The sequence below is a fragment of the Nicotiana tomentosiformis genome, chromosome 1, assembly GCF_000390325.3.
Source record: "Nicotiana tomentosiformis chromosome 1, ASM39032v3, whole genome shotgun sequence".
Taxonomy (NCBI): Eukaryota; Viridiplantae; Streptophyta; class Magnoliopsida; order Solanales; family Solanaceae; genus Nicotiana; species Nicotiana tomentosiformis.
The window spans coordinates 120,760,477-120,832,565 of record NC_090812.1 but is presented as its reverse complement, the minus strand read 5'-3'; the positions used below and the strand labels follow the sequence as shown (position 1 = coordinate 120,832,565).

Below are 72,089 nucleotides of genomic sequence, written 5' to 3'. Positions count from 1 at the left end.
TTGTTCCCGTATTTAAATGGTCACAAGTATATTTCGGTAGCAGTGATTATGTGTCTAAGTGGGTGGAGGCCATTACTGTGCCTACAAATGATGCTAAGATAGTGGTGAACTTTGTGAAAAAGAACATCTTCACACAATTTGGCACTCCGCGTGCCTTGATTAGTGATGTGGGTACTCACTTTTGTAATAAATTATTGGGTAATATCTTGGCTAAGTATAGGGTCAAATACAAGATTGCTACCACTTATCATCCACAAACTAGTGGCCAAGTAAAAGTTTTGAGTAGATAGGTAAAGCAGATTCTAGAGAAAATGGTGAGTGCAAGTAGGAAGGATTGGGTTGCCAAGCTTGATGATGTGTTATCGGCATATCGCACAACGTACAAGACCCCAATTGGCACGTCACCCTACAGGTTGGTCTACGGAAGGCATGTCACTGCTTGTGGATCTTGCACACAAGACATAATGGGCAATCAAATTTGAGATGGACCTAGCTGGTGAGGAAAGAATCTTGCAACTCAATGAGTCTGATGAATTTTGGTTGCATGCATATGAGAATGCAAAGTTGTATAAGGAAAAAATAAAGAGATGACATGAAAAGCACATTGTGCACTACGGATTTGAGCTGTGTCAAGCTGTTCCCTTGTTTAATTCGAGGTTGAAGATCTTTCCTGAAAAGCTCAAGTCTAGAGGTCGGGTTCGTTCGAAGTAGTGCAGGCTACAACTCATGGAGCAGTGGAATTACTGGATCCCGAGAACGGTGGTACCTTCTTGGTCAATGGTCAAAGAGTAAAGCACTATTGTGATGGTGGCATTCGTCGTCACAAAACTTCAATAGATCCAGTGGATGCTTGAAGGACTATTCTGCATCGTGCCGCGACGTTAACTCAGGCACTTCATGTGAGGCAACCCATGGTAGTATTGTATACTTCATGCCATGACGTTAACTAAGGCGCTTGTTAGGAGGCAACCCAATTTGTAGAGTAGTTTAGCATAGTTTTAATTTTTGCTTTTGGTTTCGTGGTGGAATGGTGACTTGGTTTTATGTGAATATGTTTTGCTAGGTATTGGAGTTATATGAAGGAAATATGTAATCAAGAGTCGATATTGGAGGCAAAAGCACGCAAAAGAGTGAAAAAAGGAATGAAAAACTGCCCCGTGCTCGCGAGGTGCGACCTTCCACGTAGAGATCCACGCGCCTAAGGGCGCCTCATGCCTAACAAGCCCCGCCCCAGATCCGCGACACGTAGGTACATGCGAAGAGGATGGCGCGCTATGATTTTACCCTTGCCCCTCACCCAGCGTCGTGCCCTCTAGCGCCAGGTAAGTCCACTCCACTTTTACCTTAATTTCTCCATTCACCAACCCAATATACCCGATGCCTATACCCCTAAAATGACATAAAACACACGCACACACCCCCCCAACCCCCCCCCCCCCACACACACACATCAAAAACTCCCTCTCTCACAATTTTCACAAGAATCCCCAAATACTTTACCTTAAATCACACAAGCACACGCACACACTACCTTCTCCATTGTCCTCCCTTATATCTCAACTACAAGGTATGTTCTCTTCTCTCTTTACTCTATTAGTTATAGTGATTAAGTGAAGCAAACTTGTAAGCTTTTATGGTCTTTTAATGGTAATTTGTGCTAAAATTATTCCTAGCCACATATGATTGTTATTGTTATTATTATTGTAAGAGTATTTCATACTCGACTCCCAAACCGATTTGGGAGGGTGAGGCATTCCCCCATCCACAAAGAAGACTCACACACATAGTTGTACTCCAAATATTTGATAGATTTTCTCAAAGACAATTTTAGTTCCAATTGGAGTATGAGTCACCAAGATAGATTTATTTGTGTTTGTGAGCATGATGAACCTGAAATTTAAGTATGGGGTGGCTCAACAGAGTCGAGGTAAATTGATAAAGTGTGATGCTGAATTGCTTGGTTGCTATTGTGATACTTGAATTGAGAATGCTAGTGTCCTTAATTAAAATAAGTAAAAATTGAGTAACCTTGAATTATTGAAAGTAAAATGTGATGAAGCTTTAAGTGTGGGGTCGTTCAGACCTATTTTTGATGTACTCCTTGGGTCCATTAATGAACTATTGATATTATTTGTAGGTACATCAATTATGGTGCGTCCAACACCTAGTGCTAAGGGTTCGGCCAAAGTTAAGGCCAAAGTGCCATCCAAAGCTAAAGCTGCCACTTCGCACCTCCACCCAAGAAGAGGAATAGAGCTGAATGCTGCCTTTAGTAGCCAAAGTAAAGGCAAGCAAGCGTTGGAGGCTGTTATCATATAACAACCTCAAGCTAGGTGTGAATGAGAGTATGGGATTAAGAGTGTACCTCTGTTTGACAGAGCATGGTATAGAAAGTGCTATCTAAGGAGTTACCACCCTGATTTGTCAATTAAGGAGAATAGATTGAAGTTGAAACACCCTAAATTTGGCAAATTGTACATGACCTAGGCTTGAGATTTGTGTTTAAGAACCCTGGAGAAGCAAATTTCAGCTTGATTAGGGAGTTTTATGCCGCGTGAAAACTTCAGGATGAAGAACAATTGGTGCATATCAGTAGGAGGTTGATCAAAATTTATGTTAATGCCTTATGTACCCACTTGGTGGAACTCGATGCTCCGCATGCACCCTTGTGATACTTCATTGCCCAACCATCCTACAAAGATATTAGACACACCTTGTGTGGTGTCCACTCTAATGCTACATGGATTCGAGACAAAAGGACTCACCGTCGCAGTACCTTGCCGAAGAAGACGTTCAATAAAATTGCCATGGTGTGGTTGAGGTTGGTGAACACGAGGCTACTACCATGCTATCATGATGCAAATATTGATAGGGATAGAATTTGCCTTGTATATTTTCTGATGATAGGGTAGCTAGTTAATATGGTGCAACTGATTTGCCACCCGATGGCACAGGTTTGAAGGAGTAATAGAGTTGATAGGTTTTTCTTTGGTAATGTGCAGACTCAATACTTGAGGGCCGAGGCAGTGGATGAGGATCCCAACTTTGACATGATCATTCCCGCTGCTCCACGAGCCATATATATCACCAGTATCTGTGGTAAGGATGAGGATGATGCATTCTCTTTGGCTACTACCGAGCGTCAGGATCGTGATGATAGTTTTATGGTTCATTTCTATGAGATGCTAGATTTACAGTTGTAGATTGGAGGGAGGCCTGCTATCCCAGAAGAGCAGACACAGTTGAATGAGAAATTTCTACTCAACTTACATGCCCAAAGGTTGGTTGGTTGGGATTGGTGAGGGTCAGGGTGTACCTTCCGATGAGGATATCAACACCGGGAGCATTTTGTAGACGAGGAAGTGGAGTCGGTTGATGGAGCTGATGATGATGGATATGAGGATCTTGGAGAAGATGCAGATGATTGAGAGGAGGCAGAAAAAACCTTCTCGACGAGGGAGATTACTTAGACGATTGACTAGGGAGTTTCTTTTTTACATTATAATTTTGTTAAATTGTGTATTGGGGACACTGCACTTTTTAAGTGGGAGACTACCTTTGAATTGATAGTAGTAGTGTTATATTAGTATCTTAACCTCTTATTTAAATTTTTAGCTTCTTATTTTTGCCTGGATAGTAATAAAACTATCATAGTAGTATTTTAGTTTTTGATTTTTTTAATATAGAAAATCGAGAAAAAAATAGAAAAGATCAGACTTTTTCCGATGATGGATCTCCTAGGTAATTTTCTTGAGGGATTAAAGTCTAAATAAAAATATAAAAAATATTAATTAAAAATCCAAAAATATGACTTCTAGTTTTCTTTAGGTAGTAATAATCCCCCATGATATTTTTTAATCCTCAATTCTCTTTAATGGGATGTAACATAAATCGGGTGAAATTTTTTTTATATTAGAATAGATTAGAATTTAGGAAATAAAAAGGGGAAAGAATGATGAAATTCCTAAGCGTCTTTTGACTTGTTGATAGTAGCATATTTAGACCTTGGCATGTGTAGTACCTTTCCTATATTTCGAAATTGTTTATGATGCTTTTATGAATGGGATAGCATGCCTTGTGATGCATATGGTTCATTTTCTTGGCTCATGTTCACTTTGTGCTTTATGCTTAATATTTCTTTTTTCTGTGAATATTTGCCTTTATTTGAGAGCCGGAATGAGATCATCCTTAGTAAGTCATGTACTCTATGTACTGAGATTTTTGTATAGTCCCTATTTTTTCTTTTGAGTTTAGAACTTACCCGAAATATGAGTTGAAGTAAAATCCTAAGTGTTGCTCGGTTTGAAAAATAATTGTAGGCCTTCTTTGACCTTTTTTAACTTTGTTGCTTAATACAAATAAAATCATCCCTAGTTAGCCCCTTTGAGCCTGCAGACCTTTTATTTGGCACCCCTATTATAAGCCTATACTCTTTTGTTCTTAATTGAATTGTTTTGACCCTTTTACCTCTTAAAGCACTTGAATTGTAAGTAAGCGTTAAAAAGAAATAAGGAGGAACATTTGATAGCTTTTGAATGAAATCAATGAAAGGAAGAAAGGTGCACGTGTATTTTAAAAAAAACACCACTAGTGGAAGAATTGCAAAGTACAAGAAAAATGTTAGAATTTTTGTTTTGAAAAGAAAAAAGAAGAAGAAAAAGAAAAAATATATAGCAAAAGCAATAAGTACATCTTGTCCTTGCTAGTGAGTGTGAGTTAAAGTAGTGCTTAAAAAAAAAAGTACATCTTTGAGGTGATCTTTTTTGTTGAAATTAAAGTTGAGTTGAAGAAAAAATATGCTTAAAGTAATTATATAATGGGTTAAAGTCTTTAGGACTGTCACTATTCCTAAATATATCTTACCCGTCCCTTAGCTCACATTACAACTTAATTGATTTTAGACTGAGCTGGCCTATATTAGTAGATGTTTACTTAATGGGCAAGCCTATAGTACCAGTTGCATGCATGTGACTTCTTTGTGAAAGTGGGTGATTTCTTTCATATGTGTGGATCCTTAAATTGCATTTGAGCATTTGATTTGAATGTGTGGACTACTTATCTCATTAGTTTTCTATGAGGACACTTGATTTTACGTTGAATAGGTAACATTATTAGGCGTCTCTATGAGGTCGAGTGTTCAAGCCTTGAGTGTATTCTGACATTGAGTCAGTGTTTTAGGCTAAGATTGTTATAATCATATTGTTTATATTTTGAATATTTTTAAATTTTGGCATGAGTTATGAGAAGTGTATGTCGAATGTATATGCTAGAGCTTAATTGTTATTATCAACAATGGTCACTTGTATAGCGTGCTTTGAATGTGCTAAGGCGTAAGGTGCTTGGAGATAGAATAATTTGTTGGTTGACTGGAGGGTGAGTAACGTCTAAGTGTGGGATAATAATATTTGGTTATAATTCTATATTTCATGACATTACTTGCCTTGCATTTTGAGGATTTAATGATAATTTGTCCAATATTTAATCTTAATTGAGTTAATTTTATGTGTAGGAATATTTGAACGTGAAGTGAAAAGAAAGTTGCACAAAATAGCGCCGAAGATGTGGAAGTAGAGCAAAAAAAGGAAGTTGGGCGTAAAGCATGCCCAGTTGGCGCCCCATGCGACATCCCACTCCATCCAGGGCGACACAGACAACGTGCCTAAGGGCGCCTCACTAGAAGAAGGTGGCACCTCATCTTTCATTGGCGCCTCACACCAACGTCCTTGTCCGTATGAAAAATATTTCCTTGTTGATTCTGGACTTGGATACTTTGCCTTTAACCAATAAATACTCCCTAAACATGTCTAAGAAGGGGTTGGACATTTTTTGAGGCAAGAAAGGCTAAAGAACACAATCAGAGCTCGGAACCATCACATCTTCCATCCTTAATATAGTATTTGTAGTTTTATGATTAAAAACACTTTTGTGCTAGTTCATATGACTATGAGTGGCTAAAATCACATGCGTTCTGGGTTATGGGTGGTTGTTATGTTGATGTTTAACGATTGCTGAGATTGCTTGAGTTTATCATATTAATTTTTTTTATTGAATCTTGTTCTTAATTATTTTACTACGTAGCTAATAGTATAATACTATCTACAAATTTATAGTTGAGCTCGAAAGTCAAACCTATAAATTGCATATAAGATTGAATAGAGCAGGATTTTGAATCTGGGCATTGGAAAATAGATTCTCAATTAGGATGTATATATGCTAATTGCGTTACTTGGTTATTATTGCAGGAATATAATAACACATGCGTTCTAGTTAATCCTGATTCTATAGACGTCTAGTATTAGATTGTCTTGAATAGGAAAGAAAGGCATTGAAAGAACCTTATGAGCTTAATAAACCCTGCTGACGAACAAATCAGATACCTCAAGTAGTTAATTCAACTATAAAACTCTACAGGATAAACATTAATTCCATAACCTCAGATGTCACGACCTGAAATCCTAACTTCGGGGCCGTGATGGCGCCTAAAACCGCTTGCTAGGTAAGCCAACACAATAAAAATAATACTGAATGAAAAATAGTAAATTTCAAATAACTGAACAGTAACATGACATAAAATACCTCGAGATCTAGTGTCACAAGTACATGAGCAGCTAGATTCAGCTAAATACAAAGGTTTAAAAGGAATACAACACTGTCCGAAATGAAATAGAAATAGTACAATAAAATAGGAATGTGACTTCTAAGGTCTGCGAATGGAATACAGCTCTACCTCGAGTCACTGACTGGTATTCGCTAAGTGCCTCTCAGGACTCCGTTGGTACAAATGTCAAAATCTGCACAAGAAGTGTAGAAGTGTAGTATGAGTATAATTGAACCAATGTACTTAGTAATTGTCGAGCTTAACCCCGACGAGGTAGTGACGAGGCTAAGACAAGACACCTACTAAAAACATGTGCAATTATATATATAATGCAATAGAAATAGCAAGTAAAGCACTAAAAGAAATAACGGAGTGAGGGCATATAAAAGGTGCAACAACTGGAATAATTAGTACAGAATCACTAAGTATGTATCTTTCCAAAATAAGCAACGAAACCGCTAAGTTAAACTCACAATTCAAGTATCAAGTAAAAGCAATGAAATCATCAAATTGTACGACATCACCCTTCGTGCTTTTACTCTCATCCTCACCATATAATATAAATAAAACATGTGCACGACATCACCCTTCGTACTTTTACTTTCATCCTAACATGGTATAATAATGGAAAGAAAGTGCATGACATCACACTTCGTGCTTTTACTCTCTTCCTCATATGATAATATAAATACAATGACACGACATCACTGTAACGACCCGACCGATCATTTTAAGCTTTAGCGTCCTGTTTGGTGGTTTGAGATCTTGAGTTGCTTCATATGATACATTGTGACTTGTGTGTAGTTGGTTTCGATTTTCGAGCAATTCGGGATGGATTTGGAAGAGTGATTTTTATTTTAGAAGCTTACGTTCTAAGAGTTCGTCGGAGTTTAACTTTTATGTAGACAACTTCGGAATGGAGTTTTGATGGTTCCAATAGCTTTGTATGGTGATTTTGGACCTAGGCATATCCGAATTTGGATTTGAAGGTCTGTAGGTTGGTTAAGTATTTTTTGGCGAAAGTTACAAAGTTGAAGGTTTGGAAGGTTGAGAGGTTTGACTGAGAGTTGACCTTATTGATATTGGGCTCGGATCGTGGTTCCGGAAGTTGATATAGGTCTGATATGTCGTTTGGGACTTGCATGCAAAATTTTAGGTCATTCCGAATAGGTTTGGTATAGTTCTGTATGAGTTTTAGAAGTTGAAAGTTCATTAGCTCATTAGGCGTGAATTGATATGTGATTCATAGTTTTGATGTTGTTTAGTGTGATTTTAGGCCTCGAGTAGGTCTGCATTATGTTTTAGGATTGGTTAGTGTGATTGGAAAGGGTCTCGGGGGCCTCGGGTGTGTTTCGGATGGGCCACTGTCCATTTCCTCTTGTTTTGTATTGCTGTCAGCCGGTATCTGATTTTCTTCATCGCGATCGCGACTAATGAGTCATGTTCGCATAGAGTAATTTGGTGGCAGACGACTTTGTGCATCGCGTTCGTGAAGTGGATCACGTGTTCACGAAGATAGGGAGCGGCGAGATGGATGATGCGATCACGTAGAAGGGAAGCTTTGGGGGGGGGGGCATCGAGTGTTTGTTCTCCGCATTCGCGGATGTACTACCATGTTCGCGTAGTTGCTGGGCAATTGTTCACCGTGTTCGTGGGTGGACTATGGCAGCTGGGCATTTTGTTCTTCGTGATCGTGAGGGTAATTCCCCGATCGCAATGTGTTTCATTGGGCAAAATAAATAAAGTACTCTATTTCGAGGGTTTTGGTTATTTTATCACATTTTGAGTTAGAGTGCGCGATTTTGGAGGAGATTTTCACAATTTGGATTGGGATAAGTATTTTTGACTCGAATTTGGTTATATTTCATGATTCCATCCTCGTTTTTATCATTTAATTGATGATTTGAATTGGAGAAATTGAGGATTTTAGTAAAAACATTTCTAAAACATAAATTGATGATTTGAAGGCCGATTTGAGGTCGGAATTGGATAATTTTGGTATGGTTGGACTCGCATCAGAATTTGTGAGTTTTGTCAAGTTTTGGGGTGCGGGCCTAGGGTTGACATTTTGAGTTGACTTTTTAATTTTTATTGAAGATCCTAACTTTAATTATTGAAATTGGTTTCTCTTGCATTGTTTTATAATATTAAGTCATTTTGTGCTATATTTGAGTCGAGCGGGGGTGAACTTTAGAGGAAAAGCATTTTTAGAGTACTAATTGAGGGCTTTTGAGGTATGTATCTTGCCTAACTTTATGTGGAGGGAAACTACCCGTAAGATTCGATTTAATTGCACTATTTGGATTATGTGAAAGACGTGTACATGAGGTGACGAGTGTGTACACGACTTTATATATGGAAATTGACCGGTTTAGACACTTATAATTCTTATATGCTTTAATTTAATTTGTCATTACATATTCTATCTTCCATTGTCAAGTTTATTCTTATATGCTTTAATTGAATTTGTCATTACATGTCCTATCTTCTATTGAAGTTGTTATTACATGCTCTATCTTCCATTGTCAAGTTTATTCTTATATGCTTTAATTGAAGTTATCATTACATATTCTATCTTTCATTGTCGAGTTTACTCCTATATGTATTTAATTACGGTTGTTATTCCATGTCATGCATTTCATTGTTGAGTTTATTCTTAAGTAATTAATTGAAGTTTAAGTTATTGAGAGCTATTAATCTGTTTTAGTTGAAGTTCTTATTTTATGGAGTATCTTCCATTATTGAGTTATTTTGTTGTTATTGATATTCTCGTACACATTGCGGTTGAGCTATGGGATATGTGTTGTGGTGATATTTGTATTATTATTTTGGAAATTTTGTGGCCTATGAGCACGTGTGGTACGAGTTGATATGTCGTGTTGTTGTGATTTTGGCACATATGGATTTGTTGTGTGGATTTATTGTTGCTATGCTGAACATAAGGGTGACATTTTACTGTTGTTGATTGTGCGGAGTGATACAAATGGCAATTGATATATTATTTTGGCAGAGTGATACAGGTAGCTATTGATATATTGTATGAGCAGAGCGATACATATGGCTATTATGTTTATTGTCTGGGCGGAGCAGTACAAGTGGCTATTGTGTTTATTGTCTGGACGGAGCGATACATGTGGCTATTATGATATTGTCGACATAGAGAGATAAGGGTAGCTTTGTCAGGGATGGTATGCGATGACCCGGGGAGAATATTATTGATGATATTCGTGTGATGATGTGATTTTTCTTGTGTGCATCATGCACATTACGTGACTTGTTGTGTTATTTCCAATGTGCTACTCAACGTCTTTGATATTACTTGTTGATTTGGGCTTTAATAGTACACTTGCACATGTCATTTATATCAATTCAGGAGTATGAAACTTGATATTCATTGATCATGCACATGTAATCTTGCATATCTATTTTTTGTGATATTGAGTCTGTGACCATGCCGGGCGGATTGTGATGGTGAGCTTGTGATTATGCCAGGTGGATTAAATTGGCACGTGAGTTGTCCGTGCAGTACGTGAGATGTCCGTGCGGTCGTGATTGATAATGTGGGCACAAGGTTCCATGTGAATATGATTTGTGATTTGGGACTCGTGACTTATGATTACGAGGTGTGGTACCTCGAGGTGATTTTGTCGTAAACCTTGTGTTAGAACGACTTGATTATTTTGTTGTCATGCGTTTTCCGTAATTTAGGTTCACTGGTACTTTAACTGTGTTCTTATCACTTTACTATTTTATCACATGTTTACTCCTTATTGCCATTTACTGATTCCTGCTTCCATTATTAGCTTTATACTGATATTCTGTACAAGGTATTATGTCTACTAGGTGTCTTGACTTATACCTCGTCACTACTTCACCGAGGTTAGTCTTGATACTTACTGGGTACCGACCGTGGTGTACTCATACTACACTTCTGCACATATTTGTGCATATCCAGGTGTTGGAGGTTGTGAACCCAGGCAATGTTAGCTTCTTTGATCACGAGGATTCAAGGTAGCGCTGCTCGATCGCCGCAGTCCCTTGGAGTCCTTTTTCTTTTAATTGCACTGTTAATTCGCTATCTGAATAGTATTGCATTTTATTTTTGAGATATCTCTATGTATTCAACTAGAGTTCGTGACTCTGTACTACCTAGTCATGGGGATTGTAGTGAATATCACCATGTTGGCCTGTATCACTGTGAAAGTTCTCATTTATATTAAACTAGTGAGTATGCCCGCGCTTCGCGCGATCGTTAAAAATTATACTCCCTCCGTTTCAATTTATGTGAACTCATTTGACCGGGCATGAAGTTTAGGAAAAGAGAGAAGACTTTTGAACTTGTGGTGTAAAATGAGGCACGTATATTTTGTGTGGCTATAAATCATTGCATAAAGGTAAATTATTTCCAAATAAGGAAAGGGGTCATTCTTTTTGGCACGGACTAAAAAGGAAATAGGTTCACATAAATTGAAACAGAGGGAGTATATAATATTATCAAATAATTTCAGTGTTGTTATATTTTTATAATAATAAATTAATCTATATTTTTCAATGATAATGTCACATGTTGTTCTTGATATAATTGCATTCTCAAGGTTAATTGCTATACTCTTATATCCTCCTGCGTAGCTTTTTTTATTTTTATTCGTATGGTTGTATAGAACCTTCAACTCCACAACGTACATTATACTCTTTCCAAAAACCTTATCAATGAAGGTTGAAATTATAGTGCAATATCTTTCTTGACATATGAAAATAGTATTTTTTTAATTAATTAAGACAATATCCAAAGGAGAGAGAACATAATTTTAAAACACTAAATAAAAATTGAGAAAATGTCACTTTTTAAATATTAAAAAAAAATCAACAAATTTTTTATATTTTTATGTAATTAATATTTTTATATTTTTATGATATTATCTTAATTTCAAGAATATAAATAAACAATCAAGGTAAAAACATCAAAGAATAGGCTATTCGTTCATAGCAATGGCACTATTTCAACGCAAATTACAGAGTCCACCATTTTTCAAAGTAAAAGAGAAAGACGTAGAAGCCCTAAATCCCACTTTGCTCCGATTAGGCCATTTTTGAAAAATTTCTCTAATATATATTTCCTCCAACAATATCTAGAAGAGTAAATAATAATCTATTGATACGTAATATATTTTCAGGTTTTGTAAAAAATTAACAAAATGTACAGGATACTTCCAGTTAGAGTGCATCAATATTAAAATTTTATTAACAAATATATTAAGATAAACAAAAGTATTCCCGCGAAAGAATGAGATCACCCGGAGAATCCAATTACATATATCCTCTCCATTCAAATTGTAAGTTGGAAGATTTTTTTTTTAAATAAAGAGCTCAGTGTACAAAGTATCCCGTGTTCACGCAGGGTCCGGGAAAAGATCGCATTCGAGGGGTGTGCTATAGACAACCTACTCGAATGCAAACATTAATGGCTACTTTTACGGCTTGAACTCGTGATCTATATGTCATACAGAGACAACTTTACCGTTGATCCAGTTACGTAATACATCTTTACATTCAAATGGATATTCATACACATATATGTAACTTATTGGTTTAATTGTACTAAAAGTTCCACAAATTTAATAAAAAATAGTTTCATACATATATACGAATATAAACACTTTATGAGAAGAAAGCAAGAAAACAAACTCTATGGATATATAACTATGAACATATTTTATCTTTGTGGGTGTCGCAACTCTTCAACAGTCAGTCACTGTATAATACAACATTCTGCAGTAACTTCCTCTCCTGATTAGATGTATAGTTAAGTTTCGATCATTCAATATGAATAGGGCCGGAGCCACAGAGCAGGCTATGAGTTCAGTCGAACCCATTAGCTTTTGTTTAAATTTTGTATTTTTTTTAAAAAATTTATTAGTTATGCACAAATAATTAACTTTAAACTCAGTAACTTAAAAGGATTAGAATCCCAAATCCATAAACTTAAAATCTTAAAGGGATGAAATTAGTTTCTTTTCCTATGTCCAGTGATGTTCTTTCTTAACCATAAGTTCCATAGAGAGGAGGAGAAAAACAGGAAGTTCAATAGTCATTGAGAAATCAATTCTTCTTATCGAAAAAAAAAATGCCTGAAGCAGAAATAATTTGCCTGAACCAGTCTAGTCAATGATTCAACGTTACACATTAGTAAGCATTTATCTTCTTAAGGGAGAGGACTCAATGCTATATATGACTTGTCCTTATTACTACAATCCTTTATTATCTTCACTATTATTTATTATCCTCATTGGTATATTAATCTCAACGTTGAGTAAACATTAAATTCTATTAAAACATTTATGACAAAAATGAAAAAAAGGATAATATCATTGTTGTATTCCACCTCACTTACTCTTAGACCAAGCAAAATGTTCACCACTTTAATTTAAAAGAAGGAAGAAGAGAACCCAAACAAAGCTAATAATTCAAGCCATTTTCAGTAAATAATTTGATTGTTCTAAACCAACTTATTGAATTTAGTGTTTAACCTCTACATACTCTTTTTCTTCACTTAGCTCTCATACTGAATAAGTGATACTTAATAGCACTCCTCTCTTCCTGAGTAGAGCAAAACTGTAGAAAAAAGAGATTAGTTTGTTGAGTTCTTGTACGATGAGATCAATTTTGATTGTTTCATGACATCAACTTTAACGTGTAACTTCACGTCTCAATTTGTTGATGGAATAATTCATATTCTGAATAAACCATAAGACCGTAAGAAGCTTGTAAAGGACATACTAAAAGCACAACAATTTGGTTTCGTTTGACAAAAACTTTTCAGTTGGGTTTGGGTTTGGCTATGTTTTGACTACCGTCTAGTCTTCTTCAATAAGACTGTTGGTGTTTTTAATAATGACTACTTTTATTTTTAATTTTATAAATAACATAAAGCAAAAAAAGGTAGAAAGATTAAAAAAAGAAAGAAAAGATAAATTGGATCCGTAAAGAGTATTAACACACCAAAAAGGAGGAGTTCCACATTAACAGGATGAAGCCATGTGAATTAAGAAGATAATTCACACCTCTGCCTTTGTAAGGATAGTAAGCATGGTGGTTAGTAATTTACCAGCGCGTTCTTACTACCGCATTAAAATAGGAAAGAGAACAAACTAATCCTAAAAATTAAAGAGGATGAGAAAATCAAGAAGAAATAAAGAATCTACGTAAATAGGCAATCAAAGGAAAATTTCATTCATTCACAAAGAACATGTAATAAAAGTAATTGCAATTCATAAACCCTATCGACAATAAAAAATGAAAATTCAATTCTAGAATAAAATGCAATAAAAGTCAAATGTTTGGATTAAGCCAATTACTTGCTCATGTTCCAAGTCATCTAAGGAGCAAAACGTAGATAAACTTCTGTCCAAATAATCTGCAAATAATATCAACATTTAACCATGTTGCTGCTTTCATAAGGTATATATAAATTAAAATTTACTGGATAAAATATATCAAAAGAAAGGAAGATGAAAGAGAGAATATTGTTGCAAGGCTCATCGCTCCGGATAAACGTAAAGGACTATTATGAGGAAAATTCGATAAAAGTGAGAACAAAATTCGAGATAAATTCTGTACAAATAATCTGCAAATAATATAAAGAGTTAACCATTACTAACTATACAGAGAGATAAAATAGCAGCAAAGATAAAAGAGAACAAACATAAGTTTATGTCAAAACGGTCTGCAAATAATATCATGTCTTAACCATTAGTAAATAGAAAGCTAGATAAAATACCAACAAAACATAAAGGTGAATAAACAAATCTTGAAACCAAGAAGAAGGGATTAACCTTAGGTAGTTGGGAGAAAGAAGAGAAGAGAGAGATATAGATCTAGCAAATGAAAAAAGAAGAAAAGAGAAGGAGACGTTAATGAAAAAGAAGCCCTGGGCCTCTGGCGTAGAAGGAGGAGGGATAAGAAGATGAGACATGTAGTAGTTAAGATGACTTTTAAAAGTGTCTTTTCAATTAAGATGACTTTTAAAAATGACTTTTCAGAATTTTAATAGAGACTTAATAAAGGGAAAAGGCAAAAATTTATGAAAAAAGATAAATATGAATGATAATTTTTAAGAGATGCCACATCACTTTGCCAAGTCCCTCCTTTATATATTTATATATAGATATAGATTCTGCTTCATAATATCATATTTAATTGGTTTAACTATTGTCAGTGATCGACTTACCTAGTTTTAGAAAGGTGTCATCACGATACTTAAGATGGAATTTTGGATCGTGACAATCACCCCGTGCTTTAGCCTCACGTTCACTTAAGCAATGATATCAATATACAAACAATGCATAACAACACCCTTCGTGCTTTTCATTCTTACTCACCAAGCAAATTACAATAATATAATACCAAGTAAGGTGGGAAGCAAATCCTATACAAATGACATTTGAATACAACTCATTAAATGAGGTTCTTTCAACATTAGTGCCAACAACTTTCACGTTCTCATCACCCAATAACACAACAATCTTAATATAAGAAATACATGAAAGTGAGTAATTAAAGATTTAACAATCTATCTAAAGCATGAAAGACTTAATAAACGAAAAAACTTAGTACAAATAAAGCAAATTACATCCGCATGCTTATCCCATTGCCCGCGTATATACACTTGTCACCTTGCATATACGCCACTCCCAACACATAATTCACATAGAAAATAAACTCAATTCCACCTTATTTCCCTCATATCAAGGTTAACCAAGATACTTACTTCACTCTACAACCAAATCAACAATCAATCACAGCCTTGTCTTTAGAACAAGCCTCCAAACCAACTGAATCTTGCCAATTATCAATCAAATGATCCAATATAAACTTTAGAAACTACCCACGAATGAAAAAGGGTCAATTTTGATCATTTTAAAAAAAGTCAACAAAAGTTAACCCCGAGCCCGCTTGGTCGAAATATGAGTTTCAGACCAAAACCCGATTACCCATTCACTCCCGAGCCCGATTATATAATTTTTTTTCAAAATCCGACCTCAATTCAAGGTCTAAATCTCAATTTATAAAATCCCTAAATTCTACACAAAACCCCTAATTACTACAATGAAATTCAAACATTTGATGTTAAAAAATTCATGAAAAGTAATTGAAATTGATTGAAAAGTAATTACTAATTAGAGATACTTACCAATGAATTTGGGAAGAAAACGTTCTTCAACCTGATCGGCTGGATTAACCACTGAAAGCACCCCGTGTAGATAGTGGCGGTGCATAATGGGCAATTTGAGGCTTGGGAGTAGCTGGAATACCGATGGAAGCTGAAAATGTTGAATGAATAGGACCACTCACGTAGCCACCTCATGACAAGCTGAAACTGGGGCACGGGCACCACTATATGTGCTAGAATCTCGAGGCCTCTTGGCCTCCCTCTCCTCTCTCTCCCAGACCCACATACCCTCTACTCTCCTAGCGATCTTCACTACCAGCTGGTATATGATGTCCATCTCTAACTCTTGAGCCATGCTGAATATAATACCAGGGTTGAGCCCATCAATAAATTGACGAACTCGCTCTTTGATAGTGGAGACTTAAGCTGGTGCATGCCTAGACAAATCACTGAAACGGACTGCATATTCCGATACGGTCATAGCACCCTAGCGCAACTGCTTAAACTCTGCGCACCATGCGTCCCTAAGACTCTGGGGAACGAACTCCCTCATGAACATCTCTAAGAACTGAGACCAGGTGAGTGAAGCTGCCTCAGACGGGCTACCCAACTGATATGCTCGCCACCACTAATAAGCTGCTCCCTCAAGCTGGAACATAGTGAAAGCAACCCCACTCAACTCCACAATACCTATAGTGTGGAGGATATGGTGGCACTCCTCAAGAAAACCCTAGGCATCCTCTAAAGTCAAACTGCTGAAAGTATGAGGGTGGTACTTCTTGTACCTCTCGAGTCTGAGCTGCTCCCCCTCAAAAGCTGTTGCCCTAACCTCAGGCTGAACTGGTCCCGCTACTCTGGGGTATGAGTTGCGGGAGTCTGTGCTCCTCCCCCGGCCTGAGATGTGGCAGGAGCAAGTGGAATCAACCCTGCCTGAGCTAAAGTGCCAAACATTCTCAAAATCTAGGCAAGAGTCTCCTGGAGTGCAGGGGTAGTAACAGGCGTCTCAGGTGCCTACTCTCCAACTAGAGCTACTGGTGGCTCCTCTATAGCAGGTCATGCAGGAGCTACTTGTGGCTCCTTTGTAGCAGGTCATTCAGGTGCTCCGGCTGCACCATGTGGCCATCCTCGGCCTCTTCCCCGGCCCCGGCCCCGGCCCTGGCCTCTCGCGGCTCTAGCAGGGGGTGCGGGTGTCTGATTATCAGATCCCTGTGCGTGTCCTCACCATCTGTGAGAGAATAGAAAGACAGAGATTTAGAATTTCAAAGTCAATGAATTCGCACAATAAGGAATCAAAGAAGTGAAACTTTTCCTAACAGTTCCATAGCCTCCCGAAGATAAGTACAGACGTCTTCGTACCAATCCGCGAGACTCTACTAAACTTGCTTGTGACTCATAACACCTATGAACCTAGAGTTCTGATACTAACTAGTCCGACCTCAAATCACCTTTCAAAACTCAAAAATTTAGTCTAGGAAGTTTTTACCATTTCCCCCCACATTTCCAACTCAAATCCCTAATTAGATGATAAAAATAGTAATAGATTCATGAAATATAGTCCATTCCGTGTTAGAATCTCTTACCCCAACAATTTCCTTGAAGAACCCTCATAAAATCGCCTCACACTGAGCTCTCTAGGTCCAAAATATGAAAAATGAGATGAAGCCTTGTTTTTGAACTTTAAATTTTGCCCATGTATTATTATTCTTCGCGATCGCAGGAATTGCTTCATGATCGTGAACTCAGGCTGCCAAATTAACACTCCACGAAGGCAGAAGACCACACATGAATGTGACACACTTCCTCGACAACCTATGCGATTGCGGAACACATCACGTGACTGCGATGAACAAAAATGCATGGACCTGCAGCCTCTTCTTACTTCTTCGCGGATGCGACCTCCTTCACACGTTCGCGATGCACTAAAATCCAACCTTCGTTGATCGCAGTTCCAGCAGCCACGTCCTCCGAGAGATATTTTTGAGTGTGGTGACACTCGTCATATGGTGAGGGATTTCCCCAGACTCAGGAGGGGTGCACCTCCACAGACTACTCAGGCTCTGCATATTCCACCGGGTCCTCAAGCTTCTCAAGCCATGGTTACCACACCAGTTGCCACTTCACCTACATAGCTAACCAGGGTTGGAGGTCGCCCTAGAGGGAGAGTCCAGGCCATATGTTATGCTCTTCCTACTAGGATGGAGGCAGTTGCATCTGACTCGGTTATCACAAGTATTGTTACGGTTTTTCATAAAGATCAGTCTTATTTGATCCAGGCTCCATTTATTCCTATGTATCATTTTATTTTGCTCCATATTTGGGTATATCCCATGATTCTTTGAGTTCTCCTGTCTATGTGTCCACACCTGTGGGAGATTCCATTGTAGTTGACCATGTGTATCGGTTATGTTTAGTTATTCTTGGTCATTTTGAGACCAGAGATGATCTATTATTGCTCAATATGGTAGATTTCGATGTTATTTTGGGCATGTACTGGTTGTCACCCTATCATGATATCCTAGATTGTCACGCCAAGATAGTGATGTTGGCTATGCCAGGTTTGCCACGATTGGAGTGGAGAGGTACGTTGGATTATGTTCCTAGCAGGGCGGTGTCCTTCCTTAAGAAAGGGATGTAATGTGTATCTAGCATATGTGAGAGATGTCAGTGTTGATACTCCTACCATTGAGTTAGTTCCAGTAGTGAGGGATTATCCGAATTTATTTTCGGCGGATCTTTCGGGCATGCCGCCTGATAGGGATATCGACTTTGGTATTGATTTGTTACCGGGCACTCAGCTCATTTCTATTCCACCATATCGTATGGCCCCAGTAGAGTTGAAGGAGTTAAATGAGTAGTTACAAGAGTTGCTTGATAAGGGTTTCATTCGGTCTAGTGTATCACCTTGGGGTGCTCTGGTCTTGTTTGTAAAGAAGAAGGATGGTTATATGCACATGTGTATTGATTATCTCTAGTTGAACAAGGTCACAATGAAGAACAGGTATCCTATGCCACTCATTGATGACCTATTTGATCAGTTACAAGGTGCCAGGGTGTTCTCAAAGATTGATTTGTGTTTAGGCTATCATCAGTTGAAGATTCAGGAGTTGGATATTCCGAAGACTATCTTCAAGACTTGGTATGGTCATTACAAGTTCCTTGTGATGTCATTTGGGCTAAGCAATGCCCCAACAACAATCATGCACTTGATGAACAGTGTATTCCATCCCTATCTTGACTCATTTGTCATTGTGTTTATTGACGACATCTTGGTGTACTCCTGGATCCAGGAGGATCATGATCTGCACTTGAGGACCATGCTTCAGACCTTGAGAGAAAAGAAGTTGTATACAAAATTTTCAAAGTGTGAATTCTGGCTTGATTCAGTGGCATTTTTGGGTTATGTAGTGTTGATTTAGGGGATCAAGGTAGATCTGAAGAAGATTGAAGCATTGCAAAGTTGGCCCAGATCGTCTTCAGCTACTGATATCCGAAGTTTTCTTGGTTTGGCAGGGTATTACCGTCATTTCGTATAGGATTTCTCATCTATTGTTGCACCTATGACCAAATTGACCTAGAAGGGTGCACCATTTAGGTGGACTGAGGAGTATGAGGAGATCTTTCAAAATCTCAAAATAGCTTTGACTATAACCCCAGTGTTGGTATTGCCTACGGGTTCGGGGTCTTACACTGTGTACTCTGATGTGTCGCGTGTTGGCCTCAGCACGATGTTGATGCAGGATGATAGGGTGATTGCCTATGCGTCTAAAGACATTTGAAGGCACATGAGAAGAACTATCATGTCCACGACCTTGAGTTAGCAGCTATTGTTCATGCCTTGAAGATTTGGCGGCACTATTTACGGTGTCCCTTGTGAGGTCTATACCGACCACCAGAGTCTTCAGCGTCTGTTCAAATAGAAGGATCTTAACTTGTGTCAGCGGAGATGGTTAGAGTTGCTTAAGGACTATGATATCACCATTTTGTATCATCCTAGGAAGGCCAATGTGGTGGTCGATGCCTTGAGTCGTAAGGCGGAGAGCTTGGGCAGTTTAGCATATCTACTGGCAGCGGAGAGGCCATTAGCATTGAATATTCAAGCCTTGGCCAACCAGTTTGTTAGATTGGATGTTTTGGAGCCGAGTTGAGTTTTGGCTTGTATGGTTTCTCGGTCATCTCTATATGATCGTATCAGAGAGCGTCAGTATGACGACCCCTATCTGCTTGTCCTCAAAGAAACGGTTACCATGGCGATGCCATGGAGGTCACTATTAGGGATGATAATGTGTTACATATGCAGGGCAGGCTATGTGTGACCAATGTAGATGGTTTGTGTGAGTTGATGTTTCAGGAGGTTCACGGTACTCCATTCATCCGGGTGCCGCTAAGATGTATCAGGACTTGAGGCAGCGCTATTGGTGGAGGAGAATGAAGAAAGACATAGTGGATTATGTAGCTTAGTGCCTAAATTGTCAGCAGGTGAAGTATGAGCATCAGAGGTCAGGTGGATTGCTCCAGAGGCTAGAGATTCCATAGTGGAAAAAGGAGTGGGTTACTATGGATTTTGTTGTTGGACTCCCACAGACTCAGAAAAAGGTCGATGCAGTATGGGTGATTGTGGATAGGTTGACCAAGTGGGCTCATTTCATTCCAGTGGTGACTACTAATTCTTCAGAGCAGCTGGCTCAGGTTTATATTCGTGAGATTGTCAGACTACATGGCATGCCGGTATCCATTATCTCTGACCGGGGTATGCAGTTTACATCATGGTTGTGGAGGTCCGTACAATGTGAGTTAGGCACACGGGTGGAGTTGAGTACAATATTTCACCCTCAGACAGACGGACAGTCCGAGCGCATTATTCAGATATTGGAGGATATGCTCCGTGTGTGTGTGATGGAGTTAGGGGGTTCTTGGGATCAGTTCTTGCTGCTTGCGGAGTTTGCCTACAACAACAGCTACCAGTCGAGCATTCAGATGGCTCCATATGAGGCTTTGTGTGGGAGCCGGTTTCGGTCTCCGGTGGGTTGGTTTGGGCCGGGTGAGACTAGACTATTGGGTACAAACTTGGTTCAGGATGCTTTGAAAAAGGTTAAATTAATTCAAGATCAGCTTTGCACAGACCAATCTAGACAGAAGAGTTATGCGGATCGGAAGGTTCGCGACGTTACATTCATGGTTGCGGAGCTGCTCCGGGTTTCGCCCATGAAAGCCGGGCAAGTTGAGTCCTACGTATATTGGACCTTTTGAGATTCTTAAGAGGATTGGAGAGGTGGCCTACAAACTTGCACCACCACCTAGTCTAGCTGCAGTTCATCCAGTATTCCATGTTTCTATGCTCCGAAAGTATCACGGCGATCCGTCTCATGTGTTGGATTTTGGCTCAGTCCAGTTGGACAAAGATTTATCTTATGTTGAGGAGCTGGTGGCCATTTTGGATAGGCATGTTCGAAAGTTGAGGTCGAAGAACATTGCTTCAGTGAAGGTTTAGTGGAGGGGTTAGCTAGTTGAGGAGGCGACTTGGGAGACCGAGCATGATATGTGTAGCCATTATCCTCATCTTTTCACCACTTCAAGTATGTCTTTATACTCGTTCGATGACGTACGTTTGTTTTAAGGGGGGGGATGTAACAACTTGGCCGGTCGTTTTGAGTATTTTAGCCACGATCCCTATTTATTGCCTCCTCTGTGTTGTATTATGATTATGTGACTTGTCGGGGGTGTTTGGTTTTGGTTCGGGTGAGTTCCAGAGTTAAATAGGACACATAGTCCCTAGTTGGAGGCTTAAGAAGTTAGAGTTGACTGTATTTTGACTTTTGAGTATACGATTCCGGAATGGAGTTTTGTCAGTTTCAATATCTCTATATGGTGATTTTAGACTTAGGAGCGTGTCCGAATATTGGTTTGGAGGTCCGTAGATCGTTTCGGCGTGAATTGGCAAAAGTTAGAAAGTTGAAGGTTTGGAAGATTGGAGAGTTTGACCGGGAGTTGAGTTTATTGATATTGGGGTCAGATACCAATTCCGCAAGTTGGAATAGGTCCACCATGTCATTTATGACTTGCGTGCAAAATTTGAAGCCAATCAGAGTTGTTTTGGTATGAATCGGCATTAGTTTTGAAATTCGGAAGTTCATAAATTCATTAGGCTTGAATCGATGCGCGATTCGTGGTTCTAGTGTTGTTTGTTATGATTTGACACTTAGATCATATTCGTATGATGTTCTAGGACTTGTTTTATGTTTGGTTGAGGTCCCGGGCGCCTCGGGTGTAATTCAGATCATGTTCGGCGCATTTCGGAACCTTGAAGACTGCTGAATGAGCTGCTACTGGTTTTCTTATACGCGACCGCGAGTGGGTTATCGCGATCGCGATGAGTAGTTTGGCACTGGAGAAATTTGCTCTATGCGATCACGAGAAGAGGTATGAGATCGAGGAAGGTTGTCTTTCAGTGCATCGCGAACGCGTGAAGGAGGTCGCGTCCGCGAAGAAGTAAGAAGAGGCTGCAGGTCCACGCATTTTTGTTCATCGCGATCACGTAACTTGTGGAGGCAGTGTGTTGCATTCACGTGTGGTGTTATGCGTTCGCGGAGTGTTAATTTGGCAGCCTGAGTTCGCGATCGCGAAGAAGACTAATACATGGGCAAAATTTAAAGTTCAAAAATGAGGGTTCATCTTATTTTTCATATTTTGGACCTAGAGAGCTCGGTGTGAGGCGATTGTTCGAGGGTTCTTCAAGGAAATTATTGGGGCAAGTTATTCTAACCCGGAATGAACTATATTTCATGAATCTATTACTATTTTCATCATCTAATTAGGGATTTGAGTTGGAAATTTGGGGGGGAATGGTAGAAACTATGGTAAAAACTTCCTAGACTAAATTTTTGAGTTTTGAAAGGCAATTTGAGGTCGAATTTGAGTAATTCTTGTATAGTTGGACTCGTTATCGAATGGGTATTCGAGTTTTGTAATTTTGATCAGATTCTGAGATATAAGCCCGGGTTGACTTTGTGAGTTGGCTTTTTATTTTTTTGCAAAGATCATAACTTTATTATTCGAATTAGTTTCCTATAGTTTATATTTATGGTATGAAGTTATTTTTGCTAGATTCGAGCCGTTCAGAATTGGAAAATCGAGGGAAAGGCCTACTAGTGGATTGAGTTAGCGTATTTTGAGGTAAGTATCTTGCCTAACTTTGTGTGGGGTAATTACTCCTTAGGATTGTTATTGTTTGTGATAATTGCGATGTGTGGAAGCCGTGTACGCAAGGTGACAAGTGTGTGCACGGGTTAAATATGAAAATTTACCGGTTTTAACTATGTAGATTCCTTTCATGCCTTAATTGAGTTATCTTAACATGTTATCTTCACCATATTAGTCTATTTTACATGTTGTAGTTATCTTAGCTCTTATTTGTTAATTGCACTACATGTTTAGTTGAAGTTCTTGTTTCCTTCATTCCATATTCATTATTAACCGTTGAATTCTTACTCAAAGTTGTTGTTTCTCAGAATATCTTGTTGTTGAAATTGGTATTAAGTTATAAAGGTCGTGATTCACATTGAGGCAAAGTGTTAAGTTGTGAAATACCATTCTGTTGAGTTATTCATTTCCGATTGTTATTGTTGAGACTCTTGTGTACATTGTGGTTGAGCCATTGACTCTTTATTGTGAAAACACTGTTATTGTTGATTTCTTTGGCAAGTTGTGATATTGGGCACTTGAGGTGCGATTTGTGATACGTTGTGATATTGATACGCATGCAGTAGTATAAGATTTTGGGGTTGAAACACATGCGGTGAGATAAGGTGGACTTAATACGCGTGGCTAGTAGGAGAACTACTAGAAGCCATGCGGTGTGATAAGGTGGACTAAAACCCAGGATACTATTTTGGAGAAAATGATTTTCAAAACTAAATGCAAGGCTCCCGCGGTGATATAAGGAAAGATTGTGAATTATTCTTGTAATTTGAAACTACGAGGCGGTACCTCGGTAGTGACTCTTGTTGCTATTTCTCTATTACTGCACTTGTCTTTGGTTGTTGTTTCCTTAGCATATTATTTCTTATCTTCTCCGTGTTGCACTATTTGTTTTAGTTCCGTGTAGCTGATCTTGATATGCAATTTGTTGTTTCAATTTCATTACTATCGTTACTACACTGCCATACACTTATACAGTCTTCTTATTTATTCCAGTAGGGCCTTGACCTGACCTCATCACTACTCTACCGAGGTTAGGCTTAGCACTTACTCGGTACCATTGTGGTGTACTCATGCTACGCTTCTGCACATCTTTTTGTGCAGATCCAGGTACCTCCTACCAGCCTAGACATTAGCGAGAGTTTAGCTGCGGAGACTTCAAGGTATACCTGCCAGCGTCCGCAGGCCTCGGAGTCCCCCTCTACCTTGACTATTCTATTTTCCTTATCTTTTTATAGATATTGATGTATAGGATTATACAGTACTTCTATTTAGAGCTTGTGACTTGTATACGTCGGATCTTGGGAGTTGTATATGCTGAGTTACAGATTTCATATTATATAGTTGTTGAGTTTTAAGACTTTATTTCTTATTTTAGTTATTTATGTATGAATGCTAGGCTTATCTAGTCTTAGAGACTAGGTGCCATCAAAACATCCTCCGGAGAAAAATTGGGGTCGTGACAATCATACGAACTTACTGGAATCATCAAAATACTGAACCGAGGTCTTTTACCAAAAATATTGACCGTGGTCAACTCTAACCTCTTTTAAGTCAAAAATCTCGTTTTCTTCAAAATTTTACGTAAAGATTTTTCGAAAAACGACACGGATCACGCACGTAAATCAATAAACATCAAGTGAAGGTATGGGGGGTTTCAGAATATTGAAATTAAAGCTTGTACTCAAAACGATCTATCGAGTCGTCACACCGAAATATTCCCATCTCGTTGAATTACCTCCTAAGTCATATGTGTACTTTATTTGCATTTTTGTCTTCTTGCTTACCTCTTAATTTTTTAGTATTCTTAGGTAAGTAATATCACACTCATCTTCCAGTAAATGACTGAACTAATAATACAAAAATATTTTAATTTAGTTATAGTTACTCATAAGTCCTCGTATGAATGATATTTTCTCATCACTTTATTACTTGTCGACCGCGTATATTTACATGTGCGTTTGGCCCCAACAACAACATCAATTTATGTCAACCGTGTGTTTATCAATAGTTTTTGATAGAGATGTTTGGTTCACATACTCAGCTATGTGAGTATTACAATTAGAAATTACTTATTAATATTTAATTATAATAAAAGTTCAAAAATATCCCTACATCAAAATAAAATAACTTTGTAATCCTTTTTATTTTTGGTCCAAAAATATCCTTACCCTTAGCGGGGAGGATATTTATGAGTTACTTGACTATCTGCAAGGGTATTTTTGGGCCATAAATAAGCGTAGAACAAAGGTATCGCATTTCGAATAGTTCAAAAACAAAATTGATTATTTTATATTTTTCTTAATGCCTATTCATGTCGATTTGTTATGCCCTGAATTTAGGAGAAACTCGTGACTAGTATTCGACTATCCAAATCCGTTTACCGAACCAACATTTATAACATAACTAGTGGAATTACCCGCGCTTTATGCGTGATCATAGAAATTATTCAAAATATTACTATATTAAATAGTATTCCTTGATTTTTATAGTTATTGATTTATTGATTTTATAAAATGAAAACCAATATTTGATTCTACTATGAATTATTACAATGAATAAATGGCATATTATAACAGTTTAAACTACATTCACAACGCAAAATCTCATCTTCAATTCACAGTGAATGTTAATTAAATTCAAACTTTAACCAATTGAAAGTGAAAATTAAAATCTCAAATATAATATCCTTAATTTCATTTACATTACACGACTCCTTCATTTTACTATCAATAGGGATTTCTAACACATTGCCTCTTGATCTGCCAAAACTAAATTATGCTTCTAACTCACAGAGTACCTACACCTTATCTATCTAAGGCTGTAAAATTAAACCCAAAAGTCCTCGACACCTTATCATACGATTTCAACCTATGATATCGCACCTCATCGATCTCTTTTTTGTTCAGCTAATGATCTCTGACTAAGCATTTATTGATATTAGTTAGGCAAAATATTTGCTAACTTTTTTGCATTATCTTGGATAAATTTTCCTGCAAACTCGTACAGATTAATAAGCCTAAAATCAGTAAAATATGTTGGAGAATTTACCCTTGGGAGAAGCACCAGATTTGTATGACTTTAAACTGTAGGAATTGTAGGCACCATAGGAAAAACAGAGAACAACCTAAAGACATCCTAAGCTATACTTCTTTAATAGGTCTACTAAATAATACTACCTTGTAAATTCATCCGAGCATTTGTACTATATTGACTGATTGTGAATACAGCTTGATGACTTCTGCTAAAGATTTGGCTCAACAGTTAGTCATTGTCCCTACAAGATTACGTAAATTGACTTCTTTTCAAAAGCATCGAATTTCTAGTCTTTCCTCAGAAAACAAAATATTATGAAAAAAAGAGATGGCGCCATTAGACATGCCTCTTTTATGCTAAGCAATTTATCAACCCGATCATAAACCTTTTTAAGATTCTAACACTTACATTCTTGGTTAAAAAGAAACATGTACCTTCTTCCTTTAACAGTAGAGTTAAAAGCACTTTCAGTTTTCTATCTCCCTCTGTTAGTTAGTTATCGTTTTTTTATTTTTTATTTATTTCGTATGAAAATCATGGTCAATTATCAACGGTTATTTTAACCTACCTTTCCAACTGTTTCCTATCATCCCCTCAAAGATTGAGTTGCATCTCTATTTCTTGTTGTAGGACCAAATCCCCTAGTTCCTTGGTCCATTGAATTACCTCGGATGACAGTGACACAAAGTCGAGAAAAACAAATTCAAGCCTTGGGAAAAGGAAAAAATAAAGAGCCTAAATAGAGATAAATGAAATTAAACACCAATTAAATATGAAGGTTCAAACTGGTCATGGGCTTCTTCTAGGCCAAAGCTTCCTCATTGACGTTTGATTGTCTCTCTGTCACGACCCAATTTCACCTATAGATCGTGATGGCGCCCAACATTACTGCTAGGCAAGCCAACTAATAAGTCAATCGTACATTGGTTAAACTTTTATTCCAAGAAAATAATGAAATACCAATTTCTACCAATGTGTGTACCAAGACCCGAGGTCACAAGTGCATGAGCATCTAGTAGATTATACAAAACTCCAAATACTGTCTGAAATGAAATAGACAGAATATAAATATAAGAAGAGACACTAGTAGCTGCAGAACGGCTCAGAAAGGCAGCTCACCACTATGCCTCAGGATGATATGGGTATGTGATGATAGGTCCTCCACTAGTACCTGTCTCAGGTCCTGCACAAAAAGTATAGCAAGTGTAGTATGAGTACGTAAACAACGTGTACCCAGTAAGTATCAAGCCTAATCTCGAAGTGGTAGAGACAAGATGGCCGACTTTGACACTCACTATGAGTCAATAATAATTGAAATAAAACTAGAATATTTAAATCAGCATGATTTACAGAATTTACAATAATTTATTTAATCAGCGGAAATAATCAAATTCCTTCAAATGCAACAATTCTCAATATATTAATTAAATTCCTTCAATTCAAATAATTTCCAATTTATCAATTAAATCTCATTTACAGGAGTAACAATTAATTCCTTAATAAGCAAGAATAATAATTCATTAAATTCCAAAATTTTTTCAATTTATTAATTAGCTTCACAAGCTGAAATAAATTATTAAAGTATCGTGTAATTATTATTATTAAGCACGATTTCTGCCGAGGACGTACGACCCGATCCAGAGTGTCATGTACACTACCGAGGGACGTGCGGCCCGATCCATAGATGCATCTATCCTGCCGAGGCGTTCGGCCCGCTCCACAAGAAACGAGCACATTTTCTTATGTGCCTCCGGAAGGAGAGTATATTTATTATAAGATAAATTTGGGAGGAGAACAATTTCTTTTAACAATTAATTGATTTAAATAAAAATTAAGCATATGAAAATTTCATATTTTTTTACTTTTCATTACAATTCATAATATATACATCAATTATTTTAATTAATAAAGAATACAATTCACACAAGTAATTCATGCTTTGAGTTTTAAACTGCCTGGACTTTAGCATTAATAGTAGCTATGTACGGACTCTCGTCACCTCGTACGTAGCCCCCGCAATTAGCAACAATTATTCAATTTAATCCCTATGGGGTAATTTCTCCCTCACAAGATTAGACAACAGACTTACCTCGTCTTGCTCCAATTCAATCCACTATAAGGCCTTTTTCACGATTATCCAACTCTTTCTGGCTCGAATCTAGCCAAAATAATTCGATACAATCACTAAAAATTATAGGAAATAAATTCTATAAGGAAATACTACATTTTAAATAAAAATCCCGAAATTAATTAAAAATTCGCCCGAGGGATCCACATCTCAGAATCCGGCAAAAGTTATGAAATCCGACAACCCATTCAATTACGAGTCCAACCATACCAGTTTCACTCAAATACGACTCCGAATCAATACCGAAATCTCAAAATTTCGTTTCTATGAGATTTCTAAACTTTTCCAAATTTCAATCTCAAAACACTAATTAAATTGTGAAAACAATGATATATTTATGTTCATAGACCAAATCCAAGTTAAAATCACTTACCCCAATGTCTTTTCCTTGAAAATCTATCAAAAATCGCCTCTGCTCAAGCTCCAATTTGTTAAAAATGGCGAATGGGACGAATGCCCTCTTTTTATAAAACTGCCCAGCAGCCTTCAGAACTAGTCCTCGAACTGGACCTCGATCGCGGCTTCGATCACATGCTCGAGCCTTGACCTCGGTCAAGGCCTTGATCAGGGGATCGAGGTTGGGCCTTCGTTCATAGCCTCAATCATGGCATCGAGCTTGAGCCTTCGATTGTGACCCTCGATCTTGGGTCTCGAGCTTTGCCTTCGATCATGGCCCTCGAGCTGGACCTTCGATCATGGCTTCGATACACAAGCTCGAGCATGTACCTTGTTAACCCTGGGCTCGATATCTGGGCTCGATACCTGGGCTCGATATCTGGCTCGATATCTGGGCTCGATCATAACCCAGAATGTCCAAAAGAAGAGGAAAAATTGCAGCAGCTTTTTAACTCCAATATTTTTGATCCGTTAACCATCCGAAACTCACCCGAGGCCCTCGGGACCTCAACAAAATATACCAACAAGTCCTAAAACATCATACGAACTTAGTCGGACCTCTAAATCACATCAAACAATGCTAAAACCATGAATCATATCCCAATTCAAGCTAAAATAAAACTAAGAGTTTTCAACTTCTATATTCAATGTCAGAACCAATCAAATCAACTCTGATTGACCTCAAATTTTACACACTAGTCATAAATGACATAATGGAACTATGAAAATTTTCGGAACTAGATTCCGACTCCGGTAACAAAAAGTCAACTAATCGGTCAAACTTCCAAACTTAAATTCTTGTTTTTAGCCATTTCAAGCCTAATTTAACTACGGACTTCCAAATAAAATTTCGAGCACGCTCCTAAGTCCAAAATTACCATACGGAGCTGTTGGAATCATCAAAATTCTATTCCAGGGTCGTTTTCACATAATTAGACATCCGGTCCCTATTAGAACTTAAACATTTTAATTTTTATTCAAAATTTCATATCTCGGGCTAGGGACCTCGGAATTTTATTCCGGGCATACGCCCAACTCCCAAATCACGATACGGACCTACCGAAACTGTCAAAACACTGATCCAAGTCCGTTTGCTCAAAATGTTGACTAAAGTCAACTCAATTGAGTTTTAAAGCTCTAATCCACATTTTAAATCCATTTTGCACATAAAAACTTTCCATAAAATTTTTACGGATTGCGCACGCAAGTCGAGGAATGATAAATAGTACTTTTTGAGGTCTTAGAACACATAATTAATTATAAAATTTAAAGATAACATTTTGGGTCATCACATTCTCCACCTCTTAAACAAATGTTCGTCCTCGAACGGGTTTAGAATTATACCTGAAGTACTGAATAAGTATGGATATCTGCTCCGCATGTTTTCCTCGGCCTCCCAAGTCGCTTCCTTGACTGGTTGGCGCCTCCACTGGACTTTTACTGCAGAAACCCTCTTGGACCTCAACTGACAAACTTGTTTATCAACAATGGCAATTGGCTCCTCTTTATAACCCAAGCTATTATCTAGCTGAACTGTGTTGAAGTCTAATACATGTGATAGGTCGGCATGATACTTTCGGAGCATAGATACGTGGAAAACCGGATGAACTCCCGATAGACTGGGAGGCAATGCAAGCTCATAAGCAACCTCCCCAACTCGTTTCAACACCTCAAATGGGCCTATCAACCTTGGGCTCAACTTGCCCTTCTTCCCGAATCTCATAATTCCCTTTATCGGCGAAACCTTCAAGAGAACTTTTTCACCTACCATAAATGATATATCACACGCTTTCTGATCCGCGTAACTTTTCTGCCTGGATTGTGCTGTACGAAGTCGTTCCTGAATCAACTTTACCTTTTTCAGGGCATCCCTTACCAAATCAGTACCATATAACTTAGTCTCACCTGGCTCAAACCATCCGATAGGTGAACGACATTGCCGACCATATAAAGCCTCAAATGGAGCCATCTCGATACTGGATTGGTAACAGTTATTATAAGCAAACTCGGCCAAAGACAGGAAACGATCCCACTGACCTCCAAAGTCGATCACACATGCCCTGAACATATCCTCCAAAATCTGAATTGTCCGCTCTGACTGCCCGTCGGTCTGCGGATGAAAGGCTGTGCTGAGCTCTACACAGGTCCCCAACTCACTCTGTACTGCTCTCCAGAAATGTGAAGTAAACTGAGGGCCTCTATCTGATATGATGGAAATTGGCACACCGTGCAACCGAACTATCTCCTGAATATAAATCTGGGCCAACCTCTCTGAAGTATACGTCGTCCCAACAGGAATAAAATGTGCCGACTTGGTCAACCTGTCAACAATTACCCAAACTGCATCAAACTTCCTCAAGGTCCGCGGCAACCCAACTACAAAATCCATAGTAATTCGTTCCCATTTCCACTCTAGTATGGTCATCTGCTGAAGTAGGCCACCTGGCCTCTGGTGCTCATATTTAACTTGCTGGCAATTTAGACACCGAGCTACATAATCAACTATGTCCTTTTTCATTCGTCGCCACCAATAATGCTGCCTCAAGTCACGATACATCTTCGTAGCACCTGGATGAATAGAATATCGAGAACTGTGTGCCTCCTCCAGGATCTTTTTCCTCAGTTCATCCACATTAGGAACACACAGACGATCCTGGAGTCGTAGAACACCATCTGCACCAATAGTGACTTCCTTGGCACCACCTTGTAGTACCGTTTCACGAAGAACCACCAGGTGTGGGTTATCATAATGGCGAGCCTTGATCTGCTCAAATAGTGAAGATTGGGCCACCATGCATGCAAGAACTCGGCTGTGCTCTGAAATATCCAGCCTCACAAGTCTGTTAGCCAAAGACTGAATATCTAAGGCTAATGGTCTTTCCTCTGCTGAAATGAAAGCCATACTACCCATACTCTCCGCCTTTCTGCTCAAGGCATCTGCAACCATATTTGCTTTGCCCGGATGATACATGATAGTAATATCATAATCTTTTAGTAACTCCAGCCATCTGCGCTGTCTCAAATTTAGGTCCATCTGCTTGAACAAATACTGTAAACTGCGATGATCAGTGTAAACTTCACAAGACACCCTATAAAGATAATGCCTCCAAATCTTAAGAGCGTGAACAATCGCAGCTAACTCCAAATCATGTACCGGATAATGTTTTTCGTGGGGCTTCAACTGACGTGAAGCATATGCAATAACTTGCCCTTCCTGCATCAATACACAACCCAAGCCAACACGCGAAGCGTCGCAATACACTGTATACATCCCCGAACTGGAAGGCAACACTAACACTGGTGTTGTAGTCAATGATGTCTTGAGCTTCTAAAAGCTCACCTCACAATCATTGGACCATCGGAATGGAGCACCCTTCTGGGTTAATTTGGTCAAAGGTGCTGCAATAGATGAAAAACCTTCCACGAACCGACGATAATAACCTGCTAAACCCAAAAAAATCCTGATCTCAGTCGCCGAAGTGGGACGATGCCAATTCTGAACTGCCTCAATCTTTTTGGGATCAACTTTAATACCTTCGCCCGATACAATATGTCCCAAAAATGCAAGAGACTCTAGCCAAAACTCACATTTAGAGAACTTAGCATATAGCTTTTGTTCCCACAATGTCTGAAGCACTACTCTCATATGCTGCTCATGTTCCTCCTTACTGAGCGAATAGATTAATATGTCATCAATGAAAACAATGACAAACGAATTAATATATGGCATGAATACCCTGTTCATCAGATCCATAAACGCTGCCGGGGCATTAGTTAAACCGAAGGACATCACCAGAAACTCATAATGACCATATCTAGTCCGAAAAGCAGTCTTCGGAACATCTGAATCCCGAATCTTCAACTGATGGTACCCCGACCTCAAGTCGATCTTAGAGAATACCCTAGCACCCTGCAACTGGTCAAATAGATAATCAATATGCGGCAACGGATACTTGTTCTTAATAGTGACTTTGTTCAATTGGTGATAATCAATACACATCCGCATTGTTCCATCCTTCTTTTTCACAAATAATATTGGTGCATCCCAAGGCGATACACTCGGTCTGACAAACCCTTTGGCTAGTAACTCTTCAAGTTGTTCTTTCAATTCTTTCGGAGCCATGCGATACGGTGGGATAGATATAGGCTGGGTATCTGAAGCCAAGTCAATACAGAAATCAATATCACGGTCAGGTGGCATACTTGGAAGATCTGACGGAAATACATCGGGGAACTCCTGAACTACAGGCACTGAATCAATAGTTGGAGTCTCTGCAGTAGTATCCCGAACATAGGCTAGATAAGCCAAACAACCCTTCTCAATCATATGTTGAGCCTTTATAAAAGAAATAACTCGATTAAATGAACTAACCGGCGAACCCTTCCACTCCAGCTTAGGCAATGCTGGAATAGCCAAGGTAACAATCTTGGCATGACAATCTAGAATAGCATGATATGGAGACAACCAGTCCATACCCAAAATAATTTTAAAATCGGTCATCTCAAGCAATAGGAGATCTGCTCTAGTTTCATAACCACAAAATGTAATAATACATGACCGGTAGATCCGGTTCACAACAACAGAATCGCCCACAAGAGTGGACACATAAACAGGAGTACTCAAGGATTCACGAGAAACACCCAGGAATGGAGCAAATAGAGATGACACATATGAATACGTAGATCCTGGATCAAATAATACTGAGGCATCTTTGCCACAAATAGAATTAATACCTGTAATCACGGTATCTGAGGCCTCTGCATCTGGTCAAGCCTGAAAAGCATAGAACTGAGCTGGAGCGCCAACTGGCTAGCCTCCGCCTGGCTGACCTCCACCCCTAGGACGGCCCCTACCCACCTGTCCTCCACCTCTGTGTGGTCGGACTATTGGTGGAGCAACTGGTTCGGTAAGCATAGGCTGCTGACCCTGCTGTACTGGTCTACCTCGAAGCCTGGGGCAAAACCTCCGCATGTGACTGGGATCCCCATATTCGTAACAACTCTTCGGTGCGATGGGCTGCTGACTAAGTGTTTGGCCCTGGGACTTGAATACCCACGGAAAGAACCCTGAATAGCTGGTGGGCGATAAGAACACTCTGGTATAGCACTGAAATAAGGTCGTACTGGAGCACCTCGAGGAGGAGGTGGTGCTGGATATGGGGGTCTACTGGACTGCCCCCTCACGAACTGACCTCTGCCCCCGGATGGGGCACCTCGAAACTCTCCAGAGTACTTGAACCGCTTATCTCTCATAATCTGCTCTCGGCTCTGCTGACATACACCCTCAATCCTCTGGGCTATCTCCATAACTCGCTCATAAGAAGTACCCATCTCAACCTCTCGAGCCATAGTAGCCTGAATACCAGTATGTAAACCGGCTACAAACCTTTGCACTCTCTCCGCCTCAGTAGGGAGTATCATTAGTGCATGGCGAGATAATTCAGAAAACCTCGCCTCATAATCAGTCACTGACATCTGACCCTGTTGGAGCTGCTCAAACTGAAACCGCAACTCGTCCCTCTGGGAGGGTGGAATATACCTGTCCAAGAAGATACGGGTGAACTTGTCCCAAGTCATGGGAGGAGAATTTACTGGTCTGCCAAGAGCATAAGACTTCCACTATCTACGGGCTCTACCCTCTAGCTGAAAAGTAGCGAAATCAACCCCATGGGATTCCAATATCCTCATGTTGTACAGTCTATCCTTGCAACGATAAATGAAATCATGTGGATCCTCATGTCGCTCACCCCAGAAGACAGGAGGATGTAGTCTAGTCCATCTGTCCAATAGTTTCTGAGGATCGGCGGCTACAGCTGGCCTGGGCTCAGGTGTAGCTGCTGCCACTGGCTGGACTCCACCCACGGGTAGTGCACCCTGGGTCTGATATCCATCAGCTGCCTGTCCATGAGCCTGCGCGGTAGGGGTCTGTGCTCCCCCGCCCGCCTGAGATATGGCTGGGTCTACCGAAAATAAACCGGCCTGAGTCATATTGTCCATGAATCGCAGCATACGACCCATGACATCCTGAAATCCCGGTGCAGATGTGAAGTCCACCGGAGCTAGCTCTACCACAGGCACCTCACCCTGCTCCTCAATAATGGGATTCTCTGTTGGATTCACTGGCGGCATAACTGGAACAGTCCTGGGACGTCCTCGCCCTCTACCACGGCCTGGAGCCCTCCCTCGGCCTCTGCCTCGGCCTCTAGCAACTGGGGGAGTAGCTCTTCCCTGGTCTTGAATCTCATTAGAGCGTGTTCTCACCATCGGTGAGAGAATAAGAGAAGGATATTTAGTACTACATCAATTGCACGATGGAATATGAAGAAAGGTAGTTTCCTAACACCATATAGCCTCTCGAAGATAAGTACAGACGTCTCTGTACCGATAAGCAAAACTCTATTAGGTCTGCTCATAACTTGTGAGACTTACGTGAACCTAGTGCTCTGATACCATGTTGTCACGACCCAATTTCACCTATAGGTCGTGATGGCGCCCAACACTACGGCTAGGCAAGCCAACTAATAAGTCAATTGTACATTGGTTAAACTTTTATTCCAAGAAAATAATGAAATACCAACTTCTACCAATGTGTGTGCCAAGACCCGGTGTCACAAGTGCATGAGCATCTAGTAGATTATACAAAACTCCAAATATTGTCTGAAATGAAATAGACAGAATATAAATATAAGAAGAGACACTGGTAGCTGCAGAACGGCTCATAAAGGCAGCTCACCACTATGCCTCAAGATGATGTGGGTATGTGATGATAGGTCCTCCACTAGTACCTGCCTCAAGTCCTGCACAAAAAGTGCAGCAAGTGTAGTATGAGTACGTAAACAACGTGTACCCAGTAAGTATCAAGCCTAATCTCGAAGTGGTAGAGACGAGATGGCCGACTTTGACACTCACTGTGGGTCAATAATAATTGAAATAAAACTAGGATATTTAAATCAGCATGATTTACGGAATTTACAATAATTTATTTAATCAGCGAAAATAATCAAATTCCTTCAAATGTAACAATTCTCAATATATTAATTAAATTCCTTCAATTCAAATAATTTTCAATTTATCAATTAAATCTCATTTACAGGAGTAACAATTAATTCCTTAACAAGCAAGAATAATAATTCATTAAATTTCAAAGATTTTTCAATTTATTAATTAGCTTCACAAGCTGAAATAAATTATTAAAGTATCGTATAATTATTATTATTAAGCACGATTTCTGCCAAGGACGTACGACCCGATCCAGAATGTCGTGTACACTGTCGAGGGACGTGCGACGCGATTCATAGATGCATCTATCCTGCCGAGGCGTTCGGCCCGCTCCACAAGAAAGGAGGACATTTTCTTATGTGCCTCCGGAAGGAGAGTATATTTATTATAAGATAAATTTGGGAGGAAAACAATTTCTTTTAATAATTAATTAATTTAAACAAAAATTAAGCATATGAAAATTTCATATTTTTCTACTTCTCATAACAATTCACAATATATAAATCAATTATTTCATATTTTTCTACTTCTCATAACAATTCACAATATATAAATCAATTATTTTAATTAATAAAGAATACAATTCACACAAGTAATTCATGCTTTGAGTCTTAAACTACCCGGACTTTAGCATTAATAATAGCTACGCACGGACTCTCATCACCTCGTGCGTACATAGCCCCCGCAATTAGCAACAATTATTCAATTTAATCCCTATGGAGTAATTTCCCCCTCACAATATTAGACAAGAGACTTACCTCGTCTTGCTTCAATTCAATCCACTATAAGGCCTTTTCCACGATTATCCAACTCTGTCTGGCTCGAATCTAGCCAAAATAATTCGATACAATCACTAAAAATTATAGAAAATAAATTCTTTAAGGAAATACTACATTTTTAATAAAAATCCCGAAATTAATTAAAAATTCGCCCGTAGGGCCCACATCTCGGAATCCAGCGAAAGTTATGAAATCCGATAACCCATTCAATTACGAGTCCAACCATACCAGTTTCACTCAAATCCGACTCCGAATCGATACCGAAATCTCAAAATTTCGTTTCTATGAGATTTCTAAACTTTTCCAAATTTCAATCTCAAAACACTAATTAAATTGTGAAAACAATGATATATTTATGTTCATAGACCAAATCCAAGTTAGAATCACTTACCCCAATGTCTTTTCCTTGAAAATCTATCAAAAATCGCCTCTGCTCAAGCTCCAATTTGTTAAAAATGGCGAATGGGACGAATGCCTTCTTTTTATAAAACTGCCCAGCAACCTTTGGAACTGGTCCTCGAACTGGACCTCGATCGCGGCTTCGATCACAGGCTCGAGCCTGGACCTCGGTCATGGCCTCGATCAGGGCATCGAGGTTGGGCCTTCGATCATAGCCTCAATCATGGCATCGAGCATGAGCCTTCGATTGTGTCCCTCGATCTTGGGTCTCGATCCTGGCCCTCGAGCTTTGCCTTCGATCATGGCCCTCGAGCTGGACCTTCGATCATGTCTTCGATACACAAGCTCGAGCCTGTACCTCGTCAACCCTGGGCTCGATATCTGGGCTCGATACCTGGGCTCGATATCTGGGCTCGATCACAACCTAGAATGTCCAACAGAAGAGGAAACATTGCAGCAGCTTTTTAACTCCAATATTTTTGATCCGTTAACCATCCGAAACTCACCCGAAGCCCTCAGGATCTCAACAAAATATACCAACAAGTCCTAAAATATCATACGAACTTAGTCGAACCTCTAAATCACATCAAATAATGCTAAAATCATGAATCATACCCCAATTCAAGCTTAAATGAAACTAAGAGTTTTCAACTTCTACATTCGATGTCGGAACCTATCAAATCAACTCTGATTGACCTCAAATTTTACACACAAGTCATAAATGACATAACGGAGCTATGAAAATTTTCGAAACTGGATTCCGACTCCGGTATCAAAATGTCAACGCATCGGTCAAACTTCAAAACTTAAATTCTTGTTTTTAGCCATTTCAAGCCTAATTTAACTACGGACTTCCAAATAAAATTCCGAACACGCTTCTAAGTCCAAAATTACTATACGGAGCTGTTAGAATCATCAAAATTCTATTCCAGGGTCGTTTTCACATAATTAGACATCCGGTCACTATTCGAACTTAAACATTTTATTTTTTTTTCAAAATTCCATATCTCGGGCTAGGGACCTCGGAATTTGATTTCGGGCATACGCCCAAGTCCCAAATCATGATACGGACCTATCAAAACTGTCAAAATACTGATCCGAGTCCGTTTGCTCAAAATGTTGACCACAGTCAACTCAATTGAGTTTTAAAGCTCTAATCCACATTTTAAATCCATTTTTCACATAAAAACTTTCTATAAAATTTTTACGGATTGCGCACGCAAGTCAAGGAATGATAAATAGTACTTTTCGAGGTCTTAGAATACATAATTAATTATTAAATTTAAAAATGACATTTTGGGTCATCACACTCTCCTCCGTCGATTTCTTCTCTGCTGTAAAGTCAATGATGAGATATATGAAAGGAAACACCAAACATCATATATTATCAGATCAACAAAGACATATGCACATATGTAAGTCAAAAGCATAAGCAATTGAAAAGGAAAGAATTACCTTAAAAATAAGAAAATGCTAGTTGGGCGTACAAAGATATATGCACATATGTAAGTGAAAAACATAATCAATTGAAAGTGCTATCAGAAAAAATGGAAGTAGTAGTTAAACCGAAACTCTTCATCACCAGAAACTTTCATTCTTTGCTTACTGTGTTTGCTGTAGACACTGCAACAAAAGAGAAGAACTGAAGAGTCGAAGGTTTATTCTTTGCTTACTGTGTTTGTTGTAGATGACACTGCAACAAAAAAGAAGAACTGAAGAGTCGAAGGTTAAAATGACGGTCTTTCAAGGAGACTATTTTTTTTAGAACATATTTAATGTTTAATTATCCCTTCAGTTTCTCTTAAGTGATTGAGTTACTTTAAATCACCGCATGGATGAAGTTGTAAAGGCAAGAGTCTATTCACGTTGGATAACTTATTTGAGACGATTGGGAACGGACATATTTAAACCAGAAATAAGGAATAAGTAGGGAAAATAGCAAAAAATAATAATCTTGGGTTAAGACAGGTGCCATGTCATCACTCTTTGACCCTCTTTTATAGATATATAGATTCATTGGATAAACATATATGGAGAAAGTGTCCTTGTACCATCATACAATATGCATCATAAAATTAATCCAAAATTATTAATATATAATTGGCATAAAGTCATGCTATTATCATAAAACAAAAGGTTATGCATATAGAGAACATCAAGATATGCTAGCACAAAATGAATAATCCCATTATGTCCGGTCATGAGCCGCTAAAATTAAAAGAATTTATGAAAATCATCGGAACATACTTCCGGACAAAATAAATAATCAATAGAGCCTAGCCACCATCGAAATAAATGAGGTACACCAAAAACTACTAGATGAAGATTTAAAGCTCTAGCGTGTAGTACCCTCATGAACCATACTCCCTCTAAAACAAGAAAGTAGATAGATGGGCGAGGAGGTATGAGTACAATACTCAGTAAGTATCATTGACGAGTCACGTTATGTGCGAAAATAAGTCCTTATAAAAACATGAATTGTGGTAGAGTAATTTATTATAAAGCTTTATTAAATCAACGGATAAACTATCGCAAGGTACTTTGCTTAAACAAACCTGAACAATCACACATTTTTAAATTATTTATTAAAATATACACATTGACGTTTATCATCATAAGACATGTAAAGCGTAACACACATAATCATCATCTATCATAATCTGACCTTTTAATTTTAGGTCATCTCAAAGCTTATGGGCTTCAAACTTTCATTTACATATGCTCGATCTTCTTTTTTGATCATCTCACGACTCGTGGACATAAACTTTCATTTACATTGTCCCGAGCTTTTTCTTGGGTCACCTAAAAGCTTGTGGGCATCAATGTATTTACTCATGTTACCCCGACCCTCCTTTTTGGATCATCTTAAATCGTATGGGGTTCAGGTGTCATAACAATGTCAAGTCAATCAAGAGATATCCATATAACTCATTTTTAGGCATAGAGTCGTATAAGGCATGAGATGTTTCAAAACTTTCAAGTAAATACTTTAAATTTCAAAACATGTGACATTTATTCTTTTAAAATATTTCATAAATATCATAGGCATCAAGCGTTTCATTTTAACTATTATACGGTAAGTCGCATATTTAATATTCAAATCTTTTGTGTAATAAATTAAGCACCCTTTCGTCCCCACAAGAACTCGATCACAAGCCGATCATTTAAGAATTTTATCTAATACTTTGAAAGAATGAAAGTTGAAAATTACACTTGGAAGGTTAAGTCTTAACTTACCTTGGCTTTTAGCTCAGTTCATTTTAAAAAATCAAGAAGCTCGCCCAATAGCATCAATTTACACATATAACGGATTAACTATATATTAATGTACGCTCAAAAAGTTTATATGATTGATGTTCGACCAAAAATGCATATATTTAACCATTATTGCTTCATATTCTAATACTTTTAATCATCTCTTGAGTATTAATTATATTACTTTATTCTTAATATCATATTTTAATTGTGTAGGAATAAAACGTTGTGAAGATGAACAAATTTGGAGCAAAATTGAATAAAATACGGAACAAAAAAAGAAGAAAAATAAAAGAATAAATAAAGGAGGAGAAAAGGGGGACACCTTTTGGGTTTTGTCCCCCAAGTGAAAGAAAAAAAAATAAAAAAGAAACAATTCAAGGCAAAAAGTTGAATTCGCAAAAACTTACTGCTTTCTGTGCCAGGGCCAGCGGAGGTGTTGCCCTGGACGCTGTAGGCGGGGGAGGGGGGTTTCCTATTTCGTACCGGACAATGTTATTTCGGCTCTACACGGCCCCAAGTCATATAAAAGGGGTTCTAAACCTAATGTGGAGGAGATCTAACATACTTTGAAGGATAATTCATGTGGGGGAACACACACCACGCTTGGAGGAGGCTTCCAACTAGTTTTTCTTCTCTTTTCTTTCTTTAATTTCATAGTTTATTAGTTCTAGAGTTTTGGGTGCTACACGAACGTTATAGTTTGAAGCTTGAATTGTTCTTGTTATTTTATCGTATTGGTTTATTTATTTAATATCGTGCGTAATTATTTGATTGCATGATCACCAATTGAATACTATCTACGAATCTAGGATTGAACTCGGGAGAGGAAATTTTAGATTGCAAATAAGATTGAATATAGCAAGATCTTGAACTCGAGCATCGGGGACGGATTTGCGGTTAGGATAGGGATATACCTAATCGCCTTGCTTGGTTATTATACGGAAATTATTAATGTGTTCTTGTTAATCCTAATTCCATAGGAATATAGGCATTAGGTTAGTTTGAATATGCGAGTAGTACTTCGGGAGAAGGCTACGAGTAATATTAAGTTATTAACCCCGTCAATCAATAAATCAAACAAATTAATTAGACAATTTAAGTGAAAAACTCTACGGGATTGTTAGTTAACCCATAGCTCTAGATTATTGTCTCTCATTGAATTCGTCTCTAATATTCGCCAATTTATTTCCTTTAATCTCTTAGTTTGCTACTCTATATTAGTTGCAGTTAATAATCTTTAGAAATTGATTGAATATATTAATTATTTTAGTTTAATTTAGTTGATAGTTAATCACAAGTCCCTGTGGGTACGATATCTCGACTTACAATCCTATATTACTTGTCAACCACGTATACTAACATGTGCGTTTGGGAGCAACAATGGTCATTGTTGAATTAAGTCTCAATCCGTGAACTCTATAGCTTATAGCTAAAGTGAATTCATCAATTTGAAGAATCATTTCTAGTTGTTTTGTCACGACCCAAAATTCCTACCTGTCGTGATGGCGCCAAACACACATTGGAATTAAATCATAAAGTTTAGTAAGTAAACATCTACGTGTGTATGTGTACAATTTCTCAAATACCCTGCTCAGACAATATCTTGGCATATAGAGATGATATGCAGTTAAATCAGATAATGATCAAGGAAATTGCAAGTAAAGATGGAATGCAAAATCCAACAAAACACTGGCCAGATTTTTTCAACCTTTTCATATCCGTACCAAACCACTGATCGGTTCCTCAATAACCGCGTACACCATCAAGAGAGAAGCATGAGAGGGTGACCCTAGGGAGATGGATCTGTATCCACACGCTGCACGGACAACTCATATACTACACAGACAACTCATGTGCTAATAATAGAACCTGCACAGACAACTCATATGCTGAACGGACAACTCACGTGATAATAACATCAATATCTGGATCCGCACGGACAACTCACGTGCCAACAATACAATCTGCCGGTATGGTCACAAAGAACACAATCTGCCCGGCGTGGTCATAAGCACCCAGTCCAATCATATCATATAGGAGAAAATAAACAACTATACGTGTATGAAATGAGTGAATAACAAATCTCATGCTCCTGGACTAGTATAAATGACATGCTAAAGTGTAGGCATGTGCTAGTGTACTATCATAATTCAAACCGGCAATTTCATCTAAGAATAACATTTATCGGTTCATTTAGGGATTTAAGCCCCTATGTAGCCTCAAACATGGTTCAAATAGTTCACAACAATGTCACAAATGTGCAAAGCATCATAACTTAAGGTTTAATAGTCAAATTCTAGGCTTATAAGAGCCCGAGCACAACCCAAACATGAATAATTAATCCTGGTGCCTGCACATGGGTTCATCCCTACGCATATACGTACCCAATATCATGTAGCTATCACAACAATTCAGGCAAGTAGTGCCTCAACCGAGTTTAGACAAGATACTTACCTTAAGCAAATCAAATCACTCCACTACCAAGCCCTTCCCACGCGTATTGATCTCTGAAAAGCTCGAATCTAGCCAAAAAATAACGTAATACTATCAATATAGGCTATAGGAATTGATTCCAAATGATAAATCTAAGATCTTTAACCAAAGTAAAAAATTCAACCCAAAAAGTCAACCCGGTCTCATGTCTCAGAATCCAACAAAATTTACAAAATCAGAACAATCATTCAACAACGAGTCCAATCACACCAAAATAATCAAATTCCGACTACAAATCGCCTTTCAAATTCCCAAAATTTGGTCTATGAAGTTTCGCAAATTTTTCCTAAATTTTCCAACCCAAAACACTAATTAAATGGTAAAAAAAAAATGATAGATTCATGTAATTTAACCAAATCTGAGTTAGAATCACTTATCCCAATCAACTCCTTGAAAATTCTTTCAAGAATCGCCCAAAGCCGAGGTCTCTAGCTCAAAATATGAAAAATGGATTCAAACCCTCGATTTTGAAATTTAATATCTGCTGGCCAGAGGTTCCTCTTCGCGATCGCGAAGAACAAAAGAATGTTGGCCTAAAAAATGACCTTCGCGAACGCGGAACTCCAACTGCGAACGTGATGCACAAGAACTCGAAGCTACGCGATCGTGGACCCTATCTCGCGATTTTGAAGAACAAACGCGCGGGCTTCCAAACCTTCCCCTTCCTTCTTCGCGAACGCGGTACCACCCTCGCGTTCACATAGTACCATAGACCAAAGCTCCACGATCGCCGACCAACTCTTGCGAACGCATAGAACACTTTTACCAGTCGCCCAAATTAGCCTTCGATCTCGAACCTTCTTACATGATCGCGAATAAGGAAACCAAACCTGAACATTAGTAATCCCACAAAGTCCAAAATGAAGCTAAACTTGATCTGAATCACACCCAAGGGCCCCGCAACTCCATCCAAACATACCAACATGTCCTAAAATACGATACGAACTTAGTCGAGGCCTTAAATCACATAAAACAACACTAAAACCATGAATCGTACCTCGATTCATGCCTAAGGAATTCATGAACTTCTAGTTTCTAAAACTAATGCCGAAACATAAAAACCAACTCCAATTGATCTCAAATTTTGCATAGAAGTCTTAATTAACACAACTGACCTATTCCAACTTTCAGAACCAAAATCCGACTCGGTATCAATAAAGTCAACTCTCGGTCAAACTTCTCAACTTTCCGAACCTTCAATTTTTCAACTTTCGCCAATTCAAGACAAAACGACCTACGGACCTCCAAATTAATATCCAGACACACTCCTAAGCCCAAAATCACCATACGGAGCTAATGAAACGATCAAAACTCTCTTCTAGAGTCATTTACACATAAGTCAATATCCGGTCAACTCTTTCAACTTAGGCTTCCAATCTTTGGACTAAGTGTCCCAATTTATTTCGAAACATCCCCGGAAACAAACCAACCGCCCCGGCAAGTCACATAACAACAAATGAATATAGAATAGGCAATAAATGGGAGAACGGGGCTACAATACTCAAAACGACCGGCCGATTCGTCATATTCTCCCCATCTTAAACAAACGTTTGTCCTCGAACGAGTTTAGAATCATACCTGGGGTCTCAAATAGGTTGGGATAGCTGCTCCGCATCTCCCGCTCGGTCTCCCAAGTAGAATCCTCAACTGGCTAACCTCTCCACTGCACCTTCACTGAAGCTATATTCTTTGACCTCAACTTTCGAACCTGCTGATCCAAAATGGTCACTGGCTCCACATCATAAGTCAAATCCCTATCTAACTGAACCGTGCTGAAGTCCAAAACATGAGTCGGAACACCGAAATACTTTCGGAGCATGGAAACATGAAACACTGGTTGAACAATCGATAGACTAGGTGGCAAGGCAAGTTGGTAAGACACCTCTCCAATCCTCTCAAGCACCTCAAAAGGGCCAATATACCGAGGGCTCAACTTGTCCTTCTTCCCGAACCTCATAACACCCTTCATGAGCGAAACTCTAAGAAATACCTTCTCCCCCACCATGTAGGCAACATCATGAACCTTCCGATCGGCGTAAATCTTCTGTCTAGACTATGCTGTGTGAAGCCGATCTTGAATCAACTTAACCTTTTCCAAAGCATCCTGAACTAAGTCAGTGCCCAATAGCCTAGCCTCACCCGGCTCAAACCAACCAATCGAAGACCGACATCGCCTCCCATACAAGGCTTCATACGGAGCCATCTGAATACTCGATTGGTAGTTGTTGTTGTAGGCAAACTCTGGAAGTGATAAAAATTGATCCCAAGAACCCCCAAAATCCATAACGCAAGCGCGTAGCATGTCCTCCAATATCTGAATAGTGCACTCAGACTGTTTGTCCGTCTGAGGGTGGAATGTTGTACTCAGCTCAACCCGTGTGCCCAACTCCCGCTGCACTATTCTCCAAAACTGCGATGTGAAGTGCGTGCCCAGATCTGAAATAATGGACGCCGACACACCGTGTAGGCGAACAATCTCGCGGATATAGATCTCAGCCAACAGCTCCAAAGAATAGGTAGTCCCAACTGGAATGAAATGTGCGGACTTAGTCAACCGGTCCACAATCACCCAAATAGCATCAAATTTCTTCAAAGTTCGCGGGAGCCCAACTACGAAGTCTATGGTGATACGCTCTCATTTGCACTCAGGAATCTCATGTCTCTGAAGCAAACCGCCCGGCCTCTGATGCTCGTACTTCACCTGCTGACAATTTAAGCACCGAGCTACAAACTCCACTATATCTTTCTTCATTCTCCTCTACCAATAGTGCTGCCTCAAGTCCTGATACATCTTTGCGACACCCGGATGAATGGAATACCGCCAATTATGGGCCTCCTCAAGAATCAACTCACGTAGCCTATCCACACTGGGCACACAAATCCAATCCTGCATCCGCAACACCCCATCATCTCCAATAAAAACCTCCTTGGCATCACCGTACTGAACCGTGTCCTTAAGGACAAGCAAATGGGGGTCGTCATACTGACGCTCTCTGATGTGATCATATAAAGAAGACCGAGAAACCACGCAAGCTAGAACCCTACTAGGCTCCGAAACATCTAACCTCGCGAGCTGATTGGCCAAGGCCTGAACATCTGCTGCAAGTGGTCTCTCACCAATAGGAATATATGCAAGACTACCCATGCTCATCGCCTTTCTACTCAAGGCACTGGCCACTACATTAGCATCCCCGGATGATACAAAATGGTAATATCATAGTCTTTTAATAGCTCCAACCATCTCCTCTGCATCAAATTTAGATCTTTTTTCTTGAACAAGTGCTGAAGACTCCGATGATCTGTAACTACCTCACAAGACATGCCATAGAGATAATGCCTCCAAATCTTCAATGCATGAACGATGGATACCAACTACAAATCTTGAACGGGGTAGTTTCTCTCATGAGGCTTCAACTGGTATGAAGCATAAGCAATCATTCTACCCTCCTGCATCAAGACACAACCAATACTAATCCGAGAAGTATCACAATACACTGTATAAGAAACCGATGCTAAAGGCAAAACTAGAACTAGAGTTGTGGTCAAGGCAGTCTTGAGCTTCTGAAAGCTCTCCTCACACACATCCGACCACCTGAATGGAGTACCCTTCTGGGTCAACCAGGTCAAATGCGCTATAATGGATGAGAAACCCTCCATAAAACAATTATAATATCTGGCCAAGCCATGAAAACTCCAAATCTCAGTAGCTGAAGATGGTCTGGGCCAACTTTGAACCGCCTCAATCTTCTTCGGATCCACCTTGATCCCCTCACTAGAAACCACGTGCACGAAGAATGCCACCAAACGGAGCCAAAACTCATACTTGGAGAACTTAGCATAAAGCTTCTCCTCCCTTAACATTTTTAGTACAATCCTCAGATGTTGTGCATGCTCTTCTTAGCTACGTGAGTACACCAGGATGTCATCAATAAATACTATGACAGACGAATCAAGATATAGCTGAAATACACTGTTCATCAGATGCATGAATGTTGTTTGGGCATTGGTCAGCCAAAAGACACCACAAGGAACTTGTAGTGACCATAGCGGGTCCTGAATGCCGTTTTTAGAATATACGAGTCCCGAATCTTCAACTGGTGATACCCAAACCTCAAATCAATCTTAAAGAACACGGTAGCTCCCTGAACCTGGTCAAATAAGTCATCAATGCGCGACAAAGGATTCTTGTTCTTAATTGTAACTTCGTTCAACTGCTTATAGTCGATCCACATCCGCATAGTACCATCCTTATTCTTCACAAACAAAACTGGTGTACCCCAAGGTGACACACTAGGCCTAATTAACCCCTTATCAAGAGGCTCCTGAAGCTGCTATTTCAATTTCTTCAACTCTGTTGGTTCCATACGATACGTTGGAATAAAAATAGGTTGCGTGCCCAGCACCAAATCAATATCCCTGTCGGGCGGCTTGCCCGACAAGTCTGCAGGAAACACATCCGAAAAGTCTCGCACCACCGGAACAGAATCAATGGTAGGAGTATCAACACTAACATCCCTCACAAAAGCCAAATATGACAAACACCCCTTCCCAACCATCCGTTGGGCCTTTAGATATGAAATCACCCAACTGGGAACATAGTCCAAAGAACCTCTCCACTCGATCCTAGGTAACCCCGGCATTGCCAACGTCACATTCTTAGCGTGACAATCCAGAATAGCATGACATGGGGACAACCAATCCATGCCCAGAATCACGTCAAAATTAGCCATACTAAGCAATAAGAGATCAACTCTAGTCTCCAATCCTCCAATGGTCACCACACACGATCGATACACACGGTCCACAATAATAGAATCGCCCATCGACGTATATATATGAACAGGCAAAACTAAGGGCTCATGGGGCATATCTAAATAACGAGCAAAATACGATGACACATATGATTAAGTGGAACTAGGGTCAAATAATATGGAAGCATCCCTGTGGCATACTGAGACAATACCTATAATCACTACGTCTGAAGCAATGACCTCTGTCCTAGTAGGGAAAGCATAACATCGAGCCTAACCGCCACCTGATCGGCCTCCCTCTCTAAGATGACCTCTAGCTGCCTGATCCCTACCCCGAGCTAGCTGAGTGGGTGGTGTAGCTGCTGGTGCTGGCATCATCGGCTGAGAACTCTGTTGTGGAGCCCTACTCTACAGTTTAGGACAATCCCTCTTGAGGTGACTCAAGTCCCCACACGCGAAACAACATCTCCTCTAACGGAACTGCTGCCGCTAATAACCCGAGGAACTGCCTATAGAAAATTGGGAAGACGAAGCATGGTAAGAACTCTATGCTGGTAACGCACTGAATAATGACTGACCCGAAAGAGCACTATAGGAACCATGTCTAACTCATGCACCACAATAAACCGAACGAGCTATCTGAGCGGGCCTATAAGGACGACCCCTGCTGTGATGGGTCTACCCCCAGAAGAAACACCGCTGAAACCACCCGAACCACAAGGCCTCTTGCCTCCCTCTCCTCACGCTCCTGACTACGGACCTGCTCTAGTCGCCAAGAAATATCAACCACCTCGTCGAACCTAGCACCTGATGCAATCTCCCGAGTCATGACAAAGCGCAGTCCATAGTTGAGGCCATCAATGAACTTCCTAATCCTCTCCCTCTCTGTTGGAACCAACCAGATTGCGTGACGACCTAACTTTGAGAATCTCATCTCATATTGGGTCATGGACATACCCTCCTGGTGTAGCTGCTCAAACTGCCTATGCAGCTCCTCGCTGCGGGTCTGTGGAACAAACTTCTCCAAGAAGAGAACAGAGAACTCATGTCATGTAAGTGATGTAGCGCCGGCTGGCCTGCTCAACTCATAAGCCTCCTACCATGTGAAGGTTGTCCCTGGCAGCTGGAAAGTAGTAAATGAGACTCCACTAGTCTCCAGAATACCCACCGTGCGAAGGATTCACTGGCATCTATCTAAGAAGTCCTGAGCATCCTCTGACTCAGACCCACTAAATGATGGAGGCCTGATCCTCCCAAACCGCTCTAGCCTCTTATGATCCTCATCACTTCTAGGGGGACCCATCTAGGCCTGAGCAGTTGCAATCGGCTAGGTTGGTAGTACCCCCGGTGTCAAAAGTCCCTGAACCACCTGCTCTGGAGTACGGGCGGCGGGAGTCTGAGCACCTCCCCGGGCTTGAGAAGTGGCTGGTGCGGCTGAAACTGAAACCGCGTGCGCAAGGCTAGTGGATACAGTCAATATCACCGCCAGAGCCTCCTGAAGGCCTGGAATCACAATGGGCACAACTGGTGCCTGAGCTGGTCCCACCGGTTCAACCACATCTGGTATTTGCTCCTGAGCTGGAGCAACTGGTGGCTCCTGAGGTGTTGCTCTAGCTACTGTACGAGATGCACCTCGGCCTCTACCGCGGCCCCGACCTCTTGCGGCCCTAGCTGGTGGTACTGGTGGCCGTCCACCCGATCCGGTAGCATATTTCTTCACCATCTGTGAGAGAATAGAATAATAAAAGTTTAGTTTCCGGAATCAACAAATCCGCACGACAAGAATACAAGAAAGTGAAGTTTTTTTAACAGTTCGGTAGCCTCTCGCAGATAAGCACAGACGTCTCCGTACCGATTCGCAAGACTCTACTAAACCTACTCATGACTCGTAATACCTATGAACCTAGGGCTCTGATACCAACTTGTCACGACCCAAAATCCCTAACCATCATGATGGCGCCTAACACACAACTAGGCAAGCCGAAACATCATAACAAAGGCAACTGAATAACAAAATTTATAGAAATAGCATAAGTCTGAGGTCTCAATACAATAAAACTACTAATACAAAGTAAATCTCCAGAAACTGGTAAGTATGGAGTCATGAGATTCTACAATGTAATACAAGTCTGAAACTGAACAATAAATACACTGTCTGAGCTGTAACAACAGTATGAAAAGAAAAGACAAGTCAAACTGCGACCAAGCATGCAGCTCTACCTCGCCTCTAGCAGATAGTCCAATAAGAAAGCCTACTGCTGACAACCGGTCCCCACACCTGGATCTGCATAATTAAGTACAGATTGTAGTATGAGTACAACCGACCCAATGTACTCAATAAGTATCATAAATAAACATGGCAAGGTAAGAGAAGCATAAATCATTAATGATACTAGCTATCACCTGTGTAGTTTCATCCTTTAAACCAGTACAGAGCAATATTAGAATCAAATCATAAAGTTCAGTAAGAAAACATATGTGTGTGTATGTGTACAATTTCTCAAATACCCTACTTAGATAATATCTTGGCATATAGAGAAGATATACAGTTAAATCAGATAACGATCAAGGAAATTGCAAGTAAAGATGGAATGCAAAATCCAACACAACTCTAGCCAAATTTCCTCAACGTTTCCATATCCGTACCAAACCACTGATTGGTTCCTCAATAACCGTGCGTACACGATCAAGAGAGAAACATGAGAGGGTGACTCTAGGGGGATGGATCCGTATCCACATGCTGCACGGACAACTCACGTGCTAATAATATAACCCGCACAGACAACTCACATGCTACTAACATCAATATCTGGATCTGTACGGACAACTCACGTGCCAACAACACAATCCGCCCGATATGGTCACAGACAACACAATCCGCCCGCGCGTGGTCACATGCACCCAGTCCAATCATATCATATAGGAGCAAATAAATAAGTATACATGTATGAAACGAGTGAATAACAAATCTCATCTCGACTGGTATAAATGACATGCTAAAGTGTAGGCATGTGCAAGTGTACTATTATAACTCAAACTGGCAATTTCATCAAAAGAATAACATTTATCGGTTCATTTAGGGATTTAAGCCCCTATATAGCCTCAAACATGGCTCAAATAGTTCACAACAATGTCATAAATGTGCGAAGCATCATAGCTTAAGGTTTAACAGTCAAATTCTAGGCTTATAAGAGCCTGAGCACAACCCGAACATGAATAATTAATCCTGGTGCCTGCACATGGGTTCATCCCCACGCATGTGTGCACTTAATAGCACATAGCTATCACAATAATTATGGCAACTAGTGCCTTAACCGAGTTTATATAAGATACTTACATAAAGCAAATCAAATCACTCCGTTAGTAAGCCCTTCCCACGTATATCGATCTCCTGAAGGTTCGAATCTAGCCAAAAATAACGTAATACTATCAATATAAGCTATAGGAATTGATTCCAAATGATAAAGCTAAGATCTTTAACCAAAGTCAAAAAATCAACCCAAAAGGTCAACCCCAGGCCACGTCTCGAAATCCAACAAAATTTATAAAATCCGAACACCCATTTAACAACGAGTCCAATTATACCAAAATCATCAAATTCTGACTACAAATCGCCTTTTAAATCCCCAAAATTCGGTCTATGAAGTTTCACAAATGTTTCCCAAATTTTTCAACCCAAAATACTAATTAAATAGTAAAAATAATGATAGATTCATATAATTTAACCAAATCCGAGTTAGAATCACTCACCCCAATCAACTCCTTGAAAATCCCTTCAAGAATCGCCCAAAACCGAGGTCTCTAGCTCAAAATATGAAAAATAGGTTCAAACCCTCGATTTTGAAATTTAATATCTGCTGCCGTGAGGTTCCTTTTCGCGATCGCGAAAAGACCCTCGCGATCACAAAGAACAAAAGAATGCTGCCCTAAAAAATGACCTTCGTAAACGTGGAACTCCAGCCGCGAACGCAATGCATAGAAACTCAAAGCTACGCGATTACGGACCCCATCTCGCAATCGCGAAGAACAAATGCGCGGGCTTCCAGACCTCCCCCTTCCTTCTTCGCGAATGCGGTACCACCTTCGCGTTCCCGTATTACCACTGACCAAAGCTCCGTAATTGCAGACCAACTCTCGCGAATGACTAGAACACTTTCACCAATCGCCCAAATTAGCCTTCGCGATCGCGAACCTTCTCACACGATCGCGAATAAGGAAACCAGACTTGAACATCAACAATCCCACAAAGTCCAAAATGAAGTCGAACTTGATTTGAATCACACCCGAGGCCCTCGAAGCCCCATTCAAACATACCAACAAGTACTACAACGGGATACGAACTTAGTCAAGGCCTCAAATCACATCAAACAGTAATTAAACCACGAATCACACCTCGATTCAAGCCTAAGAAATTCATGAACTTCTAGTTTCTAAAACTAATGTTGAAACAACTCAAACTAACTCCAATTGACATCAAATTTTGCACATAAGTCTTAATTGATACAACAGACCTATTCCAACTTTCGGAACCAAAATCCGGACTTGATATCAATAAAGTCAACTCTCGGTTAAACTTCTCAACTTTCCAAACCTTCAACTTTTCAACTTTTGCCAATTAAAGCCAAAACGGCCTATGGACCTCCAAATCAATATTCGGACACACTCCTAAGTCCAAAATCATCATATGGAGCTATCGAAACTATCAAAACTCTATTCTGGAGTCATTTACACATAAGTCATCATCCGATCAACTCTTTTAACTTAGGCTTCCAACCTTGGGACTAAGTGTCCCAATCATTCCGAAACATCCTTGGAACCAAACCAACCACCCCGGCAAGTCACATAACAACAAACGAATATAGAATAGGCAGTAAATGAGGGAACGAGACTACAATACTCAAAACGACTAGTCAGCTCGTCACAGTTTTTCAGTTTATAAATAATAAGGCCATTTATGACTCCCCAAACTGCTAAACTCAACTACAAGAATTAAATTCATTTTCTACTTCAACTCACCAAAAATAGCCAATCACTTTATTAATACCCATTACTTAGGTTACTTCATTAATCCAACAAAGTCAAATTCCACTCTTAAATTTGCTTAGTTTTTTTTTAATCAAACTCAATAAATTAACATTTTCGCAAGTAAAAATAATATGTGGTTAACCGGATAGATCACATGTTGCTGCTCCATAGTCTGAGTTCCTTGGTTCGCCCTTTCAGGCTTGGCACAAGTCTATACGGGCTAAGCAACAGCTTCTTGGCTGGGCCACCAACTTGAGGTTGTTTCATATGCTGGACTTCAACAATGGTAGCCATTGCTTCTTCAGTCTGAGAATCCGTCTATTTGTCGCTTGGGCCTGGGCGGCTTGGTTTGGTCGAGCCTATAGGTGTGGTGTTTTGTCCATAGTTCAAACCCTAAAATTCAAGCCTTTGAATGTGCACTTTCTAAGAACCAATAATGCAGTTTTGAGATTCTTCAAATAAATTACTAAATAAAGATTTAAGCATAAATACTCAGTACTCAAATGATTTTAATAATAATCTATGTTAACTTTAAATTTTTACTCCCAAATAAGAATTTAAGCTTATAAAATTGAACAACTATAATGTTCTTTTTAAAATTCACTTGCAACAAAGGAAACCATTCGATGCTCTTGGTAGTTTTTCAATAATAACTCTTGCTCAGTTACAAGGTGAGTTAATAATTAGATGTATAGTAATGAAATTGGTAACAAATTGCATAAGTATTAGAGTTGAAGAAGTAGAAGAGTTGAAGAAGTAGTGAAAGAGTGAAATAGTAAAAATGTCAATAACGGTGTATATATATGTTTACCCGAAAAACGGATAGAGTTGAATTGGTACATAGTTCTAAGGGTATGCGATATAACTTGACACAAATCGTAAGAGTAAATAAAAATATCGAATCTTGACTGTAAAGAATGAAAAATAAGCAAAGTTGAAAAGGGGATAATTTAAGGATTAAGTAAGATGAATCAATCTATGAAGCGAAAAAAAGATAATTCTTTAATAGGGGAGTGTATGATATCTGAGTTACAATGTATGCCAAACTCTCCCTTTTACAGAAATATAGGCATCCCTTTTATAGTGGGGAATCCTACTTTAGATATAATTAAAAATATATAGTGGGGAACCCATAATAAATCAGCTTTTTCCTAATTCCTTCCGAGATTCTCTCCCTTAGTGCGGCTGCAACGGCTCTTGTCTATGAGCTCGATCTTGATCGGACTCAGTATTGGTCGGTATTGGTCGGTTTCTAGTTTTAGAGCTCGAAGCGGGTTTGAGGTCGATGCCGACTCAGGGTCCGGTAATGATTTGGGCTCGGTATCGATTGGCCTCTGGCCCTTAAGCTCGATTCCACCACATATCATCATAGTTCGATTCGGACCCGAGTTCGATAATGACTTCGAACTCGATATTTGACCAGTACCTAAAATTTGAAGCTCGTTTGTGCCATCTTCGGATCCCATCTCGATATTATTAAAACTTTCTTTGGTCCAATATGATCCCATCTCGATCAGTCGTACAAAGGCCAAAATCAGTTTCGACCGTATACAGATAGTCCCCTCATTTCTCGGGAAAGATGTGGCGAGAAACGATATAATTTCCCAACGACTCGATTGGATATGCACTGACGTTTGCATCGAGCCCGACCATGACGTACGTGATAGTTGTCCCGTCGGTTTAGTTTACCAAGGCATTTAATGTATGTCAGATGGTGGTCGACCACCGCTGATATTGAACCGCCATTGCTCAATCTATAAATTACCCCCCCCCAACCATTTATCACTTTTACATCTTCAATCTCCAAATTTTCCAAGTTCTTCTTCTGAGTTCATCTGTAAATCTGCGGGTTTTTACTGCAAAATCTTTCTTTAAAAACACCAAATATTTGTTACCTACTTCTATTTTCGATCTTAAAACTGGCAAAAATATCAAAAACCATTTCTCAAAAAGAAAAAGCTTCTTTTTCACAATCTGCCGCCGACAAAACACCGGTAGAGCCACGGTCTGAGGAGTGCGTTCCTGGGGCGTGTGTTCTTACTTCTGATTTTAAGGTCGACAAAGGCTTGTCGGTTCCGGCCGATGTGAGCCAGTATTGAGGTATATGTGTTCGATAACCGAGGGGTACCTCGAACAGATAATAAAAGATTGCAATTGGGAGAACAAAGAAATAGTAATCCCGACTCCTGAAGAAGATATCACCACCCATGTGAAAGGGTTTTTAAGCGTGTATACTTACCCTTTCACGTTAGGTCCTCTCGACCCTGTTATTATTGATTTTGGCCATCAATACCAAATAAACCTAGGCCAGATCCATCCTTCTTCTTGGCAGATCGTTATTTTGATTCGTTTCTTCGTGAACAAAATCGAGGGGATGCCTTTCACCCTCGACCATCTCATTCGATTGTACTGCCCTCGCCTCTTTCGAGGTGGATTAATAAAACTTCAGCGCCGGGCTACCAAGGTTATGTTCTCGAGCATAGATAAGGACAAGGATCAAGGCTGGATGGGCAGGTTCGTTCGAGTGAAGGCTTCGGACCTGATTCCGTCTAAAAAGATGCCATTTCCCGGGGAGTGGAACATGAAGCGTAAGTGTAATCCTGCTGTTATCTCCTACTATTTTTCCCCTTCATTTCTTCCTTACTGATATCCTCTTTTTGTGATGCAGTGGTTCCTTGGATGCCTGGTGTAATTCCTGACCTCAAGAACCGGGTACGAGGTCTAGCTTCAACCTCTACATATGCCGAGCGCTCATGGCGTGATTTGTTAAAGGGCCGATGGGAGGCCAAAAATCATGGTAAGCCTCTTTCTCATATCTTTGGTAATTCGAATGAGATGCTCCCCATATACTTAAATTAATTTTCTTGTATGTAGGCCTGGGAAAAGATGTGGTTTTGAGGCCCCCGTCCGTTGAGGAATAGGCTTCGGCCTCTGTCCCAAAATCGATGAAGGATAATAAGCAAAAAAGGGCCTCCACTTTCGAAGATCCAAAAACGAAGACGAGGATGGCTCGTAAGCCGAGGAAGAATACCATCCCTTTGATCATAGAATCAGTTCTGCATCTAAGGGATGAAGAAGAAGAAGAAGAAGAAGAAGAAGAAGAAGAAGAAGAAGAAGAAGAAGAAAATGGCGAGCCCGTGCTGGTGGCCCGAGTGAAGAAAACCATCGATGCCCCAAAGGCAGCTGAATCGATGGTGATTTATAAAGCTCTGACTCGGACTGAGGAGACATCAGAGGAAGGTTCGGGTAGAGTCCCCGAATCGTTGGAGATCGAGGATGCCTCCCACCGAAGTTAACAAACGGTGGGTATATCAGAATGGGTCAGTCCTGAAGCTCTTAGAACTAAGGAGAACGTCCCAAGCGAGTCGCTTGGGGCAATAGTAATCGGAGACTCGCCCACTCTCCCTGCCTTTTCCGAAGAGGTGATTTGGGAAGCCCAAGCTTTGGGGGCCCTCGAGATAAACCAGTCTCATGAGGGGGAGGACCCCTTCTGTGATTTGTTTACTGGAGTTGAGGGTGTTGCTGACCCTAGTGATGTGTCGGGCCTTTTCTGTGAAGTGCAGCAAGCTTTGAATCGGGTAAGATTTAACTCCCTTCGTTGATATTTATGTTTGCTATTCTTCTCTAACTTCTTTTCTTCTTTCTTACGTAGGCCGCAACGGTTCATCGAGAAGTACGTTCTCGGTCTTGAGCTGAGCTGCATCGGTACGAGGCCGACCTCTGATGGGTCACGAAGGAGAGGAACGCCCTTAGACTCCTCTTCGGGCAAAGGGAAGAAGAAATCAAAGACCTCCGAGCTGAGTTGGCCAAGGCTCATCAAGACCAGACCGACCTGACCGAGCAGGTAATAATAATCTTAAAACCCTATGGGCTCGATCCTGGAATGGTGGCTAATATTTCGATCTCACAGCTGCAGCAGAAGCTTGAGGTGATTGGGAAGCTTCGTGAGGAGGTCGATATGATAAGGGCGGAGTCATTGGGATGGAAAGATGGTATGGACCGTCTTGCCGCAGAAAACGAAACTGCTCGAGCCTAATTATCATCGGCCGAAAACCAACTTCAAGGCATGAAGGAGAAGAGCTTGGTTCAATCAAGAAAAATAGAGGAGCTTGAGGCTCGATTTGCCTCCGAACTTGCCAAGGCCAAATCTGACACCGAAAAGGCAAAGGCTAATGCGGATGCACTTGTGGCCGTCTATCGGGCTGATGCTGAAGCTGCTCAGGTACAGGCAAGAGAGGCAGCCGAGACCACTAACACTCGAGCACATTAGGTTGCTGAACTTGCTAAATGCCGATCTCGGAGGGAGACCCTCGAAGAGATAAATGCTCGAGGTTTCGATCTCGCCTAAGAGATAAAAAGGGCTAAAGAGCTCGAAGCCGATGCTGAAGCCTTGGCTTCCGATGATGATGATGATGATGATGATGGGAGCAAGAGTGGGTCCGAGAGCGGGGAGGAGCCCGATGGAGAAGAGATCGCCCCCGGAGATAACCAAGAAACTTAGCCCTTAGTTTCCATTTTGGTTTTTGTGTGGGGTCTTGTTCGAGCGTTGTAAACATTCTTGTATATATATATATATATATATATATATATATATATATATAAAGATCTTTTATTTTCCTGACTTTCCTCTGTTTTATTCTCTGCCTTTTGAAGATTTTGTTTTATTCATAAGGCTTTAGGCAATTTGATTGAATTTGGACCATGTAGCCTTTATAATCGAGTGAGTGCATGCTCAAACTCGAAATAAGGTAGCCCGTAGGCTTAGTAGTCGAGTGAGTGATTGCTCGAATTTGAAGTAAGAGTAGCCCGTAGGCTTAGCAGTCGAGTGAGTGCTTGCTCGAACTCAAAATGATGTAGCCCGTAGGCTTATTAGTCGAGTGAGTGATTCGAACTTGAAGTAATGTAGCCCGTAGGCTTAATGGTCGAGCGAGTGATTGCTCGAACTCGAAATAAGAGTAGCCCGTAGGCTTATTAGTCGAGTGAGTGATTCGAACTCGAAGTAATGTAGTCCGTAGGCTTAATAGTCGAGTGAGTGATTGTTCGAACTCGAAGTAAGGTAGTCCATAGGCTTTATAGTCGAGTAAGTGCTTTGCTCGAACTCGAAGTAAGGTAGCCCTTAGGCTTAATAATCGAGTGAGTAATTGCTCGAACTCGAAGTAAGGTAACCCGTAGACTTTATAGTCGAGCGAGTGATTGCTCGAACTCTAAATAAGAGTAGCCCGTAGGCTTAGTAGTCGAGTGAGTGCTTGCTCGAACTTGAAATGATGTAGCCTGTAGGCTTATTAGTTGAGTGAGTGATTCGAACTTGAAGTAATGTAGCCCGTAGGCTTAATGGTCGAGCGAGTGATTGCTCGAACTCTAAATAAGAGTAGCCCGTAGGCTTAGTAGTCGAGTGAGTGCTTGCTCGAACTCGAAATGATATTGCCCGTAGGCTTATTAGTTGAGTGAGTGATTCGAACTTGAAGTAATGTAGCCCGTAGGCTTAATGGTCGAGCGAGTGATTGCTTGAACTCGAAATAAGAGTAGCTCGTAGGCTTAGTAGTCGAGTGAGTGATTGCTCGAACTCGAAATGATATAGCCCGTAGGCTTATTAGTCGAGTAAGTGATTTGCTCGAACTCGAAGTAATGTAGCCCGTAGGCTTAATGGTTGAGTGAGTGATTGTTTGAACTCAAAATAAGGTAGCCCGTAGGCTTAGTAATCGAGTGAGTGATTGCTCGAACTCGAAGTAATTTAGCCCGTAGGCTTTATAGTCGAGTGAGTGATTTTCTTGAACTCGAAATAGAGGATAGATTCTGAGATATGAGATATTGGTAAAAAATTCTCTTTATGTCATTATACATGTGTTTATATTCTGTACCAGGGATCGAGCAAACTACATGAGCATGGTTTGTTTTGACCATTTGGCTCTGTTGTCATGAAGTAATTTTCTTGCTTCGGACTTGATAATACTTGATAATTGTACTTGATATATTCGATGTATGCCCCCCCCCCCCAGTATTTGAGGTTGATTGTAAAGAGGCCTCAGATACTATTGATTTGTTCTAAGTTAGCACGATCAATGGTTGCCTCATTAAAAACCTTGTCGAAAAACTCATTTGGGATATAACCGGTCTAAGGAAAAAAGAGTGCAACGCGTGCTTTCAGACCTAATGCTTCGTGTTGAATGATCCATCCTTGTTCCTGATCGAACTCCTGCAAGGGTTAGTTTCGAAATATAAACGAACATGGGAGGGTCGTACCTTAGCAGTAGTATCATTTTAGGTGCGACACATTCCAATTGCTTGATAATTGTTTGCTGTTTATAATACCGAGCTTGTAGGATCCTTACCGACATTTTTGAGTACCTGATACAGTCCTTCCTAGTTTGGACCCAGTTTTCCTTCATTTGGATTTCGGGTGCTGAGGGTGACTTTCCTTAGCACTAAGTCCCCGATTTTAAAATGGCGAAGATTGGCTCTTTGATTATAGTATCTTTCGATCCGCTGCTTTTGGGCGGCCAATTGGACGAGAGTAGCTTCTCGTTTTTCATCCAATAATTCGAGGCTAGTATTCATAGCCTCGTGATTTTACTCTTTTGTTGTATATCGAAACCTGGCACTGGGTTCCCCGACTTCGACTGGAATTAAGGCTTCGGAGCCATATACTAAGGAGAACGGGGTTGCCCCCGTACAGTATTTTGATGTTGTTTGATATGCCCAAAGAACTTCGTGTAGAATTTCTCTTCATTTTCCCTTAGCGTCGTTCAACCTTTTCTTTAGGTTTTGAATGATAGTCTTATTCGTCGATTCGGCCTGTCCGTTCCCACTAGGGTGATGTGGTGTTGATAATATCCTTTTTATTTTGTGGTCTTTGAGGAATTTCGTCACTTTGCTGCCGATAAATTATTTCCATTGTCACACACTATTTCGGCTAGTATCCCAAATCGACATACGATATGATCCCAGATGAAGTCTATAACCTCTTTCTCTCTTACTTTTTCAAACACCTGTGCTTCAACCCATTTAGAGAAATAGTCAGTCATAAATAAAATGAACTTAGCTTTACCTGGGGCCGATGGCAGAGGGCTGACGATATCCATTCCCCATTTCATGAATGGCCTTGGGGATAGGACTGAGTGAAGTTGCTCTCCGGGCTGATGGATCATCGGTGCAAACCTTTGACATTTATCACATTTTTGAACAAACTCCTTTGCATCTTTGTCCATATCGATATAATAATATCCTGCTCTGATTATTTTTTGGACTAATGAATCGGCACCGGAATGATTTCCACAAGTACCCTCGTGAATCTCACGTAGGATGTAGTCGGTGTCTTCCGGTCCTAAGCATACTGCCAATGGTCCATCGAATGTCCTTCGGTATAATGTTCCATCTGCAGTCAATGTGAATCGAGCAGCTTTGGTTCGTAGGGCCCTCGAAATTTTAGGGTCCGAAGGGAGCTTTCCATTCTCCAAGTATTCAATATACTTATTCTTCCAATCCCAGGTTAAGCTTGTAGAATTTATCTCGGCATGACCTTCCTCGATCACGGATCTCGAGAGTTGAACGATAGTCCCCGAGTTGATCTCGTCTTCCTCGACCGATGATCCCAAATTTGCAAGTACATCGGCCTCACTTTTTGTTCTCGAGGTACATGCTGTAAAGTTCATTCTTTGAAACGGTGCAAAGTTACCTGTAGTTTGTCCAAATACCTTTGCATTCTATCCTCTCGAACTTTGAAGATTTTGTTTACTTGATTTTCCACCAGTAAAGAGTCACACTTGGCTTCAATGACTTCTGCTCCCAAGCTTTTAGCTAGCTCGAGACCTACAATCATGGCCTCATACTCGGCCTCGTTGTTAGTCAACCTAGTAGTTTTGATAGATTGCCTAATAGTGCTACCCGTAGGCTGCTTTAAAACGATGTCTAGCCCGGACTCCTTCTCATTAGAAGCCCCATCTGTGAAAAGGGTCCACAAGCCCGATAATGTACCCGATTTCAACAAGAGTTCCTTTTCGACTTTGGGTACGAGGGTTGGCGTGAAATCGGCCATGAAGTTCGCTAAAATTTGAGACTTGATGGCCGTCTGGGGTTGATATTCGATATCGTACCTACTGAGTTCGACGGCCCATTTGGCCAATCTGTCTGATAGTTTGGGCTTGTGAAAAATATTATGAAGTGGATAAGTGGTTAATACGCATATGGGGTGACATTGAAAGTATGGTCTTAACTTTCTAGAGGCGCTTAAGTGCAAGTGCCAATTTCTCTAAGTGTGGATATCTAGTTTCTGCTTCCCCTAAGGTTCGACTTACATAATAAATGGAAAATTGCGTACCTTGCTCTTCTTGAACTAGGACACCACTTACCGCGATTTTCGATACTTCCAAGTACAAGCAAAGTTTCTCGTCTGCCTTTGGAGTGTGAAGCAGTGGTGGGCTTGATAGGTATTGCTTCAATTCCTCTAATGCCTATTGGCATTCCGGGGTCCAGGCGAAATCGTTCTTCTTTTTGAGTAGAGAGAAAGATCTGTGACTTCGATCTGATGACCTTGAAATGAATCGGCCTAGGGCAGTAATCCGTCCCGTTAGCCTCTGCATGACTTTCACACTGTCCACGATGGCGATGTCTTCGATGGCCTTGATTTTATCGGGGTTGATCTCGATCCCCCAATTCGATACCATGAAACCAAGGAACTTGCACGAACCGACCTCGAAAGCACATTCCTCGGGGTTGAGCTTCATGTTGTATTTCCTTAAAATCTCAATTGTTTCCTGCAAATGAGCCAAATGGTCCTCTGCGCGCAGGGACTTAACTAGCATGTCATCAATATAAACTTCCATTGATTTACCTATTTGTTCCTCGAATATTTTATTTACTAGGCGTTGGTAAGTAGCTCCTGCATTTTTTAGCCCGAAGGGCATCACATTATAACAATATGTTCCATATTTGGTGACAAATGAAGTTTTTTCTCGGTCTTCCGGGTTTATTTGGTTTTGATTATACCCGAAATAGGCATCGAGAAAAGTAAGGACCTCGTGGCCGGCCGTGGCATCGATCATGCGATCGATGTTGGGCAGCGGAAAAGAATCTTTAGGGCACGCCTTGTTTAACTCCTTATAATCTACACAAATTCTAAGTTTGTTCCCTTTTTTAGGGACTACAACTATATTGGCTAACCATTCGGGGTATTTCACCTTCCGAATGGACCCTATTTTAAGAAGTTTAGTTACCTCGTCCTTTATGAATACATGCTTTACCTCGGAATGGGGTCTTCTCTTTTGCTTCACCGATTTGAACCTAGGGTCCAGGCTTAGCCGATGCGTCGTTATATCCGATGGGATCCCTGTTATATCTAAATGGGACCAAGAAAAACAATCTATGTTATCGATAAGAAATTGAATAAGCCTTTTCCTGAGTTCGGGGGTTAATCCCCTTCCCAGGTATACCTTTCGTTCGGGCAAATGCTTGATTAGTATGACTTGCTCCAGTTCTTCAATTGTTGATTGGGTAGCGTCGGAATCATCGGGGACCACGAAGGATCGAGGGATCCTTTGATCATCATCTTCATCAAACTTCTGATTTTCTAGTTGGATTGAAGCTGACGTCTGTGATTTCTATTTGGCATCTCGTTCCCCTTTTGAATCCGACCCCTTTGTTGATGAAGGTGAGGATATCGGAATTGATTCTTCGATGGCAAACATTTCTCTCATGGCCGGTTGTTCTCCGTAAACTGTTTTGACTCCCTCCGATGTTAGGAATTTAAGAACCTGGTGGAGGGTCGAAGGTACTGCTCTCATATTGTGGATCCATGGTCTTCCAAAAAGGGCGTTGTACCTCATGTCGCCTTCAATTACGTGGAACTTCATTTTCTGGATGGTCCCGACCATGTTTATCTGCAGAATTATCTCGCCTTTGGTGGTTTCACATGCCATATTGAATCCGTTTAGAACCAGGGTTGCGGGTACGACCTAGTCCTGTAGACCGAGCTGTTCTACAACCTTCGATCTAATAATGTTGGCCGAGCAACCTGGATCAATTAACACACGCTTAACTTTAGTTTTATTCATAAGTACGGATATTACCAGTGCATCATTGTGAGGTTGCATGACTCCTTCTCCATCTTCATCATTAAAGGACAAGGTTCCTATGGGTGCGTAATCCTGAGTTCGAGCTCGCTTTTCTCTCATAACCGATGTCTTAGTTCGTTTAAGCACCAGCCCCTGAGGGGTATTGACGCCACTGATGATCATGTGGATGATATGTTGTGGTTCTTCCTATTCGTTTTGTTTAACGAAATCCCTATTTTTGAAATAGTTTTTGGCCCTGTCGCTTAAATATTCTCGAAGGTGCCCTTTATTGAATAATCGGGCTACCTCCTCTCTTAGTTGCCTGCAATCTTCCGTTCTGTAGCCATGGGTGCCATGATATTCTCACATTTGATTGGGGTTCCTCTGGGCAGGATCGGTCTGCATGGGTCGAGGCCATTTAGTGTCTGTGATGCATCCGATAGCCGACACGATGGCAGATGCATCGATGCTGAAGTTATACTCTGATAACCGTGGTGCTTCCTTAGGTCCGGTAGACCTGTCGAACCCATTTCTGTTCATCAGCCCCCGAGACCCTTGACCTCGATCACTTATTTTATTGCCTTGTCTGGGGTTACGCCTCGTTTCATTGATCCTGTGGTTTCCACTATATAGTCAGTATCGGTCCCTGATCAGAACTTGTTCTCGATTGATGTCCGTTCTAGCAGTGGGTTCAGAACCCAGCTGATCGTCTTTCACTCTACTTTTCGACTGGTACCGATTATACACGTCGGCCCAAGTAATAGCTGGGTACTCAATCAGGTTATGCTTCAACCGCCGTGAAGCCGTTGAACTTCATTCGTTCAAACCTTGAGTGAAAGCCTAAACAACCCAATCGTCTGTGACTGGTGGCAGATCGATTCGTTCCATTTGAAAACGAGATACGAACTCCCTTAGCATCTCGTTATCCTTTTGTCTTACCTTGAACAGGTCCGACTTCCTGGTCTCGACCTTTATGGCCCCTGTGTGTGCTTTTATGAAGGAATCTGCAAGCATAGCAAAAGAATTGATAGAATTAGATGGTAAATTAATATACTATATCATTGCTCCCTTTGACAGGGTTTCACTGAATTTCTTCAATAATACGGATTCGATTTCATCGTCCTCTAGGTCGTTCCCTTTAATAGCACATGTGTAAGAGGTGACATGTTCTTTGGGGTCGGTAGTTCCGTTATATTTAGGAATCTCGGGCATACAGAATTTCTTTGGGATCGATTTAGGAGCCGTGCTTGGGGGAAAGGCTTTTGTACGAATTTTTTGGAATCTAAGCCCTTCAATATCGGTGGTTCCCCCGGGATCTGATCAACCCTAGAGTTATATGTTTCCACCTTTTTGTCGTTTGCCTCGATCCTCCTTTCTCCTGATTCTATTCGTTTGATCAGTTCTTCGAACATCTTAGCAATTTCGGGATTAGTCCCCAACTCTTGCTCATTTAACCTTACTATAACTGGTTCCATTCTGTGAGCGATTTCTCGGGGTGGACTGGGCTCCGGCCTGCTCGGTATCTGGGTTTGACTCTGCAACTGAGCTATTGCTGCCTATTGAGCTTGCAGCATTTCAAAAATTATATGCAAGCTAACGCCGTTTTCCTCGACGTTATGGGTATCTCGAATTGCAGATCGAGTGCCACCATGAATGCTATTTTCAGGTTCAGAATGTAGGTTTGCCTCAATGGCCACATGCGAATTAACATCTAATGGCACTTCGACTCGAGCTCCAACGGCGTCGACAAGCGGCCTTTCGGTCCTGGGCGTCAAATTGTTGCTCTCACCTTGAAGACCAGCTTCGTTGTCGATAGGTAAGGCCATTAAATTGATAGCTCGTCGTTGCTAATCCAAAATCAAAGACACTTCCGGAAACAAGTGTAAAATGGCGTGTTTTGCAGATTCATATCAAATAACCACTGTTATCCTTAGCCTCATGGTGGGCGCCAAACTTTTTATCTGAAAAATGGATAAAGTTGAATTTGTACATAGTTCTAAGGGTATGTGGTATAACTTGACACAAATCGTAAGAGTAAATTGAAATATCAAATATTGACTGTAAAGAAAAATAAACAAAGTTGAAAAGGGGATGATTTATGGATTAAGTAAGATGAATCAATCTATGAAGCTAAAAAAGGATAATTCTTCACTAGGGGAGTGTATGATATCTGAGTTAAAATGTATGCCAAACTCTCCCTTTTACAGAAATATAGTCATCCTTTTTATAGTGGGGAATCCTACTTTAGATATAATTAAAAATACATAGTGGGGAACCCATGATAAATCAGCTTTTTCCTAATTCCCGCTGAGATTCTCTCCCTTAGTGCGGCTGTAATGGCTCTTGTCTATGAGCTCGATCTTGATCGGACTCAGTATTGGTCAGTTTCCAGTTTTAGAGCTCGAAGCAGGTTTAAGGTCGATGCTGACTCGGGGTCCGGTAATGACTTGGGCTCGGTATCGGTTGGCCTCTGGCCCTTAAGCTCGATTCCAGCACATCTCATCATAGTTCGATTCGGACCCGAGCTCGATAATGACTTCGAACTCGGTAATTGACCTGTACCTGAAATTTGAAGCTCGTTTGTGCCATCTTCGAATCCCATCTCGATATTATGAAGACTTTCTTTGGTCCAATATGATCCCATCTCGATCAGTCGTACAATATATAAAAAAAAAGAAATCTAATTTTGCACAACCTTTAGAAATGGGAAAGAAAAATTAAGGGTCTTTATAACAGTTGCCTATGTGGGTATCTCAGCTTCAGCTCTTCCTTACAAGAGAATTCTTCCCATTTTGCGTAAGATCTTCGCTCTAGATATAAATCATCTACTTACTTTTTATTATATCACCATTGAAGAATATAGTTTCAATGCTTGACGTTAATTAAAAATTGAGAATAATTCAAAAGAGAGTAGCAAATATTCTTTAAAAATGACGAATTTGAAAAAGAAACCATTAAAGTTTTAGTTATTCCATTTTTGATGATTATACCATTACTGAAATTACAGTATGCAATTGAAATATAATATTACAGTAAACTATATTTTATAATATTATGTTGTTTCAGAATCATGAGCAAAGATTATTTGTATTAATGGAGAGAGAGAGAGAGGTATACAAAATATGATAAATAGGTAAATCACACTATTGTATACCATTAAGGTTACAAAATACAAATTGTAAATTCTGAGTGCATACAACATAAATACATACAGGGTGTTTTGTTGATATTTTTTCTAAATAGGTATATAGTGTAATATTTTTACCATGGGTATTTAGTATTTACTGGATAATTTTTTGGGAAGCAGGGGAACTTCACGTAAATTTCTCAAAAGTTAAACACCAAATTTCTATTGTTTTGAATGGTATGTGCTTGTGTTTTCTAGCATTTTTTTTTTCATGTTAGGGGAGATATTGTTAAGGTTTCATTTCCTCGTTTGATTTCTAGCTAGTCTTTTTTATTGTTATATTTCTTTTCCGATAGAAAAAAAGGGGGATTTGCAGTCGTACCCTATATTTGTGCCACCTTTTAACCTGTACCCTATTTTTAAAAATTATTGATTTTGTAGCCAGCTGACAGTATATCCGTAATAATATGACAATTACACCCCTGACAAAAGATATAAAACCTGCATCACTCATAAATTGCGTGATCTGCAACTTCATTCGTGAAAAAGGATCTCCTCCTCTCCTCTCAGCAACTTTATAAAAAATCAAAAACTTGTCCAGATTCATCTTCAGAATCACACTTGCATGAATTTGTTTCACGTTGAATCTAAAACTTCATGTTAATGTAGCATGAAGTTGTTTCATGTTGAAACTAAAAATTCATGCTAATATAGCATGAAGTTGTTTTACATTAAAGCTAAAACTTCATGCTAATGCATGCTGAAGTTATTTATCCTGTAGTCTACAGTTTTGTCATGAGTTTTATCCGAAACTTCAGTCTAAACATGCTGAAGTTATTTAGTTCATTTGCTAAAACTTCAGACTAAACATGCCTAAGTTATTTAGTTCATTTGCAAAAACTTCAGACTAAACATGCTTAAGTTTTTGTCTTGCAGTATGTAATTTTCTAATGAGCTTTTGCTAATGCATGCTGAAATTATTTAGTTTATTTGCTAAAACTTCAGACTAAACATGCTTAAGTTTTTGTCTTGCAGTATGTAATTTTCTAATGAGTTTTTGCTAATGCATGCTGAAGTTATTTAGTTCATTTGCTAAAATTTCAGACTAAACATACTTAAATTTTTTAGTTCATTTGCTAAAACTTCTGACTAAACATGCAAGTTTTTGGCTTGCAATATGTAATTTTCTATTGAGTTTTTGGTAATGCATGCTGAAGTTATTTAGTTCATTGACTAAAACTTCATACCAAAACATGCTGAAGTTTTGTCCTGCAGTCTACAGTTTTGTCATGAGTTTTATCCGAACCTTCAGTATAAACTAGCTGAAGTTTTTTAGTTCATTTGCTAAAACTTCAAACTAAACATGTTTAAGTTTTTGTCTTGCAGTATGTAATTTTCAAATGAGTTTTTTCTAATGCATGCTGAAGTTATTTAGTTCATTTGCTAAAATTTCATACCAAAACATGCTAAAATTTTGTCCTGCAGTCTACAATTTTGTCATGAGTTTTATCCGAAACTTCAGTCTAAACATGATGAAGTTTTTTAGGTCATTTGCTAAAACTTCAGACTAAACATGCTTAAGTTTTTGTCTTGCAGTATGTAATTTTCTAATGAGTTTTTTCTAATGCATGCCGAAGTTATTTAGTTCATTTGCTAAAATTTCATACTAAAAATATTCTAAAGTTTTGTCCTGCAGTCTACAATTTTGTCAATAGTCTTTTATTAAAGAATGGCAAAATCATCTTTTTAAAACGCTTTTAACAAAAATAATGGCTACGGATGCAAACGAAAAAACAAAACGGATATAAGTTAAAATGGGGCGACCAAATAGGGCGCCCCATGCAAATTTTACAAAAAAGAGAGGCATCCGGTTAAAATTTTTGATCGAATATAGTAGGATAAGCCCATAATTGACTTAGAGTTCAAAGAATGAAACTTCTTAGATTGAGCTCTTCGTCATCTTTTTTTCTTCCCACAAATTGGGCTTCTTTAAGGAGTTCAAGCTCATAATCTTGCAGCGTATCTACCACGTTGTTCATCATGTTTTAGTATGTGATTTACTCATATTCCTAGCTTTTGGTATTTTACTTTGATATTAAACCTTAAATAAGTTGTAACAATTATAAAAATGAGGTGTCCCACGTCAGTTGAAAAATATAAGTTGTTGTCTTCTTTTATGTGGAATTGAACACCCCTTGCGTTATGAGTTAACTTTGAGTTTAACAAATAAGTTAGGTCGAAAATCTATTTGCATGCTATAGCCAGATCCATTTCTATTCTTAATTTATCTAATGTTAGTGATCATGTTATATTGCTCGCACTTCAAATGTCCAGCCTAAAATGTCAAAAAAGAAAACACTTTGAGAAGAAAATGTGATTTTTGTCTAATTAGGTATGGTGGAACTTGTCCAACTTTCATTTCTACGTTTCGTAAAGATCCTTCTTTCTATAGTCATACCATTGTTATGATAGAATTTCACTGATATTCTTCTGCATAGGAAATAATCTTTTCATGTTTCATTCGTTTGTTGATGTCATTTGAATCGTCTTGGTTAAACTGAAATTGGTCTTGCAATTTTCTTTGTCACAGCGACAATAACAAATTGTATATATTCTAAAAGAGAATACTTGTTGGTATATCATTTGACTGAAAATTAGTCAATTAAAAGTAAAGGATAAAAATTAAAGTAGGATGACGGAGTAATAATTATTTTGTTCGCAAATAACGTTAGAAGAAATTCATCTTACACTAAAGAAAATTGTGAGTAAACTGTGGATTTTACGAGGAATTTAACTTAGAAATAATCTGTTAGATGTTGGTTGTTGACTGTCGAACTAGAAGTAAGACATTCTTAACTCGATGGATGTAAACTGTAATTAGATGTCCAGTTAGAGTTTTTTTTTTTTTTTTGGGTTAAAAAAGTTAGAGGTGTTACGAAGAAAGAAAATAAATGAACGGTATTTTAATACTCTCTAATAGTTATGAAATATTATATTAGTAGTGGATGTCTCTTAACTCCTAAAGAACTTACTCCTATTATTCTTTTCAATCATGTAGTTAACCTTCCATTACTTCTTAATTCTTACTTCTTACCATTATGATTGTGTAGACATATAAAATTTATTGGGTCTAATCCATACAAAATTTGGATTAAATTCATTTGGGTTAAATAATTAATTTGGACTATATAAATTAAAATTAGTCCATTTTATTATTTTTCAAGCCCAAGGTCCATTTTATCTTAAGGTCCAGACTCATGCCATGTGTCAAGTGACATGGCATGTCCAGTCAAACCCAAAGCCAACAAGTTGATGCCACTTGTTAAATGATGTGGCAATCCCAGTCCAAAATAATGAGTCAATCAGAATCAAGCAAGAGAGTTTATATGTAGCTGGACTGTCCATCCTTTACCATTATAAATAGAGGGGGTTACATAACTCTCTAAAGACATTCAGAGGTGGAGAAGAGCATTTCGCAATTTGTGAAGGCATCCACAAATAGAGAGATCAATCATCAAGTGCAAAGTTCTTCAACAAAGGAGTGATCAACGGAGTTCTTCCCGGAGATCAACCCAAAACAACGAAGTGTTGCTCGACGTTCTTGGCTATTAAATACATCACAGGGAGGTCTGCATCATCCTACATTCGAGAAAGACGCTTCTCAAGCCCTCGAATCACGGAGAATTTCAGAGAGGAGAATCAAGGGATACATAGAATTGTACTCACAAATATTCATCAATAAAATCTCTTTTTTTCTTCATATTATTTTTGTTGCAGTTTATTTTTTCGTACTACGAAAATTTGTTGCAAGCAAATTTTTGCACGCCTAGTGGGACCAATTCTGTCCTTCATCTCTCCTTGTTGCAAGTTGAAAACTACAAACTTCAGATCTATTACTACAATGGCCTTCCGCACGTGTGATGTTTCATGCAAAGATTCTACTACTACCGTATCCGCTAAGCTCAGTCATGTTGGCCCAATCACTCGAAGCAAGTTCAAGGCTAGTGGATTTGATGGTTCCGAATACTTCGCCTCCTTGGAGATGGCAAAGAAGAGTTGATCTCACATGGCATTTGCAACCGCAATCTTTGGAGGCAATACCCCATTCTCGTTATTTGATGAACTTTCTCAAACAACCTTGAACCTTGGTGAATTTGAGGATTTGGTGAATTCTCCAGTTTCAACAAAAGTCAATGCCTTAATGACTGATGACTGATGCAACTAACGTGGATGAAAAGTTTTCTATGATGGAACAGACTATAGAAGTCTTGAAGAATTCTGTTGAAGACAAAGATGTTCAAATCGCTCAACTCATGAACAAATTGGAGGCCTATGCACCTGGAGAGTCGAGCCATGTCTCCCCTGGTTCACCTGGCACTACCTCGCAAAAAAACGTCTATTGAGGAATCATTTGCCAAGTTCAACATTCAAAAGGAAAAGCAATTCACTTCAGTTGTGGCATTATCTGTCCAACTATTGCAAGACATGATAACAAATACCATCAGAGCTTAATATCGCGGACCATCACAAAGTTTGTTGTACTACTCTAATCCTTATACTAAGAGAATTGATTGTCTAACCATGCCAACCAATTATCAACCACCAAAGCCGCATCAATTTGATGGCAATGGGAATCCAAGGCAATATATTGCTCACTTTGTCGAGACTTGTAGCAATATTGGAATGCATGGTGACCTTTTGGTAAAATATTTTATTCGTTCTCTGAAATGGAATGCATTTTACTAGTATATTGACTTGTAGCCCAAGTCCATTGATAACTGGGAGCAACTTGAAAAGGAATTTCTCAATCGTTTTTACAGTATCCGAAGAACTGTAAGTATGATAGAGTTGACAGGCACCAAGCAAAGGAAGGACGAGCCCGTGGTGGGTTACATCAATTGTTGGAGGGCGTTAAGTTTGGACTGCAAGGATCGCTTTTCAGAAATATATGATGTGGAGATGTGCATTCAAGGAATGCACTGGGAGGTTTGTACATCCTATAAGGGATCAAACCGTGAACTTTTGAAGAACTTGCAACGCGGGCACATGACATGGAGTTAAGCATCGCAAGTCATGTAAAGTCATATCCATTTGCTAATCAGAAGGAGTTCAAGAAAATGTTGCATCAAATCACCAAACAAAAGAATCTATGGTGGTGAAAGCAACTTTTGTGAAAGTCATGACCAAGCAAAATGTGAAGGAGGATAAGACCCCAAGTCAATATCCGAAAGAGGATAAACACCATCCCACCTTGAAGGAATTAAAGGCGAAGGTTTATCCAATTCTAGATTCAGACGTACCCACAATCCTTGATGAATTGTTGGCCAAGAAAGTCATCGATCTCCTTGAATCAAAAAGGCTTGAGGAAATTGGTAAAGTTGGCGATCCGAAATACTGCAAGTTTTATCGCGTCATTAGCCACCCTACAGAGAAATGTTTCGTCTTGAAGGAGAAAATCATGGCTCTTGTAAGTGAAGGAAAAATCATCATAGACATGGATGAAACAACAAAAGCAAATCATGCAAGTATCGCGCTCAAGGAAAAGAAGTGTTCAAGGTTACTGAACGTGTCAAGCACTGCCTTCTTATAATTTGGAAGTTTCGAGCCTGTTGAAGTTGATCTTCCAAGGAAACCTCTTGAAGGTTCACTAAAAGCTGGACACTCAGTCCAAAGACAAAGACGATGAAGGTTGGACTCTAGTCACTCACAAGAAACGAAAATATCAAGCACTTTTGAGGCTACGACTTCCTAAGCCAAGAGCAAAAATAAGCGATGTGGATAAGCTACAACGACCAAGAATTATCAAATATTCTATTAGCAAGAAGATTAATTATGCCTTATCGCTGAAGTTCTGAAAGCCCATCACATTGCATGAATTCTTTCCTGGAAAATTCCTTCATGGAGGTCACGTTGGTGCAACTCATGCAGTTTCTAGTACTGATGAAACAGATGAAAGCAACGATGAGCTTGATCCAATGAAAACACAAGAACATCATGATAATGGAAAAGTTGTCACATGTTGTGCAACAATTTCCTTCATAGATGATGACTTGCAGCTGGGGTCTAAGCCATATAACAGACCTTTGTTTGTTGTAGGGGCAATTCAGGAACAACATCTCAATCGCATACTTGTTGATGATGGTTCGGCTGTCAACATCATGCCAAAGATGGTGCTAAAAAAGCTTGGGATCTCTATCGATGATCTATTCAAAAGTAACCTAACAATCCAAGGTTTCAATCAAGGAGGACAACGAGCCATAAGTATGATCCGCGTGGGATTATCCATTAGAGAGATGAAGTCAAACACCCTGATTCACGTCATAGATGCTAAAACATCATACAACTTGCTACTTGGACGTCCTTGGATTCATGAGAATGGGTTGGTGTCATCTATTTTGCATCAATGTCTGAAGTACATAAAAGATGGAGAGATAGTAAAAATTGATGCAGACATCAATCCTTTCACTGAGACAGAGTCATACTTTGCAGATGCAAAATTCTATCTAGGTTTTTGTGAACCGAGTATGGAGAAACCATCATCAGTTGACAAAGTTGATGTCAATTCAAAAGCAAAAAATGAGGCTCAATGGACTGCTGTCAGGAAAACGGAAGAAATCTCCATTAAGCTATTATTATTTGAAAGTGACATACAGACGAAGATTGATAAGGAGTATCTGGTTTTCTGCTATGT

The 72,089-nt window shown here is 39.6% G+C and overlaps 2 protein-coding genes across 2 annotated transcripts; both read right to left on the bottom strand.

Annotated features, from left to right (window-relative positions):
- Positions 1-44,100: 44,100 nt before the first annotated feature.
- LOC138909059 (uncharacterized) lies at positions 44,101-44,454 on the bottom strand. The gene has a single exon (XM_070200101.1). It carries the CDS (start codon positions 44,452-44,454, stop codon positions 44,101-44,103), a length of 354 nt encoding a protein of 117 aa, XP_070056202.1.
- A 1,367-nt stretch (positions 44,455-45,821) lies between these two features.
- Positions 45,822-46,310, bottom strand: LOC138909057 (uncharacterized mitochondrial protein AtMg00860-like). Its single transcript, XM_070200097.1, has one exon. The coding sequence runs from the start codon at positions 46,308-46,310 to the stop codon at positions 45,822-45,824; it is 489 nt and encodes a 162-aa protein (XP_070056198.1).
- Positions 46,311-72,089: the final 25,779 nt, after the last annotated feature.

What these genes read in the sequence shown, in the direction of transcription:
- LOC138909057 (XM_070200097.1), bottom strand. Translation starts at nt 46,310, where the DNA reads ATGTTAAGGGAGGAGAAGCTTTATGCTAAGTTCTCCAAGTATGAGTTT.
- LOC138909059 (XM_070200101.1), bottom strand. Translation starts at nt 44,454, where the DNA reads ATGGTGGGGGAGAAGGTATTTCTTAGAGTTTCGCTCATGAAGGGTGTT.